This window comes from Lycium ferocissimum, chromosome 7 (genome assembly GCF_029784015.1).
Source record: "Lycium ferocissimum isolate CSIRO_LF1 chromosome 7, AGI_CSIRO_Lferr_CH_V1, whole genome shotgun sequence".
Classification (NCBI taxonomy): domain Eukaryota; kingdom Viridiplantae; phylum Streptophyta; class Magnoliopsida; order Solanales; family Solanaceae; genus Lycium; species Lycium ferocissimum.
In genome coordinates, this window is record NC_081348.1 from 8780882 (window position 1) to 8846273 (window position 65392).

A 65392-nucleotide genomic window follows, 5' to 3' on the forward strand; every position below is an offset into this window, starting at 1 on the left:
TAAATTTTTTCTAAATTGATTTTTTGAAATTGTAATTAAGTGGAGATATTTTCCTAAAATATTTTGCAAACTTTTAAAACCAAATTTAACATCTCAAAATTCATCTTGCTTGGAAGAAAGAGGAAATAAGTCGGAAAAAAAACATTGATAAGTGATAGTTGATTTTGTTGGATATCTTACGGAAAATACTTGATCACGAACACTTGTAGGAAATTCTTGATACTTGATCACGAACCTTGTCGGAAAATGCTTGATCACGAACCTTGCAAGAAATTCTTGAAAGCTTGAGGCATGTCAATTAAGACACTGTCCTTAAGGATATTTCACCCGGTATGGGTGTATCCCCTAGGATTCAACAAGCTCTTCTAGTACAAAACTAGGAGCCAGAATCTAACAAAGATTTCACAAGGTAGAAAACACAGCACACTATAATCTATAAGGAAAAATATGTTTATGTCTCTCATAGAAAACCCAACAATACAAAATGAGAAGAAGTATATTTTTCTATGTTTTTCCTTCTACCAAAGATAAACCCATAATGTTATATACATACATACATTATTATAGCTAACTTCTAATCTTCTGTTGTACAAAGATTTAAGAATAATAAATGCCATAAAAGATAATAAATGCAATTGGTCAAATGACCAGATTTAATTTATAAAACCGTTTTGCCACGTTAGGAAAGGAATTCAAGAATGATTATAATCTTAATAATGGCTAGTAAATAATAAAGAATATGATAACTTATTTTTGAGATATTAAATAGAAAATAATATTTTTCTAACAATTCCCCATATATCTTAAAAATAATAAAATAAATAAAATAAGAAGTTTTGTTGGGTCTTCACATAAGAGTACAATGCGTCGAATTTGATGTTTCATAAACTATGAACCAGACCTAGAAAAAATAAGATTAAACTTATAGCACAATTGGTGAAGTTTAGAACTTCTATGAACCAAGAATTCTTTTGTAAGCCTATGGTCTTATTCTATCACATTATACTCGCATAATCTTTGTCGTTATCGCGGTTTTGCGCTAAGAGGCCATGCGCATGTCCTGGTATTCATGAGTGCTCTAGAAATCCGTCACAATTTTATAGAAGCGGCACCACTCCACACTCATATAAGTCCACCCATCAAGTGTATTCTGCAAAGCAATACACCACCTATAAAGGATATGGTAATGAATAAAGAGTTGATAACTCAGCCTCACTTTGCCTTGCAGAACTGCACTATGTTCACACACCATAGGAAGGGATATAATTTTATAGTGCATACTTGATCAACTAATGACTTGTTATTACCCATATGAACCTAATTCATGGGATCTCCAATCACATAGGTTGGGTTACCATCATTGTTGATCTTCTCAAATTAACTTGAAAGACTCATTCCCCTCGATGTTTCTTGTAGTCTGTGAATTGATCAGATTCACCTCAGACTTCACATAATTAATTTCAGCTCATAGCATCTGCTTTAACACATTATGTCTCAAATAAATGTATCTATTTTTGCCATTGAAAAATATATATTTCACTACAGTTATTCTTGCTTGACAACCACAATGTATAGACACAAAAGATGTTCGCTATATTCTAATTGGAATACTCACTAAGAGGTCTCTTAACCACTTAGCCTTATTACCAACTAACTCTAAAATTTCACTATATTTAGTACCATAATTATAGTACTTCTCAAATATATATTTTTCCAAAACTGAGAAGTAGAACATTATAAGACACCCCCACACTTTCAAATATTTCAATCTAAACATAAGCATATATATGTTACACCTTGGAAATTTCGTGACATTGTGCTGTGGATAGACTAACGCAAGTTAAGGTGATCATGAAGTCCTTATGACCTTAAGGGGAATATTTAGTAGCTTTAAAGTGTATACTACAAGATTTTGAAGTCATATGAATCGGAGAAATTAAGTTCGTCGAAGGAAGTGAAGTATAAGTTGCGTTTGGGAAGGTTTAGCAATTATCGAGTTGATGATTATTTAGTAATGTCTAGAGACGAAGCTATAGGGCTCTTTATATGATTAATGAAGTGCTAGACAAGTGCTAAGAAGGTTCCGAAAGGATTGAAAGTCAAACGAATCGACGAGAACAATTTCGGGAAAATGGAGTTATACGACCACTTATACGGTCTATATAAATTTATACGGTTATAAGGGTCCGTATAACAGTTACAGTGAAGGGTCATCACTGGAGGTATTATACGGTCACTTATACAGACAGTATAAAATTATACGGACCGTATAAGTGTCCGTATAATCCAATCAGGCAGCTTTAATTTCTTTTTATAAATAGATGACCCAAGTCCTTATTTCTTATTTCCCACATTCTCCACACCTTTTGAGAGTTCTAGAATATTCCTCACACCATATCAACACAAATCCAAGAGAAATCAAAGATTAAACACCAAGAATCAAGTGTAGGGAAGTTCACTAGGGTTTGTGGTAGGCAAGATTTCCTTTGGAATTGAAGTTGGGGTTTCTCTCAAGTGAAGTATATGCATCCAAAGTTCATCCTTATGTGATCAAAGGTGAGTTTCACATCTATTTCATGTTATTAAGGGTATTTGGTTGTTGAATAACTTGAATAAAGGAAGGAAGAAGAATATGAAGCTCAAACATGGATTTAATGATATTCTTGAATAGTAACTTGACTTGAGCCATAGTTCTTGGTATGCCATGAGTATAATTTCATTGTGGATGATACTAATGACATTGAGGATGTATTATGTGAAAATGAAATATGGTATTATGTTGTAGCTATGGGTATAAATGACTTTGAAAAGGAGTTTGAGGATTGAACAATGTTTAACTTGAAAAAGTCTATTGATTATGATATTATGGGTGTTGCTATTGATGCTTGGGAGTTGTTATTATATGGAGAAAGTTGTTGAAACAAAGGAAATGCTGCCCAATTTTCGTTAGCTCTTAGTTTCTTTAGTCAAATTTAAGTATGTTTCCAATGGCCTAACCATGGTACGAATCCTCTTGAATGTAGAATCGTGAGCTTAGAAGGAGAGCGTTTAGTCATTAAGGAGACGCAAAGGTATGTAAGGCTAGTTCCCTTTCTTTCAAAGGCATGACTCCTATATTGCGATTTCCTATATATGTTCTCATGACCTTCTTACATTCCTAAAGTTGAAAGTCCAAGATTATGAAGAGCTTCTTATGAGACAAAGATAAGATGTGTTCTATGATAATGATGATGATGATGATTCTATTTCTAGAGATTCCGAAGCTTATGAGTTGATGCTATTATGAGACTAATGATCTTACTTCATGATTTCATTGATGTTATTCCTTGTTGTGATCTCAATTTATGATATTAGTTCCTTCAAGGTGAGATATAGCGACGACGATTATTTCATAATGTAATCGGAGGCTACCGACCTTACATCACTCCGATAGAGTTATAGCTTTTACTTGAGCTCTCATGCATGCTTTATATTATGAACATGTAAGATTATACCAAGACTAGTTGGCCGGGCAGACACCACTACGGTAGGCATAGTGGGCGGCTTATGATGATGATTACATTGAGCCTAGTTGGCCGGGCAGTCACCACTAGTGGGCGGCATGAGATGATTACCCTAGACGCAGGAGGCCCGGACGCGGGCTAATGTTGATATTTGATTCAGACAGTTTACTTATGTATATGAATATATGATATGATATTTTTTTATAAAAGTAGCATGCATGACTTCGCTTTAAGAGGCAATCAGTACAGGTTATTCTTCATCTTATGCTCTCTTATTTCTTTATTATGTTATTATGCATGCCTTACATACTCAGTACATTATTCGTACTGATGTCCTTTCTTTTATGGATGCTGCGTTCATGCCCGCAGGTAGACAGGGAGACAGTCCGGATGCCTAGGCGCTTTCTCAACACATATACAGGAGCACTCCACTACTCCAAAGTTTCCATTTATTGGTATATTCCTTTGTGTACATATTTGGGGCATGGCGGGGTCCTGTCCCGTCCTTATGATTTCAGTACTCTAGTTAGAGGCTCGTAGATACATATGTGTGGGTAGTAGATGCCTCTTGGTCTTCTTAGTGTATATCTTGTATATTATTTTGTATCCCTATGGGCTTGTATACATATATATACATGTTTGAGGAGTAATGGAAAATCGTATCATATTAAGTATTGATGGTTGAGAGTTGTATTTATACGGGATGAGGCGTATGATAAATGAGAAGTGGTGCTCGGTAGACTAGTTCCCGGTGCCCTTCGTGGCCCTCTAGTTGGGTCGTGACAAAAGTGGTATCAGAGCAGTTCCGTCCTAGGGGGTGTCTACGAGCCGTGTCCAGTAGAGTCTTGTTTATGGGTGTGAAGCGCGCCACACTTATAAACAAGAGGCTGCAGGGCATTTAGGAATGATTGACCGTCCTTCTTACCTTAGATCGTGCGATAGAGCCATGATATAAGAATTCCCTTTTCCTTAACCGTGCGCTATGTTTTCAGTAAAGTCAATGAAAGGAAAAGCTACAGCAGCCCAGAGGGGCAAGACAGTGATCGAAAGGGAGCCTCGGCCTTGGCTCCGGCACCCCGGTTCCTTCACCAGATGCCTCAGGTCAGGGGATGAGACAGGCCATCCTTTTGCTGACCCAGTTAGTAGCCGCTCAAGCTCAGCGGCAGGATGTGGGTCATGGTGACAGGAGTTGGAGGAAAAGGGTCAGGTCTTCAGGGTTTGACCATGAGTTCAGAGGCGCCCCGAGGCAGCAATTCTCTAGGCATTCAGCTCGTTCAACAGCTAGTGCGCCTCCACAGTTTCCTGGACCCAAGGTTAATAGATCTGCTTGTTTGGGGCCAGTTCAGAGTTCTAGAGCTTCTACTTTCCAGGACAGGGGTGATTCAGGCCAGATGAGATTATCTACACCACGATGTACTCAGTGTCATAGGCCACGTTACGTGTCGCCGTGTCGTTTGTTCGGATGTTTAAGGTTCGACCTAAGGGATTGCGCTGGCTCGCACATCGCGCTTTCGGCCTTACGAGCCCATTTCAGCGTGGAATGTCCATCGCTATCCCCTTCGCCGATGTTGTCCCCGGGTATATATATATATATATATATATATATATATATATATATATATATATATATATATATATTATATATATATATATATGTTGTGATTAACCGTGTTGGGGTGAAACCTAAGCTAATATATATATATATATATATATATATATATATATATATATATATATATATATATATATATATATATATATATATATATATATATGTATATTTGAGGTATGAAACTATAGCTAATCGGATATTTGGTGACCCAGGGGCAGCTAGAAGGATGATTTATGAGTAAGCAAACCCCCGCGAAGGGAGTTGATTGACATAATGTTTAGAAAACAAAATGGAATTCTAGAAAGGGTGTTCAGGTACAACTTATGAGACAAGCCTTATTACTTTACATTCTTTCATAGTAATCAGCCCTGTGTTGTTGAGTTGTGTATCATATGTGTTTCTATAAATGGCTTTCTAAGGTATGGGATGTGTTTTCTGGGCTGTGTGTAGGTTTGGGATTGTTATGTTTACAAAGGAAACTCTGCTGAATTTTTTTCCAAGAATCTAAGGGAAATGATGGGAACTGTAGGTAGGATTGTGGCGAGAAGAAAGAAAGGGCCCAGCAACGAGTGACCAAGGACGAAGTTAGTAGTAAACGCGAGATAAATATAGCGAGTATGTATTAAGCAAAAGGGAACGATGATTAGGTTAGGATAGAATAAGAAACATGGGAAGAAAAAAATGATGTGCTTGGGGTATGAAGAAGTTTTGTATACTAACAAGAATTAAGGAGGTGAGCATTCCAGAAGAAATTGCAAGTTAGAAGAATTTGGCTAGCCCTTTTATGCTTTGGAAGATTGAATCATAAAATGAACCTGATATATACGTACAGGCCGATGCGTGCAACACCGATTCAGATTAGTAAGCTAGACTTCACCCGATGATTATAGCAGGATAAAAACTTCCATGTCACTATGAGCCGGCCTTATTGACCTCAGGGATACCTCGAGGAAAGAGATTAAAAAAGATGTGTTTACGAAAGCCCTTATCTGGAAATTGGTTGACCTTATGACTCAGTTGCGTTTTGAGTTATAGTTCAGGCTATTTATCTGGGAACTTATTCGAACAGTCACACGACAATAGTTTGTTATTAGTGATGCGAAAGGAGGTGAAAACAAGATAAGGTTGATCAGCGACACAAAGGAACGATAAGTGACAAATGTTCAGTATGTTTTGGAAACAGAGAAGGAAGGACAGAAGTGAGGCAAATAGAAGAAAGGTCTACTAGAGCAGTAACCCGATAAACAAAGGGTAAAAGAGAATCAAACCCTGCGGATCTTCTAATACTAAGTGGGAATGTTAATAGGTGTCGTGAAGCGATTGAAATTTTGAATCAGGCTGTGAGAACGGTGTGGCTAATTAAACTATGACGAGGAATATGAAACTATTTGTTGGGGAAGGTATTTTTTTCCCCTTTATTTCTAATTTACCAATTCCCAACAGGCAAAAGAAATCAAAAAACTCAATGGCCCTAAGCTGCAACGATGAAAAACAACTTACTTCATAAAAAAATGTAATTAACTATCTTTTGCTCGCCAAGTTGATGTCACTATGAAATTTTATATCTTATCTTAAAAGCAATGGTGAACCCATCCTCTTGAATCCTGGATTCGCATCTGGCTGAAAGCCCATGACTTGTAAACATGATTTGTATGTATAATATAATATGTATATAGATATATAATATAACTTATATGAAGCATGAAAACATGTAAAATCTAGAATGGAATAATATTGATTCCTCACTTGTATTTGAGAACCCATGGAGTAAAAAACATGAGTAGTCATGGATTACAGACAAATTCATGGAAATCAACATGATATTCATGAATACAAATAATGGGAACATGAATGAGCATGATAACATATAAATATTGACATGTATCTAGGGTTTATCATGAACTGAGACATAATTTCCTAACTCTGCGTGTTTTCATGAATTAAACGTGGTGTGGGGAAGAACAATGATGTTCCCTCACGTGGATAGAAGCCCTACATACCTTAATTTCTCCGAAACTCCCAAAGAAGAATCTAAACTTTGAAGAAGAATCCCAAAAATTTGAACTTGAATCCTTGAGAAAGGTTTTCTTGAAAACCCTAGGGTTGTAGAGTAGTATCTTGTTAATAACCCATGTATAATCATTACAATTACTTATAAATATTTAGGAGGGACTTATCTTGATGCGGGGGATAAGGAGAGGAGAGAAAATTCATGGTGGGGTTTGAAGAAGTAAAGAATAGAATGAAAAATTAGGAAACAATGCACTTTAAAAGGTCACAGGGATCGCACGTCATGGAGGACGCGTTGCATGCCCAGCAGCGAGCACTGCCTTTCCTGGGCAAGCGTGTGCTCGCGCTCACGCACGCAATGGTCCTCACTTTGCTTCTCGGACGCACACGACATGGCCCCAGGACTCCAGTCTGCTCGCGTCACGAGCCCGTGGATGAGTCGTACATAACCTTTTGTACAGAGATCCATTTGACTTGATCCTTATATCGATGGAAAGGAATTTCAAAGAGATACAACTTTCATCAAGGAATCTATCCAAAATTCCCAACTAATAAAGGATTATAGTTGCTTGAAGTAGGCCCTTCTGTGAATTCACTTAAAAACATGGTCTGTAGTATAGCTTCCAACTCTAATTTTCCCAAATACTCATCTTATACCTTTTATAGGTTTCAAAAACTTCCTACCCTCTCATCTTGGTTCTATTATATCCCCATATTACGGGTCACACCTTAGCTTAAAGGTATGAGACGTTACAACGATGGGGGTGATGGGCAACCAAGTGGTTCACAAAGCAACCAAAACTTCAATGATGGAACCGGTGTTTACCATAGGCGAACATTAGAGAACAAGGAGTATTTAAAGATTTTATTGAAGAGAGATGCAATAAAGATCCCGTTCTATTTTAAACCGAACAAGAGTAATAATAAATATTATAAGGTGGAATGCACATATCCTAATTGTGGCTGGATGTTACGAACAGGAATGCACATTCACATAACAAATATTATAAGGTAGATCTCACTTGCGGTGTTGAATATGTTACGACCAGGCATAAGCATGCCTCGTCAGTTGTTGTTGCATCAGTCTTAATGAATAACTATATTGAAAATAAAAGGCCAAAGACAAAGGAAATCCAGAGGATGGTTTTCAAGGAGTTTCATTGCAAACCAAGCTACTGAAAAGGTTAGAAGGTAAGTGTACTGGCTAAGAACATGGTTAGGGGGACACCAGAGGATGGGTATGGCTGTTTATCCACTTATTCTTAGATAGTTGAAAATCTAAATTCGGGTTCCAGAATTTGCATTAGCCTTGATTATGCGAACATGTTTAACTATTACTTCGTAGCTTACACAGCTTGCATTCGAGGATATACCCACATGCGAAAGGTTATTGCAGTTGACGACACATATTTATACGGCAAGTATGAGGGTGTGTTGTTGTCTGTCGTCGCACAGGATACTGAGAACTATATCTATCCAATTGCATTTTGCGTTGTAGATAAGGAGTGTGATGAATCTTGGGCCTACTTCTTCGAGCAGCTGAAGTATATAATTGTCGATGAACCAGACTTATGCATCATCTCTGATAAGGCACAAGAGCATAGCCAACTATGTTTCAAGAATTTTGAGCATGCTTATCATGGACTTTGCATGAAGCATCTTAGTGATAACCTTCGAAAAGATTTTAGATGTGGAGAATCTCTTTATATTAACTATGATGCAACAAAGGCATATGGTTGCCAACAATTCAGTGACCATTTTCATCAATCAGGAATAAATGCCCCAAAGCAGCTAATTGCCTCAAGTTTGATATTGGATTTGACAAGTGGAGCAGGCCACATTTTACAGCAAACAGGTACAATGTGCTAACCACAAAAATTACCGAGTCGCTAAGCTCAACGTTGAGGGATAAAAGAGTGTCACGACCCAACCGGAGGGCCATGACGGGCACCCAGAGCTAACCCACCCGGGCACCCAGGGCTAACCCACTCGGGCACCTATCATCGTACATTCACATTCACATTTCAGGTAAGCCACATGGCCTACTCATGATTCCTACACATCCATAATACGAATATCATTGGGCAAAGACACTTCTATATCAACGTCAACAACTATGTCCATGTACATATTCACAAGCTGACGAGGCTAACAAAATAATATATAAAATATGAGCAGACAAGGCTCGCCATGCCCATTTGTATGTACGCAAAAGAATAGTACCTACAGCTATAGCTCCGAATCAAATGGAGCTCCTCTATGCAGTTTCTGAACAAGCAGTCTATGGGTCAAGTCTATATTCCTGTCCACCTGCGGGCATGACGTAGCGTCTACAAACAAAAGGACATCAGTACAAATAATGTATTGAGTATGTGAAGCATAATCAACGATCCGCTCTTCATAGACAAACTTGGGATTTGCGATCCCAGGTAAGATCGGTTCAGGATCATGGGATCCTTTTCTAAAAGAAGGGCTGTAGCACAAAATGTACTTCTAAGTAATTGCCCCATAGATCCTATATCTATCTATATGAAGAAGAAATCATGTAACAATAATATTTGTACAAATGGTACTTCGAGCTGGAACGAGCATGAAGAGATTAACAATACTTCTTTATCTTTGAGTTGTTCATCGTTCGTCTTTGGTCTTTATCCCGACCCGATGAAAAAAATGGGATCACTTCTTATGGACTCGTTGAGAATGATTCTGATCTAGTTCATGGCCTATTAGAAGTAGAAGGCGCCCACTCGGACTAAGACAGAACTTTTACTTGTTCAAATAACAATTAAGGTATGATAAGATCCATTTTGCAAGTTCGTTATTACATAGTTCCTACAAAGGATCGGACTAATGACGTATACAATATATGAGATTCTACATAGTTGGTTCTCATCCTTCGGAGACTACGAGTGTAATAAGAGCATCCGTCGACAAAAGGATCACCCAAGATGATCATCTCGTGGCTAGTGAAAAATTGGATCTATGTCCAACGGATTACACCTAGTAAGAAAAGGTTTTTTGTTTTAGTTCGACCTGTCGTCATATGTATTGAGTATGTGAAGCATAATCAACATCATAGTAGCAGCATGAGAAATAACATAAGATAGAAGAGTCATGGGATGATAGAGCCATTTGTACCTCTAGCGACATGCTTCATGTTTTCTTACCCTCTTTTCTAATTACTTTACTTATATAGTAGTACCATACCCAACCATCGAGGTTCGGTGTCTCACGTGCCCGACCACGACAAGGCTCGGTGTTATACATACCTGGTCCTACCAAGGCTCAGTGTTATCCGTATACCCAACTGCAGTGGTGTGCGCGCGATAGGTATCTTACCCGGCCATATAAGCTCGGTGTTACATAATAGTATATATATATATATATATATATATATATATATATATATATATATATATATATATATATATATGAGTACATAAGTATTATCAACATCATCATCATCATTGTTTTCACTATATCTTTCCTTAGAGGATCAACTATCATAGGATGGAACTAATGGCATCATAAGAATATCAAAAACTATGAGCTTTAGTGGTTTTAGGAATGAAGTCATCATTGAAGACATTATGGGATTCACGTGAAGGTATACAACAATAGGATCATGCCTTAAGAAAGAAGGGTTAGCCTTACATACCTCTTTGTATTCTTAACTACTTAACGTTCACCGCCAAAGCTTGAGAATCTACATTTAGAAGGATTCATACCACGGTTAAGCCTTAAAGACACTTCTTAAATTCAAACTAGAATAACTCATGAGCTAACAAAAATTGGGCAGCATTTCCCCTATTTCATCGACTTCCACCATATTATAAAACAACTCCCAAACAACCATAATAACATCCACAATATCATAATCAAGTAATCACATTCCATTAAGTCTTCAAAATTCATTCTCATATTCAACTTATCTCAACAACTTCACACCAACCCTTTGCCCAATTTTATACAACACTTCCTTGTCATCACTAATACCCTTCATAATGAGATTATATCCATAGCATACTAAGAATCATGACTCAAGTTAGTTTACTACTCAAAAACATCATGAAAGCTACATTTAGACCTCATTTTGTACTTTCTCCTTCCACCTAAGTTGTTCAACAACCAAGCATTCTTGATAACATGAAATAAGCATGAAAACTAACCTTTTATCTTATAAGAATGAGCTTTGGATCAAGCTATCAACTTGTATGAAAACCCTAGCTTCAATACCCAAGTTATTCTTGAAGTCTACTAACCCTAGTGAGCCTTCCAACACATGAATACCTTGATTCTTGCTATTTGATCTTTGTTTCTCTTGAGTTTGGGTGGAATATGCTTGAGAGAAGGTCCTAGAGCTTTTAAGGGTTTGGGGGAAGTGGGAAATGAGAAAATATAACTAGGGTCACTTATATATATAAAGAGAATAAGATGGCCCGACTGATTTATACGGCCATTTATACGGTTCGTATAAATGGACCGTATAATCCCACTAAGAAAATACCTCCTCTGGAAGGGTTATGTGGACCATTTATACAGGCCGTATAACTTATACGGTCCGTATAAGTGGTCGTACAACCCACAGTTTTCTGAAACTTTCTCTCGTCGATTCGTTTGATTTTCAATCCTTGTGGAACCTTCTTGGCACTTATATAACACTTCAATAACCATACGATAGGCCCTATAGCAGCCTCTCAAGACATTAATAAATACGCATCAAATCAACTATTGCGAAAACCTTTCCAAACACGTCTTGCATTTCACTTCCTTTAACGAACTTAGTTTCACATATTCATATGACTTCCAAATCCTATAGTACGCACTTTAAGCTATCTAATACTCTCCTTAATCTCATAAGGACTTCATACTCACCTTAAGCTCGCATAGTCTATTGACAATGCAACAATCCGAAATCTCCGAGGTGTAACAAAGAGATTACCCTGTGACTACCTTATTAAATTCCATTTCTAGAAGGTTTGCTGAAATTTTCAGGCAGAGGCATGCAGTTATCAACGGTTCAATCAATTTATTGGTGCCTTCGGCTGAAAAGACGACAAGGGAAGAGATGAATGAGGGTGACTCCTTGTTTGTCAATAATATAAATGGGGATGTCAACAAGTTCTCCGTAGTCGGCAATGGCCCAACTACCAAAGTCAATCTACTAAAAAAACATGTTCTTGTAGAGAGTATGACTTGGTGAAATTACTGTGCATTCACGCGATGACATCCTTGAGATTGAAGTACAGAGCTGGATATGGTTCAAGCATCTACGAGTATTCTTCACCCATGTATAAAGTTCAATCTTACATTCTTGCATTTGATGAAACTATTTCTGTAGTCCCTCCAGAGTCAGAATGTGTTGTGCCATAGAAGTTTGCAAACATGGACGTTCCTTCACCTCTCTGCACGCCCAAACTTGGAAGAAAGAGAATGAAGTTTATTTTTCACAACATGGAATCTTTCAAGTCCAAGGGAAGAGAAACAAGTGCTCAATTTGCAATGGAAGTGGCCACAAGAAAACAACTTGCCGATATTTGAGAGAGCATCCTACTTGATTGCTTTCCATTTTAATGTATTTTTTGTTGTATTTTGAATTTTTGCCTCTACTTTTCCAGTTCAATATTGATCAATTTTGCTTTCGTCTATCATAGAAAAGAATGAGTTTATAATATTCCAAACCGTTATTCTATAATACCACAATTGTCCGTTTTCAATAGACTTTTTAGGAGGCCTATAACTCCTATGCAGAACCCTTATGCATTTTGAACTAAGAAACGTAATAACTAAGTTTTCAAAAAGCTGCAAATTACGTCTAATTACTCCAATATGAAACACTACGTTCATGCGCTCAACCACGCATCGATCATCCATTGGGGGACCTTTCACTTACCCGATGAAACGGTCTATATATCAGTGGTTGTCTATTGTCTCTTCTCACATTTAAAATATACTCAAACCCAAACTCCATCACTATTCAAAAAACCGTCAACCCTCCAATGGCTAGAAGAATCAGAGGTCGTGCAGCAAGACACCCATGCTTCAAAACACCATCACCAGACATCCTCCTTCTCCGCAATGATTTTGAGAGGCTCTTCAGGGGCCTTGGAGAAGATAGGGAGAGGACTGACCGGGCTCTCACTAGGATCATGTGCCTTTTGCGTGTGATCTTGCAGATGAACAATGTTGACGCTGGTGCCATCATCACCGCCTGCAACCCCCCTATTTTTTTTTTTTTTTTTTTAATATCTTTTAGTTTATTTTCATTCATCGTAAGTTTTTGCAAAGCTTTCATTTATAAGAGTAGATGAAAGTTTTGGTGACTTTCATATACGAAAGCTTTTGGATGTATTTGATGTTTTTCTTGGGCTTAAAATGAAATGAAATGTTGGGGCCCGTTTTGCTATACATCTTTCTTGTGATTTCTGCATTTTGTGTTGTGTTTCACTGTTGATTTCTACATTTGTCTTTCTTTTCAATTTCTGCAAAAAATGAGTCCTTCAATTTTGAGTCTCTCGTGCTTGTCAACCATGATCCGGTCTTTTCAAAAGCATGGTTCGAGTTAAGCGCTTGGTTCCAAAATGATTCTCCCACTGCTTTTCATACCACTCATGGAAAATCTTTCTGGGATTACATTGTGGAAGAAGAACCCAGAGTACTAGGTGATATTTTCGACGATGCATTTGCTAGTGACTCGAGGTTGAATATCAATGTGCTTATTAAAAAGGATAAACATGTGTTTGAGGGGCTAATGTCGTTGGTGGTCGTTGGTGGTGGCACTGGTACTGTGTCAATAGCTATAGCTAAAGCTCTTCCCTGCAGTATAAAGTGCACTGCACTTGATCTTCCTCATGTTATAGGCGACCTCAAAGGAAGTGGGAATTTGGACTTTGTTGGAAGAGATATGTTCGATAAGATCCCACATTCATGTAGTGCCATTTTACTCAAGGTACAATTTAGCTACAAGAACCATTTGCTTGTCCGTGTAATTAATTTAAACTGCCCTTACTTGAAACTACCCTACACAATTATTTACTATTATTCACTTCCCATAGTGCTTATTTAGCTTATCTCTAAATACTTTTGGGATAATATTTTCTACTTACCAAATACTAGAAGAAAATAATCAAGTAAGAAGACAGTTCCCTATCATGGAAAATATTCTCCTTCAAACCAAACACACCCTCAATCTAGCTATTGTAATTTTCCTTTAGCATTTTGCCTCTCATTCTTCTTGATCGATCGTTTGAGACTTGCAAAAATTTCACGTATTGACTTTTAAATTGACCATTCCACCTCACGCTTTCAATCATTTTCTGCTCAACTTAATTCTTCAATATTGTTGAAACAGTGTGTTCTGCACGACTGGAGGGACGAAGATTGTATGAAGATACTGAAGAAATGCAAAGAGTCAATTCCAAGCAAGGGAAAAGGAGGAAAAGTGATAATTATAGACACGGTGATGGAAGACGATTCGAAGCAGAATAATTAATTTGTTCGAGGAAAACATAATATGAATATGCTAATGATGGTTATTTATGCTGTCAAAGAGAGAACTAAAAAAGAATGGGAGAAGCTCTTCATTCAAGTTGGTTTCACTGAATACAAAAATTTTCCCGCTTTGGTTTAAGGTCTCTCATTGAAATTTACCCTTAGCTTGAACAAGTAGTCTTAGCAAGGAACACAAAGATTTTTCTCACCGATATTCATTGGGAAACTTGTGCTATAAAACATAATTTTTCAACCTCATTTACATCGAACCAGTTCAATGAGAAAACGCATGGTGAGAAACAACGTTCTATTAGGTTCTTTATCATGACATACCTATATCAAATAATGCATCCAAAGAAACGACAAGACTATTATGAAACCTATGTTCAAAATCAGAAAACAGAAACCAACAACTGGAAACGGAAAAACAGAAAGGGAAAAAACGCAAAAAATAGAGACTGGAAAAATAATGCAGAAAGTAATAAAATATCCGAGACCACAGAATTCACTGTGTGTCCTTAAGGAATTTAATCCCCTCACTGTACCCGAGGTTATGGATTACTTCCTCCTAGGATAAAACGGATATACCTGTCGCAGGAGTGGCGGTACCTCAAACGCCTACGACTTCGACGAACTCAAATTTGGCAACGAAACACACTAAGACTCGATAGTTTTATTTCTGGAAAAAGAATGCAGAATTTGCAATGCAGGAAAAAATTTCAGTAGTCGAAAAATGAGGCATTGTCTCAGTTTATATAGCCGCGAAACATACAGTTCGGAAACGGGTTTGGTGGTTGGTCGGAAAAGGCCTTGCCTTTTTCGAAAAAATAAGAACGTTGGGAACGTTGGAATTTATTCATAAATTTAATTAATTACCAATTAATATTTTCCCGTGAAAATATAAAATAATTTCAGAAAATGAAGATTGAAGTTAAATAAATTTGGTCCAAAAAGATTATCAATCAATCAGATCATTTGACCAAATCCAAATCCAAATCCGAAGCCGAAGCCGAGCGAAGCGACGACGACGGCGTGAGGGGGGTCTCTCTTCTCAACGCTTTAAGAGCTAGAAGAAGTGCTTTCTAATATAAGCACCTAACTTTCCCTTTCTACCACCAATGTGGTGCAAAGCTCCTTTTCAAAGGAACTTTGCTCTAAACTTCATTTTCCCTCCATTTTTTCTCATTCACACCAACTTAGCTAGCTTCAATCATTAACTAGCTTTAACAATCCCCCACATGAATGGGGAATGGCTATATGATGAAAAACATGCATGACAAAAAACTGTGTGCTTCGTAAGCAAGGATTAATTGCATCTGGATAAGTAAATTTCTCTTTGAACTTTCCGTAGTGAACATATGTCGGATATACTCGGTCAATCGGTAGATTTGATATCTTTGAACCGTCGAGCTTTGGTGTATACCTAGACAATCACATGTCACATAATTAACCCTTTAACGGTTTTTGGTTCTCATTGTTTTGTTCGTTTCAGCCTTGAACACTGCCTGGTTCATAAGTGCGTAGAGAATTGGCCTTACAAAATTCTCCTTGAAGCGGCTTACACTTCACACTTACATAGGTGATTTCTAAATGTGTCATCCTGTAGATACACTATTTGATATACCCCGTATCAAACTTAGAAACCATTAAAAAGCCTTAATGCTTTATCACAGATGCGAACATTGTCTCATCACGAGAATGGACCAAAAAGTTATTGTGACAATGTTGAACCGTCATCAATGACTTTGTTTGATCTCTTTGAATCTAGATCTTGGGATCTCCAGTCTTCTAGGTAGATTTACCGCCACGATGACTTGTCCTCGGCCATAGTCCCATTCCTCTCGATGATCTTTCAACCACCTCTCTAGTTAGGCCTTTAGTTAGTGGATCCGACACATTATCTCTTGACTTAATATAGTCAATTGTGATAATTCCACTAGAGAGTAGTTGTCTAACGGTATTATGTCTTCGTCGTATATGACGAGACTTTTCGTTGTACATAACGCTCCTGGCTCTTCCTATTGCCGCTTGGCTATCGCAATGTATGCATATAGGAGCCAACGGTTTGGGCCAAAATGGAATGTCTTCTAAGAAATTCCGGAGCCATTCAGCTTCTTCACCGGCTTTGTCTAGAGCTATGAACTCGGACTCCATTGTAGAGCGAGCGATACATGTCTGTTTGGATGACTTCCAAGACCTTTCTCTCCATCTATGGTAAAAACGTATCCACTTGTGGATTTAGTTTCGATTGAACCGGTGATCAATTTGCATCACTTTGTATCCTTCAATAAATGCTGGGATACCTATTATAATGCAAAGCAAAGTTTTGAGTATGTTTCAAATACCCCAAAACTCGTTTCATTGCCGACCAATGATTTTGGTCGGGATTACTAGTGTAGCGACTTAGTTTACTTATAGCACACACAATATCGAGTCGCGTACGATTCATGATATACATCAAACTTCCCAACACTCTGGCATAATCCAATTGAGAATGACTTGCACCTTTATTCTTTGCAAGAGCAAGGTTCATATCAATTGGCGTCTTTGCAACTTTAAAGTTCTAATACTTGAACTTTTCAAGTACCTTTTCAATATAATGAGATTGAGACAATGCTAAACCTTGAGGAGTCTTATGGATTTTAATTCCCAGAATTAAATCGGCAACTCCTAAGTCTTTCATATCAAACTTACTAGCAAGCATGCGCTTAGTAGCATTTATGTTAGCAATGTCGTTACTCATTATCAACATATCATCCACGTACAAACAAACAATGACGACGTGGTTCGGAGTGTTCTTAATGTAGACACATTTATCACACTCATTTATCTTGAATCCATTTGACAAAGATCGTATGGTCAAATTTTGCATGCCACCGTTTGGGTGATTGTTTTAGTCCGTAAAGAGACTTAACAAGTCGACACACCTTCTTCTCTTTCCCGGAACTACAAACCCTTCGGGTTGTTCCATGTAAATTTCTTCCTCTAACTCTCCATTTAAAAGAAATTTGTTTCACATCCATTTGATGGATTTCAAGACCGTACACGGCGGCTAACACTACTAACACCCGAATAGATGTAATCCTCGTTACCGGTGAGTATGTATCAAAGTAATCAAGACCTTCTCATTGTCTAAACACTTTAACAACTAGTCTTGCCTTATATTTAGCAATAGTACCATCAGCTCTCATTTTCCGCTTGAAAATCCATTTGGAACCTAAAGGTTTATTCCCTGGAGGAAGATCAACCAATTCCCAAGTATGGTTGTTCAATATGGATTCTATCTCACTATTGATTGCCTCTTTCCAAAATTGAGCTTCCGATGAAGACATAGCTTCGTTGAAAGTTCGAGGCTCATTTTCCAACAAAAATGTTAGAAATTCTGGTCCAAAGGAAGTAGACGTCCTTTGATGTTTGCTGCGTCTTGGATTTTCCTCATCAGGAACATTTTCCTTTGTTTCTTCCCGAGGTTGTTTAGATTCTTTGCTAGACGACTCACAATCTTTTCTATACGGATATATGGTTTCAAAGAAGTCAGCATTATCTGATTCAATTACCATATTCACCTGAATGTCGGGATTTTCGATTTGTGAACCGAAAATCGATATGCCTTACTATTTGTGGCATATCCTATGAAAACACAATCAACGGTTTTAGGTCCTATTTTACCCTTTTGGGTTTAGGAACTTGCACCTTGGCTTTACACCCCCACACTTTGAAGTATTCCAAATTGGGCTTCCTTCCTTTCCACTTTTCGTATGGAATAGATTTTGTTTTGCTATGGGGCACTCGATTGAGTATTCGGCTAGCTGTTAGAATAGCTTCCCCCCACAAGTTCTGGGGTAAACCAGAACTTATTAACAGGGCATTCATCATTTCTTTCAGTGTTCTATTTTTCCTTTCCGCAATTCCGTTTGATTGTGGCGAGTAAGGGGCAGTTGTTTGATGAATAATGCCATATTCCAAACATATTTGTTCAAAAGGAGATTCATATTCACCGCCCCTATCACTCCTTATCATTTTAATCTTTTTGTTAAGTTGAGTCTCAACTTCAGTTTTGTACTGCCTGAATGCTTCAATTGCTTCATCTTTACTATTAAGTAAATAAACGTAGCAATACCGCGTACTATCGTCAATAAAAGTTATGAAGTACTTCTTTCCACCGCGAGATGGGATTGACTTCATGTCACAAATATCTGTATGGATTAAGTCTAAAGGACTTGAATTCCTTTCAACTGACTTATAAGGATGTTTAACATACTTAGATTCAACACAGATTTGACATTTTGATTGATTGCATTCAAACTTAGGCAATACTTCCAAACTAATCATTTTTTGCAAGGTTCTATAATTGACATGTCCTAAACGTGAATGCCATAAATCATTTGACTCAAGCAAGTAAGACGAAGCAGAAACTTTATTATTATTAGCAACGACCATTACATTCAATTTGAAAAGGCCCTCTGTGAGGTAACCTTTTCCTATGTACATCTCGTTCTTACTTATTACAACCTTTTCAGAAACATAAACACACTTAAAACCGTTCTTCACTAGAAGTCCGGTAGATACTAGATTTTTCCTAATTTCAGGAACATGACAGACGTTGTTGAGAGTCACCACCTTGCCAGAGGTCATCTTCAGCAGTATCTTTCCATAACCTTCAATCTTGGCCGTTGCAGAATTTCCCATATATATGGTCTCGTCGGGCCGGCGGGGAGCATATGAAGCAAAGGCTTCTCTAACGACAAACGTGGCGAGTGGCGCCGAGTCAATCCACCACTCTTTCGGATTTCCCACTAGGTTGCACTCGGACAACATAGCGCACAAGTCATCAACCTCCTCGTTTGTTTCAACCATATGCTTTGACCCTTCTTCTTTTCCTTTTCGGAGCACGACAACCGCAGCTTTGTGTCCGATTTTTCCACAATTGTGGTAGTTTCCCTTGAATTTCTTCTTGTTGGGATAGTTCCTTGGTCCCGATGCCTTTTTCCTCTTTTTTGATTATTTGGGGCGAGTTTCAACAATATGTGCTCCCCATGGTTGATCTCCCATTTGCCTTCTTCTCCATCACGCTGCCTTGTTATCTTCCTCGATTCTCAACCGGACGATGAGATCTTCCAGTGTCATCTCCTTTCGCTTGTGTTTCAAGTAATTTTTGAAGTCCTTCCATGAAGGAGGCAACTTCTCTATCACTGCCGCAACTTGAAACGCCCCACTAATCACCAAACCTACAACAAACAATATGTAAGTAATAGCGCACTGAATACTTTCGACAAAGGTATTAATTAGATTTATACCTTCAGCGAGGAGATCGTGGATGATAACCTGCAACTCTTGAACTTGAGTAACAACAGACTTGCCATCTACTATTTTGTAGTCCAGAAACTTGGCGACGATAAACTTCTTTAATCCAAAGCATCTTTCTGTTTTATATTTCTTTTCCAACGCATCCCATAGTTCTTTTGATGTTCCCACATTACTATAGACGTTGTAAAGATCATCCTCCAGTCCGCTAAGAATATAATTCTTGCACAAAAAATCTGAGTGCTTCCATGCCTCAGTTACAACAATACGTTCATTCTCAGGTGTTGATTCCGGCAAAACCGGAACGACCTCCTTAATAAACTTTTGGAGGCTTAAAGTAGTTAAATAGAAGAACATCTTTTGTTGCCATCGTTTGAAATCAATTCCGGTGAATTTTCCAGGCTTCTCTGCCGGAGCCGGTGCTGGTGCAGTACGACTGGAGGACGCAGCATTGCTCGTAGAACCAACCACGGGGTTGGTGTGGCAGTAGCAGTAGCATTCAAATTTGGAGTCATGTCTCCCATTTCTGTCGCAAACGAAACAACAGAAAACTTTAATAAACGGTGAAGTTTTTAAATCTTCGAACCGAATCAGTTTTGACAGCAACAAATATAATACACAACGGTGAAGATTTTATTTCTTCAAACCGAATCAAGTTTACACAAACAGATTTAAAAAAACTTGAAACAGAATGCAGTAAATTGTATGTTGTATACTTGATGAAGTTTTTATATCTTCAAATCAAGTACCCAAATGAGTAGAAAGTTATGAAAACTTTAATCTCAACCGGAGTAGAAAATCCGAAGATTTTAGTCTCCAAACAACATACAAGTTCGTTACACCCAAACAGCAAACATACACGTTTCCTTTTTTTTTTAATTTTACGAAAGCAATTGTTTTATGTTAAAGAAAAACACTTTTTTTCTTTTTTCTTTTTTGATAACGTTTCGTAAACGTTAAACAAGAACAAATGAACACCGAAATAATTATTAAATTCCTTAAGCTTGTTATCAAACCTGTGTTCAAAATCAGAAAACAGAAACCAACAACTGGAAACGAAAAAACCAGAAACTGGAAAAATAATGCAGAAAGTAAGAAAATATCCGAGACCACAGAATTCACTGTGTGTCCTTAAGGAATTTAATCCCCTCACTGTACCCGAGGTTATGGATTACTTCCTCCCAGGATAAAACGGATATACCTCGCGGAGAGTGGCGGTACCTCAAACGCCTACGACTTCGACGAACTCAAATTTGGCAACGAAACACACTAAGACTCGATAGTTTTATTTTACGGAAAAAGAATGTGAAATTTGCCATGCGGAAAAAATTTCGGTAGTCGAAAAATGAGATATTGCTCGGTTTATATAGCCTCGAAAATAAATGAGATATTGTCTGGGAATATGGGATTTAAACAAAAAAAAAATAATTTTAATTACCAATTTAATTAATTACCAATTAATATTTTCGGCGGAAATAAACAAAATTTCCGAAAAAATGAAGTTGGGAACGTTGGAAATTCAAATTTGGTCCAAAAAGATTATCAATAAAAAATCGGATCATTTGAAGTTTAAATAAATTTGGTCCAAAAAGATTATGAATCCGAAGCGACAACAACGGCACGAGGGGGGTCCCTCTTTTCAACGACAACAATTTCCGAATAAGTGTTTTCTAAAATAAGCACATAACTTTCCCTTTCTACCACCAATGTGGTACAAAGCTCCTTTTCAAAGGAACTTTGCTCTAAACTTCATTTTCCTTCCATTGTCTTTTTTCCTCCATTTCTCATTCACACCAACTTAGCTAGCTTCAATCATTAACTAGCTTTAACAAAGACTTGGTAGAAGATCATGTGTTCTTGGTCATATTTATTAATCGCCATGAGTTGTTGCAGCAGCCTGCAAGTTATTATTTATTAGTGTGAAGAATTGAAGAATATTTTACCACAAACAATACAAAAAAATGAAGCGGAATATCTTGGGAATAATGAAAAAAGGGATCTCGTGAAGATTGTAAGCTTAAAGATTAATTCAAGGATTTGATAGCAAGATTTACCAATGATATTTTTTTTATAACATTACTGACATGGAAACATCTAATATGCATCGAAGCAGAAAAGATAAGAGAACCATGGGAGCAAGAACAAAAGGTAACAATGGGTGCATATCAATATCCAATCCAAACACTCAAACGACTCTACTTTTATAGATAGCCCGCAATTTCAACATAACCAACTCAGAAAAATTTTGTTCTGCTAGAGTTAAGTAGCAGAAACTTTATATAGTCTGTTCCATCTAAGAAATGAACTTGCATCTGCATATTATTCAGGACAAAAGTACTTGAAGAGTGATACCGCACGCTTCAAAATGACATAAATTCATTAAGCGTATCCACATTGACCCAACAACCTTACAAAATGTGTATCTATTAGCTATATCTATCTACATAAGAATAGGAGAGGCAAAAGCATAATATGATATATGATGACAAGTGTGATCAGCACAAAAATCATAATTTAAAATTTTAAAAAATACAAAATAATGCAAATTAATTAAAAAAAAAAAAAAAAAAAAAAAAAAACTGCAGTTTCACAAATCTATTTATGGACAGTTTGAAGACAGTTTCGTTTGGATAGGAACTACCACACGTGTAGCATTAAAAGCACCAAATCTTCTTTATTTTCTTTCTCGTGTTTGAATTGTGCTGAGAAGAACAAGTTCGGGAAAGAACACAGTGACTCTCTGATCTCAACTTTTTAAATTGTATGTCGTTTAAAAAAAAAAAAAAAAAAATAAAGTAGGAACAAGAGTGAGTCTTGGAGAAGTTTGTTTCATGAGTGCTACTCTTTTCATGATATGTAGATCACTTTCATCAGTTTTACATAGTCTGAAAATACTTCGAATTTAAACCCACCATGTTCTATTACAATAACGTGGTTACATGGTCTTATGCTGCTCTTTTCGCTTCAAATTTCAGTATTTGACGTGGATTAAGTCAAGTTATACTCTTAAACTTAAGGTTCATGAGCAGTATGTGACTAAATTAAGGAGGACGCTACAATTTGAGGAAAAAAGACAGCCTTCTCAGCAACTAGTAAGCATTTTGCAGCACCTGATGATTTCCTCTTCTATTGGACCTTAGTAGTTTCTTTCTCCCCTTTTTGTCGGTTGAAGTTAATAATAAATTTGGACACACTATTGTTTTTTGTTCTTAGATATGCACAGGCAAAATTTTTGTATGAAGCAGCCAAAAATAATGTAATGTGAAAAAAAGAATCTGTAGAAATATTTTCCTTATGCCAAACACTCGTAGATAACATACATATTTTTGAAGAATCCAAAAAAAAAAAATTATTTGATGTGGTTTGTTTTAAATCTCAACTTAGCTTAAATTATTAACGAAAAACGCAGTATCATATGATATAGAAAAAAAAAATTATCTTGATTTTGTTGGAAAGATTGTGACTCAAAAATTTATTTCCTTAACGAGGTAATTCAAACCAATGTGTAATGGAATATAAAAGTTTTTGTGGTGCGATTATCACAAGCATGGCTTTCCCGCTTTAATCAGGTAAAGAGGGAAAAACATATAAAAATATTTTTAGTATACATATATTTAGCTAATACTTCTTTGAATTGAGAAAGTATTTTGAACTAGCACGAGAAAAGTTACACTATGAGTAATATCATGCAACTGAAGTTTCAATAGATAAAAAATAACAAAACGAATGAGAAATTAAAAATGTCAAGCAAAGTAAAATTATAAAATATAATTAAATTCGAATAGGAAATTTAAATAATTCTTATTGCATATAATACTAAACTAACGATAATTAAAAATATCAACAGATTTTGTGATTAAAAAAAAAATTCTCTATTGATACTTTGAATAGATTTTAAATCAAAATACATAACATTTTTTGGATCATAGGTAAACACTTACTGGGAAATACAACATTTTTTGGATCATAGGTAAACACTTACTGGGAAAACCCAATTAAAATATTATAGTAGAAAAAAAGAATGTATACATAGGAGAATTAGAGAAAAAAATTGACTGAATTTAAAAGACAAAATAAAGAGAAAATATAAAATTATTAGTATTATTAACAAATTTAAATAACAGAATTCCGAGAAATTGAATAAAGGTTACAAATAAATAAAATTTCAACAGTAAGAATAATTATATTTATCTATATTATAATAAATGGGAAATAATGAGCAATAATATAAGTTAAGTGAAAAACTAACAAAAAAATTAAAATAAGTCCTCTTTGTACATGGAATTCACGTATTAAGTATTAAATTAAAAGTAGAAGCTAATCTCAACAAAAGATATCAATTGTCAATTAATCTTTTACAGTGAATTGAAGTAATTCCAGCATTATGTATAGTTGCATGTAGATGTTAAGGTAGACTTTGATGGTAAAATTCATCCGAAATCGTTGTTTACGCTAAATCATACTAATTTACTATTGTCAAATTAGAAATTAAGGAAAAAAGTGTAATTACTTAATGTTTACTGATAAGAATGTATGTGCCGACATGCATAACGTATTTGTTAGTTTGGTGTGAACATGGCAAGCTTTTACTATCTTCAACTTCATAGTATAGGAAGCAAAATCACAATTACACTTATTTAAAAAATTAGATTTAATGTGCTCAAACAAATAAGATACTAACAATTTTACATTATTAATTTCTTTTAACAACCGTGCATCGTGCGGGTACGAATACTAGTCATATAGAACAGTACAGGCTGGAGTTGCAAATAGAAATCTCAAACAACAGACATAAAGCACACGTTTAGCGTGGTCAAATTACAATATTGGGGCTTGTTTAGTTGAACTGTTGAAGTATGTAGGTTCACTATTTGAGAACCTTCAGTACAACAAAAAGCAATACTTGCAGGAGGTAAGATAGAAAGCGTTGCACCAGTGTAAAAGAGGTTTCTTCCCGAGCACATCATAGATTCCTAGAATATCAAATGTTGTAACTCATGATTGCACAGTGTCCAGTTGACTGACATAGTAAGAGAGGATCCTCATTAGTAGTGAATTTGTTCAACCATGGATTAAGTGTGACAATCATAAGATAAAAGGAAGAAGAAGTTACCCTTATATGATGTATATATCTAACAATAGGTAGTTTCACAAGGCGGATTCAACCCCAGTAACATTACCATCTGCTCCCTCATTGTTTGATGCATTCTCAGAAGTCTTAATGCAGGGGCTACTTTTCATTATATCCACTTCATTATGAGAGGCAGAAGCTTTTGGTCCCTGGTGAGCTGTGGTTGGAATAGTTTCAGAATTCTGTTGTAAAAATCTGCTTGGAAAGCTCGGTAAACCAACTTCTTTTCTTTCACGATTGAGCACGGAAAACATTGATGACTTGGGAAATTCAGCAAGTTTTGAAGGCAACTCCGATGGATTATGGAAGAGCAGATGAGCTACAGTGCGGTCTATTGGATTCGTCTCGGTCTCTACATGGGGTGGCCTGACAATTCATGGGAACAGAAAAATGATGAATATGCTCACAAAGCCCAGGAAATGACTTTTGTTCCCATAGGTAATATGAAAGCAGGAAACTAGTGCTGCAATCTCACAGCTATCCATGCTCATAATTAAAAGTAAATTCAAAGCTTACATAAAGATGAGTAATCAAAGTATGGGATAAATTACAAAGCTGAGGTCAGTTCTACAATGCATGTGGCTATAAGTTGTTGCTAGGACATAGCTCTAATTCACATTCTTGTAAATCCATTCCCACAAAGATTAGTTCCTTACTGAATGGGCTTTTTTGGAAACTGATAATTCAATAAAGTACTGAAGTAAAGAATAATTCTACTGATTTCATATAGAAGCTGTATTAAACAAGACCGCACTGGCAAACATGAGACCAGAAAATGGAAATTGGTAGGATCTTTGTTCCTATAAGGTGTACATACATGCCTTTGGCTAACTACGGATTTGAGCTGAAAGATTTAAATAAGTTCAAGTACAACTTTGGATAGATGCTGAGGAATCAGCCCTGAACTAGAGAGGTTGCTAGTGGCAAAGGGCAATTTTGACAATGAACTTACAAATGCTGGAAGCGAACTTTGTAAAGAAAAAGAATGCAGTCTTCCGCACATCATGCATCATACCTTAGAAATACAAAAGCAAAGATTAAGCAGATAATGCATCTTTGCAACAATTGTCAAATTATGAAGCTGTTTGATGAAAGAAACATTTGTATTGCATAAAATTCAATGATAAGTGGAAGTCATATCAGTAGTTGCTTCATCTTTGCTACTTTAATTTGGGGTTACTAAGTCAATTAGATGTTATACTTTCCCATTTCTTATTCAATACTGCAGCACACAAACTTAACTGTATTTAATATTACTTTGATCGAAAGAATGCTTTCTAAATATGAATAAAATAACTACTAAACTGGTCATATCTTTTTACGCTTAAACAAGGACGAGCAAGGAAGTATGCAGCAATGCACATGAATTTGATGTTTAATTAACCTTTACAAATAGTATAATATATTTCATCAAATTTTATTTTAAAATTTGAATTGTAAATATATGTACACCTAAAATTGACCTAACGGTCTGTTCCTACACAATTTTTTCTGAAGGGAAGCTATTCTTCCCAGCAACATATTTGTAATAGGAATGTTCAGGGCCCTGAACGTCCAAACGACCTGTCCAACCCTCGGGTCTCTGCCAATCATACTCTAGTAGTACCAAATTCACATGTAGCATTATCCCTTCAAAGTTTGGTTGCATTCGTTTGTCCAAGTTCATAGACATATAGAGGGAAAACTTATCATAGAGCAATTAAGTGCACATTTGTCGGGTATTTACCACATCAAACAGGGCACAGGTACTGTTCTCCAACAACAGACAAATATTGTAACTCTATGAATGTTACTTCTTCGAACAAAGTCGCTACTCCTTCCGTCTCAATTTATGTGGCATTGTTCGATTGTGCATGGAGTTTAAGAAAGAAAGACATTTGAAACTTGTGGCTTAAAATAAATCATAAGAATTCGTATGGCTATAATCTATAAATCATCTCAATAAGGGTGAAATGAGAAGTTAAATTGTTTCTAAATAAGGAAAGGTGTCATTCTTCTTGGGACAAACTAAAAAGGAAAGTCTGCCACAAAAAATGGACAGAGGGAGTATTATTTCAAAACTACTACTTACAAAGAGAGCAAATTCACACGGGACTATGATCTGTGCCACATAAAATGGGACAGAGGGAGTATTATTTTAAAACTACTACTTATGAGTAGAGCAAATTCAACAGGACTATGATCTGTGCCAACAAAAGATGGAATAGAGGGAGCATTATTTTAAAACTACTACTTATGAGGAGAGCAGGTTCACACAGGAATATGATCCTGTAACCAATGATGAGTCAGTCCAGAATACTTACCATAAATATAGATGGTTGATCCATGCCCAGAAAAAGCTCTAACCACATCTAATTCCAATCCTACCAGTTCTATTTCAATTATTGAGAGTCAAAATTCATCTCAAGTAATTTCTAGGAATGGAGTGGTTCGATCAAGACATGGAATTTATTTCTCTTAATGGAAGCACTGTTTGAGACCTGTCAAAAGAAATAGGATTTCTTGGCTGCAAGCATGCTAGAACTTAAATGTATTCAACCACCAATCTAGGGTCTAAAGAGAATAGACAAGGGGAAAAATCAATATGCTGGTTAGGAAACTAATTTATCCTTCCCCAACTAGGTCCCATTTTAGTTTTTCAGTCGATATAGTAAGTTAATCTATGAGGATCCAGATAAACAACATATGGTGGTATTTTATATAATCTTGAGGATTTTAAAGAGGACACCTGACAAACGTCTGTACTTCAAGGAGAAGGCAAGAAGAGACACTAAAAATTTCACACGCTGATCAAACTGCTTTAATAAAAGAGTAAAGATCAACTTCATATTACAGTACCTACATTTGAGGAAATTTGATAACTTGAACAAGGAAGAAACAACAGGTCTATCAAGAAGTAGCATGGAAACTGAACTCAGAACCATGGAACAAGGCAATTGTGAAGAAACATCCCTTGAAAAAGTACGAAAGGGCCTAAAAGTATAAGTTAAGAAATCTGTAAGGATGTACTCTGATAACCGATCACCATAAAAAGCACACAAGATCAAGTATGCCGGTATGCTATCAAGAGCAGATCACAATATTTTTTCACTGGAAATGAGTTACAGTTCAATGACTTTAAGTAAGCTATGCAGTTTACTGGAGATGAAATACAATCTAAATATTTTAGCTACGGCTCTCGCAAAACTATCCTGACTATTCATTTCTTTTAGTTGCCAATTAGCCATTACTCCAATAGAGAGTTTTGCGGCACATTGACTCAACTTTTTGATTAGCAAATACAAGTGGTTTCACCTACTCAAACTTCTTTGATTTGCAAATACAAGTCTGTTTCACCACGTTGATCACGAAAGAGTATCAAACTAGTTGCAACGGAAGGAATAGTTGTTATTCCTGTAAATAAAATTTGTATAATATATATAAATATAAGCCAAGTGCCCACAAGCAAGTTAGATCAACATATTGCAATTATCCATCTCTATGAGTATTATGAAAGGCAAAAAAAATAGAGACGCTCAGCACTGCAGGGGTCTCTCCCTTTTTTTTTTTTTTTTTTTTTTTTTGACATGGGAACCCGGAGCCTCTACCCTTCGAGTGCGCACAGGGTAAACCCAGCTCCTGTGCAATAGCTTGCAAACCGCATAGGAGAGATAACCCGCACTAGGTAAGCCCCATGCGACGAGCTCGACCCAGAAGGCAAATCCCCTGCTGTCATAGGCAGGAGGTTTCGAACCTGAGACCTCCATTATGAAAGTCCCATGCTCAACCAACTGAGCCACCCTTGCGAGTCTCTGTAGGGGTTTTAAACCTGAAACATAATTTAAAGCACATGCTTTAATTAAGAAAGGCCCCACTTAGTGGGATTTCACTGGGTATGTTGTTGTTTTAATTAAGAAAGGCGCAAATCTAGAAAATATATAAGAAATTATATAATTCAAGAAAATTAACTATAAATGCTAGAAGCAATTATATGGACAAAAGAATTGAAAAAATTATGATTATTGTTTCATGACTCCTCTTCAAGACGCAGTCCATGGGTGATGAGATGCACGTGCTGGATAAGAGAGGCAACGCCTCAACTGATTTTGCATCTATATTCCAGGTTCAAGTGCGCCTAAAACGAGCCTTTGCCACCGTTTTTCAATAAATTCAATACAAACTTGGGATTTAACACTATTGGTGTACAAGTCAAAAATCCTCTAGTAAAACTGACATGATATTACTGTTGATAAGAAATAGACCTTTGGCCTAACTCAACCCCAAAAGCTAGCTCATGAGGGGAGGATTGCCCAAGACCATATAAGAAATAGACCTTTGACATATGATATTACTGTTGATAAAGAAATACACCTTAGCTCCATCATATATTGTCCACGCTCCAGATGTCCAACCCTAGGCGGGTAGGGGGGGGGTGGTGGTTAGTGATGTTGATTCTCCCACATCAGTTGTGGGATGGATATTGTTCTCTTTCTATGGCTTGGGCAATCCTCCTCTCTTTGAGCTAGCTTTTGGGGTTGAGTTAGGCCCAAGATCCATTCTTTACATGGTATCAGAGCGAGGCCCGCTCAAGTTTCCGATGTTGGGCCCTCATATTAAAAAATTGCCCATGCACCAGATGTCCAGCCCAGGACGTGAGGTGGGGTGTTAAGAGTCCCACATCAGTGGGTTAAACGGTGCATGGTCCCCTTATATGGACTTGGGCCCTCATGAGCTAGCTTTTGGGGTTGAGTTAGACTCCAGATCCATTTCTTTACAATTGTAATCCAAGGAAGATTGGCCTTTTAACATATCATTATTACAGGTACTCCTTTAACAGACACATGTCACGTCCTTAGTCTTCAACTAAGCGCACGCGCGGCACTTGACAACTCGCTCACGTTCTTGCACAACTTGCTCACGATCTTACTATGCCAAGTCATCCTAGATTACTACACTAAAGATTGCTAAGAGAATAGAATTAAGAAAGACAAGAAAAATTTGTTAAAGAAGCTTTTTGTATTAGAGAAGACTTGATTGATTTTTATTTGATGGGTTTTACAAATGAATGGCCCTCCTATTTATACATCTCACTAAGGGCTAGAGTGCAAGTATAAATTGTGTAAAAGTCCCTTATATTTACAACATAAAGTCCCTATTCTAGAAATCTCTATACAACTAGAGTGTTCTAAGGACCTTCCGTGCAAATCCATGGAATTCTAGGGTCTTTCAAGGGAAATCTCCATGTCTCTAGAATCTTCCCATAATATCTAGTCTTCCTCTTATGTAAGCATTCTACATGACAAATATGTGTGCCAAGTGGCACCTAGGTGGCATGATGACATGGTGGGTCATCACACTCTCCCCTACCTGATGTTTGTCCCCAACATGATTAACGACGACAACGACACATTGCTGCTGCATAAACTCTTGGATCTTGTCTTTAAATTGCCACAAATTGCATCGTTCTCATGTGGCCTCCTCTAGTGATTGCCTCTGCTAGACCTTGTCTTGTTGGCACACAAGAGAAGTCCGCACATAATACTCTATATCCTCTCGCATGCATGACCAATAGTAGACGGACTCAACCAAGGCTCTAGTGCGACGTTGGCCTAGATGACCGGCCCACAAGGCGTCATGGCTTTCTTTCATAATATGCCGCCTAATATCTCCAAACTTTGGCACGTAGACCTGTCGACCTGCGGTAAGCAATAGACCATCTTCCACCCAAAAACACCTCGTCTTTCCTCGGGTGGCCAACTCCATAAGTTGCTTGTCTGCTGGATCATGTTGCGTGCCTTCTTTTATAACCTCTCGGGTGTCACAACTTGCTAAATGATGGCAGCAAGCTCATCCTTCCGGCTCAGAACATCAGCCACGACATTACCCTTGCCTGGCTTATACTCCAACTCAATCTTGTGATCCACCTCACGCCTAGGAGGCAAGTGCTTAGGTAGCTTGTCAGGCATAACATCTTTGTTCTCTTCGAGCAAATTATCTATCCAAGGCGGCAGTGTCTCTATCTTACTCCAAACATGCAATGGTTGCCATGAAAGTCAACTCCCCTTTCTTGAGCCCCTTGATAAGTTGCATAGCTGAAAGTTGTGCTTGGCCCTGTTCCTTTTTGCCATAGTCACCGTAGGCACCATGCAAGCTCCTCGCTCCAAAACCAACAGACGTTGCAGGTAGGGGTCGATCATCGCGTGGCAATGTTTAAATAACTCTTGCCCCAGAACAATGTCAATGATATCCATAGAAGTGGCGGTAAAGTTTGTCGTATGTTTCCAATTGCCCAATTTGACACCAATACCATTAGCTACACCACGAGCATTTTGTGGCTCGACATTCATGATCTTGATGCGGGAGTTAGTTGGAGCGAGCTTCAACTCTAATCTCCTCGCTGCAGCCTCGATCTCAAAATTATGAGTGGCCCCAGTGTCCACCAGTGCACAAGTAGGCTTATTGTTGATGGTGAGGTCCACGCATTGGTTGCTATTCTCGGTGGTTTGGCTATCTTGCTTCGTGACAACTCCACGTAGTCTGATCATCCCCAATTGTGCAGTTCCCAAACTTTGTCCTTGCGTCTGCTCCTTCTTTTCACGCACCATAAAGACTGAGGCTCTTTAGGTCGAGGCAATGTCTGAAGCTGTGCGGCCTTCCGCATATGTAGCATCCCTTCTTCTAGATCTGCGCCTTCTTTTCAGCTTAGCCCTGACGACCACTTAACTTCTTTCCATCGAACTTGTTGGCTTTGAATCTTGGAGTATTGTTGTTGCGACTCCTTCGTCGCCACGATCTCCCTCACCTTTGGCATTGTTACCCCTTTGACTCATTGCCTTGGCCTTTGTCATGCTTGAAGTCCATCAAAGACTCGGCCTCCACTATGGCTTAGTCTATGTCTGCGACTTGACGGCATTGCAACTCCTGGTTAGCCCAATTTCGCAACCTGTCTATGAAGTCAAACAAGTTATTGCTGTTGAGGTTGGGGATTTGAAATATAAAGGTGGTGACCTCCTTGACATAGTCACGTATGCTCTTTGTTTGCTTCAACTCCCTAAGTTTGCACCTTGCCTCGTACAAGACATTATTTGGGAAGAATTGCCACTTGAACTCGGTCTTGAACTGATCCCACGTGCTAATAGCGCATAGACCTCTCTCAACATCAGTCGCCTTTCTCCTCCACCATAGCATGGCAGTTTCTGATAGGTACTACACAGCGGTGTTGATGTTGGCTTCATCGTCCCTCACTTTTCCATGCTTGAAATAGTTCCCCAGGGGCCAAAGAAAGTTCTCCACTTCTTGTGCATCAAGAACCCCTTTGAACACTCATGGTTTGGGAGCCTCGAACCCCTTTGAACACTCGTGGCTTAGGAGCCTCGATCTTAGCCTTGTCGCAGTCACGCCAGCGTTGATCTGCTCCTTGAGTGGCTCTATCTTTGCCTTCATGGCATCGACAGTACTCAACGCCTCCATGAGTCTAAGGAAATGATGGTTTTCCTTACCTCAATCTCAGCCTACATACGCCCTCTTTCAAGCCATTTCGGATGCTCTCAATCTCTTCAAGAGTGTGCCCCTCAAGAACCCTAAGAGTGCTCTCCACCTTCCCCAAATGTTGGCCAAAGATCTCAATGGCATCTATGCCCACATTAACCTTCATAACCCACTCTTTACCGAGCGATACATCCTCGGACAGGACCCCAACGTCATCCTTGCTCGCCTCAGGGCTAGATGGTTCTTGGGACGTAAGCCCTTCGTTTGGCACAACCTCTGGCGGCACCTCCTGCCTCTTGTTGGCGGCGTTCCTATTTTTGTTATGGTCCTTCTTGCCAGCGGCATCTTAGGTGACATTGGCTTCGGTTTTAGCAGAATTGATTTCTCCGTTGTTTGTCATTCCCTTAGTCGCAACCTTCGCTCTGATACCACGTTGTCACGTCCTTAGTTTTCAACTAACCGCACCTGCGGCACTTGACAACTCACTCACGTTCTAGCACAACTTGCTCACGATCTTGCTATGCCAAGTCAACCTACATTACTACAATCAAGATCGCTAAGAGAATGGAATTAAGGAAGACGAGAAATTTGCTAAAGGAAGCTTTTGTATTAGAGAAGACTTGATTGATTTTTACTTGATGGGTTTTACAAATGAATGGCCCTCCTATTTATACATCTCACTAAGGGCTAGAATGCAAATAATTGTGTACAAGTCCTTCATATTTACAACATAAGTCCCTATTCTAGAAATTTCTACACAACTAGAGTGTTCCAGGGACCTTCCATGCAAATCCATGGAATTCTAGGGTCTTCCAAGGGAAATCTCCATGTCTCTAGAATCTTCCATAATATCTCTTCCTCTTATGTAAGCATTCCACATGGCAAATATGTGTGCCAAGCGGCACCTAAGTGGCATGATGACATGGTGGGTCATCACACATATCTATGCACTCCATTCCCAATCTCATGGCTTGGAACATATATGACTTCAATAGAAGATTTTTGTGACGCAGGTCATATTATGAATGTTTTGTAAGTGCAGGCTCGTCTTTTCAAAAACAGAGAGCTATTGGAATGAGACTTGCTAGATTGCTTCCAGTGACAAGAACCATATTTCAGTTTTGAGTACGTGGGTACAAACCTGCTATTGGTGTTCATTTCTTCTTTGCTGACTTCTCCTCCACCATTCCTGCTGCTGCAACTATCATTGCCACATTGCCTCTGTGTAGCACTTTGAGCCAGTCGGAACAAGCTGTCTCTGATACAAAGTCTTATTTTGAGGTCCAACTGAAAGGAACCATTCATTGGCCATTAAGTTTCTGTGAAGAAATAATACCATGATACTTATTTGGAGGTAGTGAGAGGAAAAACCTTTGAGATAACATCCTGAAGAAGGTAGAGTGCCACGTCTTCCACTGAGGGATCTTCAACTGCCAAACAAACTGGGTTGGAGTCACCCTGTTCTAAAGGTGAGCTCGGGTCAACAGAAGGGATGCAGCTCATATTCTCTTCAACAGATCCTCCTTTCTTTGGTTGATAGCTAAACTGCCGCTGCTGTTTCTGAATGGCAAGCATTGCTCTCAATTGCTGTCGCCTTCTTAGTTTTTCAATTTTTTCTTGAGGTGTCATCATCAAAGGTTTTGATGAAGCATCTTGAGACTTGTTGAAATGACTTGAATTGCCTGGGGAAGATTTATAACTTGACAGGACATGCTGATGGCTTGCTTGTCCAGAATGGAACGGTGACCAGACAGGCATGGGAGAACAGTAATTACCCGAATCGCCATAAATAGAAGAAGCAAAAAGAGGACCTGGACAATGTTTGTGCTGCAAACATTCTGGTCCTTGAAGCAGACTTTGTTGACTGAGCTCTGAAGCAGGACAAGGTTGATTCGTTACAGATGGCATGCCAAACTTGTTCAGGTGAGGAGACAAGGATCCACATAATTCCTGCAACTGAGCAAATTCACCTTCTTGTTCTAATTTAAGTCGACCTTTCAATGTTCTTTCCTGGTTATTTCCCTGTACACACGAAAACAACTAGAGCAACAATTTGATGTTCAAAAATTAAATGAACACAAATAATTATATCACACCCGCTCAAATCAGAATCCCAAATTTATTTTCACATGCAAGTGCAGAGGGAGGTATTTTTCTTTGTCCACCTTTCCCTTCTTTGAGGGATGACAATCCATGTCAATATAAGTAGAGTTGTGCGTGATTACTTCATGTTTTACAAGGTGAAACCAATGTGAATGATTTAAATTATGTCCAAGATACTTCCACAACTTCACCAAGGCAAAATAAGTTTTAGTAGATTTTCCTTTGGATTTAAGTTATGTCCAAGATTTATGAGCAGCAAACTATTCATTGTATAAGAAATATGCAGAAATATTAATTTTTAAGGTAAATAATTTTATTAATAATGGAAAATCTCCAATACACAAGCACTATACCAAAAGGTAGAGAATCTATAACGTAATATGATTCTCAATGAACGACACCCCCACTGGAACCTCATGAATTCACAAAAAAGAAATTAGAAACGAGAGGCTATTCCTTAAATGTACATGGTCGTACTCTACCCCATCAAAAGCTCTTTTATTCCTTTCCTTCTGCAGGATCCACATTAGTACTAGTGGGGCAACCTCCCAAGCTCTTCGACTTCTCTTCCTTCTTTTGAATTTTCAGTTGGATCGTGTCTTCTTCACTGTATCCGCCTCGCCCCTCGCCCATTGCATCCCGAACCATGTCAAAATATCAAATCACAAGGGAGTTCCCACTTGACAATGTAGGAAGAGGTGGTCGATATCTTCACCTGAACCTTTGAACATGAAGCACCACTTGAAGCAATTTGATTTACTTTTAAAATTCACAATGCCCACTACCTCAGGAAAGAAAGTTGAAGAAAAATTGTGATAAAGATTGCAAATCAAGAAAAAGGAAGAAAGGTCGAAGAGCCTAGAATGTTGCACGACTAGTACTTATGTGGGTCCTTGTGGAAGGAGAGAAATAGGAGAACTTTTGATGTGATAGAGAATTACTTATGTACACTTTGCTAGTTTCTTTTTTGGTGCACCAATGAGGTTCCATCATATATATAGAAGATCGGCAGTCACCTGTAAAGAATATATTATGTAGATTTCTACTTTCTCATATACTGCTTGTATAGAGGAGATTTTCCACAACAACTACTACACCTCAATCTTAAACAAGTTGGAGTCAAGCTACATGCATCCTCGTTGGCCATGTCTCTCAAAAAACTATTAATAAAACAATTTACCTTATAAAAAAAAAAGAGTTTCTAGAGCATTTGAAAATCCTACCTCCTTATATAGAAAAAGGAAAAAGGAGCAAGTACAAATCAACTGCATTGGGAAGCTCTCATTATTCCTGAAAGCGTGAGTTTAAGCACAACTGCATCTTTGTAACACGCTTGATCCACTACACGTATTCTCTATTCCATTTATGTTATAATTTTAATAAGTTGGGCACATGCTATGCATTAATTAACGAAAGATCAGAAATAATATACCAAATTATTTATTGGAGGAATCAAATTTTCTACAGATTTTTAGTAAACAAAGGAAGTAAAAATAAAAAACGGCAGGTGAGAGAGAGGGCTATGTGCAGCATTGTCTTTAAATAAATGTGGTCATAATTATCACAAAGTTGATAACGGTCTTTTCTTCCGGAAAGATGTCTTAATTGTTTTTTGCAGAATAATAAGGTTAACATCATGGAGCAATTTTATCCATGAAACTCTTAAGCTGCGGTTCATAATTTCTCTTACTAAAAGCTATTTACAGATCTGAAGAAACTAAAAAGATGATTTCACTAGCTATATGAAGTGGTTTTGCCAATTCTGTGGAAAACTAGAGATTCTCTTTTTTCCAAACTCCTCCCTCTTAACTGGAAATGGAAGAACTCGATAAATGAGAATTTATTTTGATGTCTGATAAAAATTGAATGAGGAAATCAGTTAAGCATGACCAACAGGATATTGTAGCTCAAAAGCTGCAAGTACACAAACAGAATTGGGACCCCCTTTTTTCTTATCAGTATAATTTCAAAATCTTTTTTATCAATCTCTGCAGAGAAATTTTTGAGAAAGGAAAAATAACGGGATGTCAAATGAGGGGGAAATGTTGGCAGCAAGAGGGGGATGACGCAATATTACAAGTGACAATGACATCTCTCCTACATATTACAAGTGACAATGACATCTCTCCTACAGACTCTTCTCTCTTTAATTTATATTATAGGGACTGAGGCACAGTACTTGTTGTATATGTGATGTTAGGCTTTGGTCCAGCTTAGGTAGAAGCTTCTTTAATTACTGCGAACAAATACCAATCAATTAACTAGCACCATGAACCAAACAAATTATCAGGCATGTCTCTTGCCTAAATCCTCTTTAAAGGACTGAATCCAGTTTCGTGTCTATTTTTTTTTCTTTTCGTATTACCTTGATATTTCTTAACCAACAAGGAGCAGAAGGGTGAAAATGAATGATCATCCCTATGTAATAAATGAGTTATTGTGGAATAAACTGGTGAACAAGGAACATTAAAAAGATACCTTGCTAGAAGATCCAGCAGGGACTGTGATAGTTCCAGAATTAATGGTAAATTAAATGGTAGACCCTATCCCCCCTTTTCTGAAGTTCTCTATTCAAGCTACAATATGTATCCTTTTTGCTTTAAGAAACATAAATACCCAAGCTTGAAAAGGAAATACAATCACTTACATACTGAAGAAAAGTACTATTGGTTTGAGATAGTTTAGATCCAGTATCATTACCTTTTCCTTCGGTAAACGCATACTTTTGCCTCCATCATGGTCCCTAGCATCAGTGCATAGATGCACATCAGATGTGATATCATTAGCATTCTCTTCATCAACAGTGGACTTCTCCTGGTCTAGCCTGTATTCTGCGTTAATTTCTAATCTTTCCGATGGGCTACGCAGAGATCCTAGTGCCAAACTCGGAGAGCCAATAGACAGGGGAACAGACTTATCTGGGCTGCTTGTAACATCTTTACAAGATGACCATAGATCGAGCGTGTTAGGAAGGCTTGTCTCTCCAAATATTGGATCGTTGTTGCTGCAAAATGTCTCTTGTGAGGAAATTGATCCGGATGAATACGATCAGGGATGATCTAAATTACATAAACTATGGCGTTACTACAATCAGGGACGATCTAATTTACATCAAAAATATATATGTATATATGGAATTACGGTATACTGCACAACAGACAATTTTTTAAGAGATATTCCTATCTAGCATACTTTGCTACTGTATACTGCATAAAACAATAATTAAGATGTATTTCTATCTAGCACACACAAAGTACAGTCAATGCAAAAAAAAAAATTGGAGACCATCGAAGTGGGTGAAATCATATAGGAGCGATACGAAGGTGAAAAGGAGACAATAGTAGGTTTTTTCCCAATTGTACAAAGAAAAGGAGAAATGAACTATCTTGGGTGAGCAAGGTTTAGTCAAATACGGGAGGAGAGGGAGAAATTGGAGCATGAAGAAGGAAGCTATGAAGGGGTGTGGGGGGGACAAAGCATCACGATCGGATGCTTCACATTAGTTTTTTTTTTTTTTTTTTCCAACAACAATGGACTGTGGTGAAGGGAGCAATTATGGAGACAATGGCATCATTTAGCAGTCGAGGTAGTTTAAAAAGAGCATTGGCGCAACCTTCATTGCGCTCATTCCTAAAGGAGAGCTCAAATTTAAGGAAGCTATTAGCCAAGTAGAGTGCACTTAAAATTTAACTACTCTCAAATAGACTAAAAACAAGTCTTAGATGAAATAGCATCATATTTGAATTATTTTTCCAAGGATGAACGGAACCAAGCATGGTTCAAGTAGCAAATGAAGCGAACACTATAAGAGACTAGAGAGGAAGGAGATTCAGGCGTCCTATAGGCATTAGACCTCGAAAAGGCCTATGATCATGTGCTTAGTAGTATCACACTGAACACTAGTATAATAAAAAAAGACACTAAAGCCCAATTAAAAGGTGAAAACCAAGAAAGACGCCAAACATCAAGAAAACAAGGATACAGATAATGAAAAGATTCCTGATCTTAAAAAGTGAACGAGTGCCACTGCACTACCGTGCCGTTTGTCACACATATTATTTCGTTATTTCAACTTTAACTTGAAATATTATTTGCAAATCAATTTTGTTTTACAATTTAGTACAATATTTCAGCTTCAACTTGGAATAGAGAATTTGAAGTTGAAAAACTGGTTTGAGGAGTTTTTCAAGTGAAATAATGGTTTCAACTCACAGAACTTCAGCTTTTTTTCCAAGTGAAATTTGTTGCAGAATCATTACAATCATTATATTTAATATAGATGATAGCATAGCAGATTTGTAGGGATTTAGCAGATTTATAGGGATTTAAATATTTAGTTACCGTAGTTAGCTTATCCTCTTCATGTATTTATACCATTGTATTCTTTGAGCAATAATATAAGTTATTCTCTCAATTTTGATCACATGGTGTCAGGGCCTATAGGCTCGTGACCTTGTTTTGGCTTTTTTTCAAGAAAATAATAATAATAGAAGGCTCAATCTTGTCTCTGTTTTGAGAAAGAGATTCCAATTTCGAATCGATCACTTTGAAGTGGTAAGTACATGTCACCACCACCTCAGGAGGAAGGGGATCATGATTCCGGCCAGACCACTCTTTGCCGGCGACAGTTTGTGGGGCGAGTGATTTCCACGCGCCACCTGTATTTTCCGCCTGCTCGTCACGCGCCGGCGCGTTCTCCGGCAGAATCCTTCGGGGCTTGGATTTTTGGCGTCTTCTCGTCCATTCCGGTGTATCCCAGGTTTGTTCTAGTGTTAGAACACTGTCTGGAGAGTTCATTTGTCATTCCCAGGTTTGTCTTTCCGTTGTAGCTTCTGCGGAAGGGAATCTGGCATTTGGTTTATGTTTCTGTGGCTGTTGGCTTCTGCTTTGGTTATTGCGTTGTGGGTATAGCTACTGGTTCTGGTAATTCTTGCTCGTGTTTACAAGGTTGGGTTTGCCTCTTTGGTTTATAAACCAATTTAGACTCTGTTAGTCTATTTCTGTGGTGTGCTTGTCTCCGGTTATTTGAGCTCGTGACAAGTTTGCGTGCCATCTAAATAGTTGGAAAAATGACTATAAACAATAAGGAAGGAGAAAAAAGAACAATTATTATTTCAGCAGATGAGTTTGCAAAATATATCCAGTATCAGATATCACTGAAAACACCCAATCGGGTTAGTAAACTTGTTGAGTCGGGTAAAGCATGTTTTATCTCCTCTACAAGTAAATCGATAATTGATTCAGGTGCCACAGATCACATGACAGGTAATCCTAACATTTTTTCCAACTTTCGATCATATAAAGTACCCTCTTCTGTGACTGTAGTTGATAGGTCAACCTGTAGTATTGTTGGATCTGGGACTGTTAAACCAAACTCGCGTATTACCTTCTCATCTGTATTAAGTCTACCAAAGTTGGCCTTTAATTTGATTTCTGTGAGTAAACTTACTAGAGATCTCAACTGTTATGTATCATTATTTTCCGATTATTGTGTGTTTCGTGATCTTGCGACGAATGAGGTTATTAGTAAAGGACATGTATCTGACGGTTTATACATCCTCGATGAATGGGAATCTCGGTCTGTTGCCTGCTCCGTTATCGTGTCTCCTTTTGAAGCACATTGTCGATTAGGACATCCCTCCCCTACCTCATCAAGCTTTGTCCTCGGTTCATAATATTCCTTCATTGAATGCGAGTCTTGTCGATTTGCGAAAACACCATCATAACTCGAGGTCCCGGGCTAATAAACGGCCGAGTCGCTTTTGAGTTAGTTCACTGCGAGGTTTGGGGACATGTCCCGATCTCTCAAACCTAGCGTCTCCAAACGGCATAAGTATTTTGTCACTTTTGTGGATGATTTCTCTCGGATGACTTGGATTTATTTTATGAAGAGTCAAAAAGAGTCGCTCTGAAGTGTTAACTCACTTTTGTGCTTTTTGTGCTCAAGTTAAAACTCAATTTAGTGTTTCGGTACGTATTCTAAGAAGTGACAACGCTAAAGAATATATGTCAGAAATGTTTCAGTCATACATAAGACAACAACGTATTCTCCACCAATCTTCATGTGTTGATACACCCTCTCAAATGAAGGTTCCTAAACAGTTTTGGGCAGATGCGGTTTCTACGGCTTGTTTTTTGATTAATCGCATGCCATCCACTGTGCTTGGTGGTAATATGCCTTACAATGTTCTTTTTCCAAACAAGTCACTATTTTCAATGGAACCTAAGGTGTTTGGAAGCATATGTTATGTTCGAGATGTTCGACCATCTGTTACCAAGTTGGATCCCAAGGCATTGAAGTGTGTTTTTTTGGGATATTCTCGCCTTCATAAAGGATATCGTTGTTATTCTACTAAACTTGGAAAATATCTAGTGTCAACTGATGTTGCATTTTTGGAAACTACACCATTCTTTTATGCACCTCCCATTTCTACAAGTCGGGGGGAGGAAGATGAATGGTTAGTCTATCAGGTCACTATGGCTATGCCAGAAAGATCAGATGATGTTGTTTCTCATACATCCCCCAATTCAGCTGATCACTAATCGACTATTGCACCTGCCGCACCAGAACCACCTACAAGACCACCAGTTGTTCAGGTTTACTCTAAGAGGCGGGAGACTAATGATACATACCCTGCACCCGTTTCTTCGTCATCAGATCCTCCGGAAAATCTTGACCTTCCTATTGCTCTTCGCAAAGGTACACGTACTTGCAAATCCACATATTCTATTGCTAATTTAGTTTCCTATGACCACTTATCTCCAAAGTCTAGATCTTTGATTGCGTCGTAGACTCCATTACGTATCTAAATCAAACAAGAGGCTTTGAATCATCCTGGATGGTCTAAAGCAATGCTTGAGGAAATACATGCCTTAGAGGAAAATCACACTTGGGATTTAGTGGATTTACCTAGTGGAAAGAAAGCATTAGGTTGCAAATGGGTCTTTGCGGTGAAAGTTAACACAGATGGCTCTTTGGCGAGACTTAAGGCTAGACTTGTGGCTAAAGGGTATGCTCAAACTTATGGGGTGGATTATTCAGACACCTTCTCCCCAGTTGCCAAACTCACTTTTGTTCGTTTGTTCATTACTTTAGTTTTTCTTCGAGAATTGGCCTTTGCATCGTTGCGTATCAAGAATGCATTCCTTCATGGTAATCTCCATGAAGAGGTTTATATGGAGCAACCACCAGGTTTTGTTGCTCAGAGGGAGAGTGAAAAGGTTTGTCATTTGAAGAAGTCCTTGTATGGCTTGAAGCAGAGTCCCCGAGCTTGGTTTGGAAAATTTAGTGAGGTAGTTCAGAAGTTTGGACTGAAAAAGAGCAAATGTGATCATTTAGTCTTTTACAGGCAATCATCGGCTGGAACTATTCTTCTTGTTGTATATGTTGATGATATTGTTATTACAAGAAGCGATGATGCAGGAATCTCCTCTCTTAAGTCTTTCTTGCATACTAAGTTTAACACGAAAGACTTGGGAGAACTGAAATACTTCTAAGGAGTGGAAGTCGCTAGAAGCAAGAAGGGAATATTTCTATCTCAGGGGAAGTATATTCTTGACCTGTTTGCAGACACGGGAAAGTTGGCAGCCAAACCCTGCAATACTCCAATGGTTCTCGGTGTACATCTTATGAAAGACGATGGTGATCCTTTTCATGATCCGGAGAGATATAGAAAGTTAGTTGGAAAGTTAAACTACCTTACTGTAACTCATCCGGATATTGCCTTTGCGATAAGTGTAGTTAGTCAGTTCATGTCCGCACCTAAGGTCAAACATTGGGAAGCTTTGGAACAGATTCTATGTTACTTGAAAGGAGCTCCGGGACTTGGCATATTGTATAGCAATCATGGTCATATTTGTATTGAGTGTTTTGCAAATGCAGATTATGCTAGATCCAAAATTGACAGGAGATGTACTACAGGCTATTGTGTATTTGTTGGAGGGAATCTAGTATCATGGAGATGTAAGAAGCAAAGTGTTGTATCTCGATCCAGCGCAGAATCCGAATACAGAGCTATGTCGCAGTCCACGTGTGAAATTATGTGGATACTTCATCTTTTAACTGAAATTGGGTTGAAGCGTCATGCACCAGCAAAACTCTGGTGTGATAATCAAGCTGCTCTTCATATTGCCTCAAATCCGGTGTATCATGAAAGAACTAAACATATTGAGGTTGACTGTCATTTTATTCGTGAGAAGATTCAGGAAAACGTGATTTCCACTAGCTACGTGAAGACAGGAGAGCAACTAGCTGATTTTTTCACAAAAGCGTTGAATGGAACTCGAATTGATTACCTTTGTAGCAAGCTGGGCATGATCAATATCTATGCTCCAGCTTGAGGGGGAGTGTTACAAAATCATTACAATCATTATATTTAATATAGATGATAGCATAGCAGATTTGTAGGGATTTAGCAGATTTAAATATTTAGTTACCATAGTTAGCTTATCCTCTTCATGTATTTATACCATTGTATTCTTTGAGTAATAATATAAGTTATTCTCTCAATTCTGATCACACATGTCCAAACTTCAACTTTTTTCAACTTCAACTCCAAACACTCCTATTTCAACGGCAGCCAATTTCTTCAATTCATTTTGTTTTTCTTGCATCATTTCAGCTTGAGTTGCAGAAATTTCACTGTCAGGGTTTAAATTCTCATTGCAAATACAATGGCCATGTAGTTTCTCCACCCTATCTTTTGATTATGGCATAAATTGAAGTGTGGCCTTGTTATTCCGCTTTTGCATTTATCAACTCTTCCAAAACACTAACCAATTGTAGAAGCTTTTGACAGGTTAGGAATTGGTCATCAGAAAGCTCGAAGCAGCAGAAATGAACTTACTGTCATAGTTAATGGATTTTTGTTACGTCTTCTAATTATTGAATTACAATCCTAGGAAGTCAGGCAAATTTCTAGATCATGATTTGACTGCTGTAGATTTTCTTGAAGCTTTTGTAATCCTATGATGCTTTATATAACCTAACCTTTATAGGGTTCCAAGGGGATTCTAGGGAGAAGTCCAAGGCCCGTTACTTCATCTTTCCAAGTACATTAACGTGAATGTCCGACATGCTGGAGAACACCCATCATTCTCTTCTACTTTTGCTTCTATGTGCTTCAAATCATTACCCATCCTTTAGCAACCACAACCCCTCAAGCCCAAGACCAAGTACAGTATTACATTTTTCAGTCCCAATGCACCACAGGATCAGCACCAGGACTGCTCTTTTTCTCAGTGCCAGTAGGGCGTTAAGTGATTTCCCAATTAGCTGTTTTACCCAGAGCCCAATTGCATGTTAGTGAGTTCCCAAAAGTAACTAAATGCCATTTTAGAGGGACGGACATATTGGATTACCTTTTTATAATTCCCTAGAGTTTGTGCTTTTGTATAAGTTTCTCCATTTTTGTATAGATCTTGCTGAATATCCCTATTATATCAATAAAACACTATTTTCATCAAATAACTTTGCAGTTCATAAGCGAAATTTTCCATGTCGCCTGTCAAAAAAAAGCCCCCCCACCCCAAACAAGTCAAAGTGTGAACAACATATGCAAGACTATATATTTCAAGCGATACACAAGTCAGAAAGAACAGATAGAGAAAACTGATGTCTGTATTACCTAAATATCTTATCAAGGTCATCAAAACTTCCAATGTTAGCCCATCCATAATCAATAAAATCACCTTGCTCCAGTTCCTCATTCTGATGGTGAAAAACTCGAGAATCATCACCAAGCCGATTTCTCTCATCTGATCACAAAGATAAACAATTGAATCCAACTTGTAACTTTTGTTTCTTTTTTTGATAAGCAAGAAGTCCAATTTTAACTATGACTGCAGGTTTATATCCTGCAGAAGGCTGGAAACATTAGCATTAGCACCTCTAAGACATTCATGTTGTGGAACTTCTGTCAGATTATTAGATGCCTCAGCACACAAGGAATCTTGATTACTCTTTGTCGCATTGGTCAATGACAGGTCAGCGCCCAAATCCATCCTGTATCCAGCTGTGATAGTAGCTCCACCAGTGTCACGTTTGGAACTACCATCTTGTTCAATATTACTCAGATCCGCTTTAGTTGTAAGTTTCTTCTGATCAGTAGGCTTGATGTTAGAAGCTTCCACGTCCCATTCCTTCTTAATGTTATCTCCATAAGCTGGAGCTTTCCCTTCACTTCCATCAGCATATGGCACTATGTGGTCATCGCTCTCACCAGTCTCGCCCCATATTATATCAGTTAGCTGATTTAATAAAGAAATATGTCAGAAGTAATGCATGTATAATGACTTAAAACTGTACAGCACCTAAATTCATAGAGAAATGCATATTTGCAGCACACTTATATGTGTAGGTGAGAGATGCAAAAGAGGAGAGGAAAAACACTACAGTAGTCAAGTTACCAGTTTCAAAAAAAAAAAAAAAAAACACTACAGTAGTGAGTATTACGCCATTTTCATTATCTCACCTGCTACTTGTCCTTTCAATCAGATATGAAGCAAATACTATCTTAATCATCAAGAGACCAATTTTATTATCCAATTTTATTATCCCATCAAATCTTAGAATCTAGAAAGGCATACTAGCAAAACAGAAAAGCCCTACCAAGGTCTGCCAGGCTCAAAATAACATCGACAAAGCCTCCACAAGCATCTCCAATCAACTTAAACAACTCGAAACACCAACGGTGTGCCGGCAGACCAACCACGTTCACAGCCATGATGCCTCCCCTTCTCTGATTATAACACCCAGATTTCTCACATCATTTTCTAGCAGGAGATAGCTACCCTCCATCCATCTTGAGCCCTCACCCAACACTCGCAAGGCTGCCTCCTTGCTGGCGAACCGGAAGACAAACGCGTCATCTCCCAAGGCAGAAACTTTCACGCCCGAGTTCACGCCCCATGCCTCAACTGCCCAAACAGTAATCGTCTCCTTAGAACCAACCTTGCTCTCAAATCCCCCAAACAAACAAGTCTTTAGAAACTCCTTTCTCGTCTCGATGTGGCTCCCCGAAAGTCTGAAGGTGGGTTCGAAGCCATTGTCGACTCTTCTGCACTGGCCCTCTAAGGCAAGGCTGGCCACTCGAGAGCCTGTCTGTACGACTGGAAATCCAGCTTTATTGCTTCTTGAGAGAAGTAAGAGCTTCTCTCTCTACACTATATTATTATTTAGTTATCATGTATGTACTTTTTATAAATAGGGCTCAGGGTAATAATGCAGTTTACGCATCTTAATAATATTTTCCCATACCTTTATTTCTCACATGGTATCAGAGTATTTGTAAGAAACATTCGGAAAGGAAAACTCAGTCAAACAGTCTCGTCAACTCTGTGTTCGTTAGTGTTGTGCAAAAACCAACACCATCACAAAATTCCCCAACCTCCAGTGAGCAGAACCCAATCAACCTTCCCCACTTGCGCACTCACGCGCCGGTGACAGTGGGAGCAAGCCACGTGCCAAGCACCTGAGGACTATTATGACGACTTTCGAAGTTGATTGTGCGCCTGGAGACTCCAAATCAACCCATAGCAGTTTGGTTATTTTTCAATTGTTGGAACATTGTTTTCCGGCATTACAGTTGATTTTTGTCGGCATTCTTCACTGTTCGGCAGAGTTTTGACTCTTTCCAAGTCGTTTCAAGCATCTGAAGAGTGTAACCCTTCCAGATCCACTTTGCAATTTGTTTCCAATAGGTTTCTTGATTGTTTGTGCTTTCTGGTAATTCTTCCTGCAATTTCTGTTGTTGTTCTCTTAGATTTGCTCTTTGGGCTGCATCCTAAACCTCTCTTCAATCCAACCATGTCTCCCAGATTTGATGTTTTTAATTCTAAAAATGTGGTAGTTGGAAATTCAAGTCCTATGATTACTTCAGAACCCCTAATGGAAAGTTCAAAAATCGAACATCCCAGTCTACGGAGAATCGACAAGTAGGAGGTCATTTTGGAACATCTCGACCTAAGTGTAGTTATCGTAATAGGCTTGGACACACTCATGAAGTATGCTATTCTTTGCATGGCCGACTACCCAAGAATGCTTATGTTGCTCAGGCTGAACTACAGGTAATCAGTGGTTTTTTTCTTTATCTGAAGGGGATTATATGAGTTCCTTCAATATCGAGCAATTAAGCAGACATATCCACAAGTAGCCTCAGTTGCTCAGCCTAATACTTCCGTTGTTGGTAGTTCTGTTGCTTGTGTTCCACGGTCTAATACCCTTGGACTGTGAGTCGCGGACTTCAGCGCTTCTGATCATATTCCTGGTAACAGGTCACTTTTGTCAAATATTATTTACTCACGGTCTCTTCCAGTTGTTACTTTAGCTAATGGGATTCAAACAAAAGCAAAAGGAGTTGGACAAGTTAATCCATTGTCCTCTGTCACTCTAAACTTTGTTCTTTATGTGCATGGTTGTCCTTTTACTCTTGCATCTGTCAGTCTTTGACTCATGCCCTAAATTGTGTCATAATATTTCTCGATGATTCTTTTGTTAATGCAGGACCCAGCATGGGACAGACGATTGGTGCAGGACATGAATCATAAGGCCTCTACTACCTTACTTCTCCTAATTCCTCCACAGCATGTCTAGTTACAGGTCCTCCAGACTTAATTCACAAACGTTTGAGACATTTGAGTTTATTCAAGCTACAAAAAGATGGTGTGTGGTTTGTCTAATCTGTCCACATTAGATTGTGAGTCGTGTCAACTTGGCAACCACTCTCACACTACTTTTCTCCATAGTGCCAAGAGTCGTGCAGCGTCTGTTTTTCCATTAATTCATTATGATATTTGGATTCCTAGTAGAGTCGGTTCAACCTTAGAATTTCGTTATTTTGTTAGTCTCACTTATAATTATTCAAGATGTACTTGGATTTTCTTAATGAAATATCATTTTGAATTATTTTCTTATATTCAAGAGTTTTTGTGCTGAAATACAAAATCAATTCGGTGTTTCTATTCGTACTTTTCGTAGTGATAATACCTAAAAAAACTAATTCTCCTAATTTCAGTATTTCATGACTCACCAAGGAATTATTCATCAGACATCTCGTCTACACACCCCTCAGCAAAATGAGGTAGCAAAAAGGAAAAAGAGGCACCTCACTGAGACTACTCACACTCTTCTCATTCAATTCCACGTTCTGCTGCATTTTTGGGACAATGCAGTTCTGACGTCTTTCTATTTAATTAATCAGATGCCATCATCTTTCATTCAGAATTAGATTTCCTATTCAGTATTATTTCCTCAGTCACCTTTATACTCTCTTCCCCCTTGTGTCTTTGGGAGGACATGTTTTGTTCATCACTTTAACCCCTAAGAAAGATATATCAGCCCCTCCTGCTCTCAAATGTGTCTCTTTGTTTTTCCCAAGTTCAAAAGGGATATCATTGCTACTCACCTGATATTTGTTGGTACCTTATGTCAGCCGATGTCACATTTTTTAAGTCTCGGCCTTGCTTTACATCTTCTTCTAATCATCCTATATCTCTGACGTCTTACTATACCAATATTTTAGGAATCTACAGTTACTTCTACAGCTCCCGTCGCAGTTCCATCTTCGTCTGCATCCAACATCAAGCCCAAATGATTCACGTCCTGTGCTAGACCCTACACCTACTGCAGACTAGTCTCCTCCTGGTCAACTGATTGCACTTCGAAAAAGATATACGATCCACTCATAATACTAACCACCATTATACCTTTTTAAGTTAATCATCGTCTGTCATCACCTCATTATGCCTCTATATCATTTTTTTTCTTTTTTCCCATCCCTCTACAGGTCTTACTTTCTCATCCAGGATGAAGAAAGGCTATGATTGACGAGTATGCTATACACGCTAGTGGTGCTTGGTAGCATGTTCCTCTTCCTTCAGGTAAATCATATGTTGGTTGCCGTTGGGTTTATGCAGTCAAAGTTAGTCTAGAGGGCCAAGTTGTTCGATTTAAGGCTCGCCTTATACTCAAATATTTGGGCTTGATTACAGTGATAAGTTCTCTCCCATGGCTAAAATAGCATACGTCTGTCTTTTTCTATCCATGGTTGTTGTTCGCTATTGGTCTCTTTATCAGTAAGACGTTAAGAATACTTTTCTTTTTTTTTTTTTACCAGGACGTTAAGAATACTTTTCTCAACGGTGATCTTTGATGATGAAGTTTATATGGAGCAACCACCTTGTTTTGTCGCTCATAGGGAGTTTAGTAGCCTTGTATGTTGACCGCCCAGTCATTCTATGGTCTGGAGCAGTCTCCTCAAGCCTGATTTGGGAAGTTCAGCACAGAATTCAGATTCAAAAGTTTGGCATGACTTGTAGTGAAGCTAATCACTATGTGATTTATCATCATTCTACTCCAAATCTTTATTTATTTGGTGGTTTATTTATGTTGACAATATTATCACTAGCAATGATCCGGATGGTATCACTAATTTGAAACAACATCTCTTTCAGCACTTTTAGACTAAAGACCTTACCTGACTGAAGATTTTCTAGGTATTGAGGTTGCTCAATCCAGATCAAGCATTGTTACTTCACAGTGAACGTATGTCTTAGACATTCTTGAGGAGACAAGAATGACAAGATGTGGACCCATTGATACTCCTACAGATCTAAATGTTAAACTCCTGCCAGGATAGGGCCTAGGGGGAGCCACTTAGTGATCCTGGAAGATATAGGCGGCCAGTTGATAAGTTAAATTATCTCACAGTGCCTAGACCTGACATTTCTTTTCATGTGAGTGTTGTAAGTCAGTTTATGAATGCTTCATGTTATAGTCATTGGGATGTAGTTGTCCCTATACTGCAATATATAAAATCAACTCTAGCCAAAGGACTACTCTTTAAGGATCGAGGCCAGGAGCAGATTGTTGGATATACATATGTTAATTGCACAGGATCACCTTCTGATAGATATTCTACATCTAGATATTGTGTTTTAGCAGGAGGTAATTTGGTGTGATGAAAGAAACATAATATGGTTGCTCGATATAGTGCAGAAGCAGAATATCCAGCAATGGATGTAGCAACTTGTGAGCTAGTGTGGATCGAACAGTTGTTTATAGAATTAAATTTGGAGAAATCAGTCCGATGGAACTTATGTGTGATAACCAAGCGGCTCTTCATATTGCATCAATATCCGGTATTTCATGAGGACTAAGAACATTCAAATTGATTGTTATTTTATCACAGTAAAGATACTCTCAGGAGATATTGTTACAAAAATTGTGAAGCTAAGTGATCAGCTTGCAGATGTTTTCACCAAGTCCCTCATTGGTCCTCGTATTAGTTACATCTGTAACAAGCTCTGTACATATGATTTAAATGCACCAGCTTAATGGGGAGTGTTAGAATATTAAAGTATATATTGTCCCACATGAAAAAGGATTGTAATGGATTATCTATAATAGGGCTTGGTGTAATATGTACTTTACGCATCTTGATAATATTTTCCCCTGCCTTTACTTCTCACAACAATTCTATCATATCTTTTTTTTTTTTATGAAGTAAGGTGTTACATCTATCGGATTTTTTTTCCCACATCAAAATGAAATATGTTGCTTTTGAATTTTTACTTTGTTAGGGAACAGGTGCAAAACAAAGAACTTGAAGTCAAGCATTTACATGTGGATCAGGTTGCTAACATATCACCAAGCCGCTTCCATATCCTTCTTTTGAGTGGACCTTCAACAAGTTGGGTGTGGTGATGTCATCACCAACTTTTGGGGGGGTAAAAGAGGACAATCATGATTGCTCTCTGTTTTTTATGACAAGGCAACCCGCAACCGCTACTCTTCAGATGCGCACAGGGTAAACCCCGTTCTAGTGCAATAGCCCTGTTGACAATATGTCTCAAGATATTGCAGAAATAAATCAGATAACTGCATTATCTCTAAGAGATTTCTTCTGTTGGAAATCAGTTTATCAGTAGCTAACTTTAAGGATTTCAAATTATGAGGAGTTAGTTTCCTACTTCTTTGTGGTTTGATTTTCGAGATAAGTCATTAGCACATTATTCTCCTTTTAGTTGGGAGGTGCAGCTATAAATGTATGTCTCTGAGTTATTAATAAAATAACTCCCTTTGACTGCATTGTCAGTAATTATTTTCTCTCAGACTCTCTCTGTTATATCCTAATTTCTTTGTTAAAAACTACAATTGGTATCTAGAGCCATTTTCTTGGGGTATTTGTGAGTGAAGAGATGGATTCTGAAAATAGTTTTTCTCAAATTGCTCCTCCTGTCTTTGATGGTGAGAATTGCCATCTCTAGGCAGTAGAATAGAGACTTATCTTGAGGCTTTAGATCTTTGGGAGGCCGTGGAAGAGGATTATGATGTTCTTCTTCTACCAAATAACCCCACCATGGCCCAAATCAAAAGCCAAAAAGAAAAGAAATTCACAAAATCAAAGGAGAAAGCAACTTTGTTTGTTAGGATGTCTGCAAGAATTTTCACGAGAGTTATGGCTCTCAAAACAGCAAACGAAATTTGGGATTATCTGAAGGAAGAATACACAGGAGATGAAAGAATACGAGGCATGAAGGTGTTGAATTTAGTAAGGGAATTCGAGTTGCAAAAAGATGAAGGAATCTGAGACCATCAAAGAGTACTCAAACCGTCTTCTTGGCATTGTAACAAAGTCAGATTGTTTGGCACTAAATTTAAAGATTCACGAATAGTTAAAAAATTCTTGTTACGATGCCTAAAAGATATGAAGTATCCATAACTACCTTGGAAAACACAAAAGATCTCTCCAAGATTGCCTTGGCAGAATTGCTAAATACATTGCAGGCACAAGAGCAAAGGAGGCTTATGAGGCAAGATGGTATGGCTGAAGGAGCCTTAACAGCCTACCACAGGACTCAAAGCAAGGGTAATAATTCAAAGAAAAATTATCCACCGTGTCAGCACTGTGGAAAACAAGGTCATCCTCTATTTAAATGTTGGAAGAGGCCAGATGCACTGTGCAAGATCTGCAACCAACTTGGTCATGAGGCAGTGATTTGCTAAAGCAAATCTCCAAAATGCGAAGCAGATGCCCAACTCGCCAGTGAAGAAGAAGAAGACCCTTTATTTGTGGCAACATCTTTTTTAACCAAGAAATCTGATTTTTGGATGATTGACAGTGGTTGTACAAACCATGACATATGACAGAAATCTTTTTAAAGAGTTAATGTCAAGGGGAAACAAGAAAGTCAGAATAGGGAATGGTGACTATATTCCTGTGAAAGGAAAAGGGACCGTCGCAAATCAAAACAAGTTCATGTACCAAAATAATTTCAAATGTCCTTTACGTGCCTGATATTGATTAAAATCTATTGACGGACTCGCCATTTTGGGTGTCGTTCCCGTCTCGACACGGGTCGGGTGCGGGAACGGCAAACGTCCGGGATACGGTCAATTACATTCGAATACTTTGACCAGAGTACATCGACAAATTTGGGGGGGAATTTGAGATTTTGATTTCTCAAAATTAAAAATAAGACAGATTTGAGATAAGGAAAATGACATACCTTTGGATGGCAGAGAGAAGCAGTCATATAGATGGAGAGTTTGTTTCCGGCCTTGAATGGGTTTCTCTTTCTATCTTGAGTACAGAACGAAGAGAAAGTGAAAGAGAACTTTGCTGTGGAATTACAAATATGTAAAAGCTTGAAAAGGAAGTGGAGAATTTCGGAGAAGACGACTCTTTATTTTGGAGAAGTGGAGAAGACGACTCGTTATTTTGGAGAAGTGGAGAAGACGACTCTTAATTAGGAAGAGGCGCGAAACTGCTAGAAGCCTGGAATTAGGTCTTTTAATTGTAATAACTAGTAAAATGACCCCTTTATTCTCCATCTATGCTATTTTTGTCCCTTTTACTTTCCATTATATGCTACTTGTGACACAAAATTGAAAGGCACTTAATTATGTTGTTTATAAAATTTTCTTTCCCATACAATATAGGAATAATTTCTAAATTAATTATTTATTTTTTTTGATTAAGCACCGGGTGTCCCAGTTTGAGCCCCCGACTAATAATTTCCCGCAAGTACCAATTAATTATTTCGAGAGACCTGTCAAGTCAATTGCCAGCTTTTTAGTAATTTCTAAATTAATTATTAGCATGTCAACTTTTTGATAATTAATTTAAATTTTTAATCGCACAAAAGCACGGACTAATTTACTGGTTATACATAATAAAATTGACCCCTTTGTAAAACGGATTATTCAGAAACATATTTTTTCATATGCCTTTTATATAATTTAAATTATTAATTATTGTTACTTATAGTATTTTCACATAATTTCAAATATGTAATTTGATAATGAATTGAAATAACTTAGAAAAATGACAAAGAAGAATAGTCGAGCATTTTAGATAATTATATTTAGAATGAGAGAATTTAAGAGCACTTAATTTATATTAATTAAATTAATTTAGGAGAAATAACTAATATTAAACTATCGAAATACTTGAAATATAATTATATAATAGTCAAATTTATAATATCTTTATAGCTCTATTTTTTATATATTTTGAATTTTCTTAACCGAATCCCCGCACCCGTATCCATAACTGGATACGCACCCCCGAATCTTAAAATTATGATTTTGTTGAATCCGACGCTCGGATCCGTACCTATATCGGGTACCCGCACCCGAGTCCGTGCAACTTAGCCAGCTAGTGGTAAAAGGATTTAAATTGTTATATGAAGACAAGTATTGTCGAATCTTTGATGCCACTAAGCATGAGTTTTTACGAGTGAATCAAGTTAAACACAAGCCTCAAGAGCTACAACTTGGAGAAGTGAATCAAGTTAACTGCAAGACCAAAGATGAATTGGCAGATTTATTCACGAGGTCAATTCCAATCAAGACTACAATCTACAATTCCTGATCCAAGGAGCGTTGACAATATGTATCAGGATATTGCAGAAATAAAACAGATAACTGCACTTTCTCTAACAGATTTCTTTGGTTGAAAATCAGTTTATCAGTAGCTAACTTTTAGGATTTCAAATTGTTTTTCTTAGAGTCCCCTGTGGCTTGAATTTAGGAGTTAGTTTTCTACTTCATTGTGGTTTGATTTTCTAGATGAGTCATTAGCACATTTTTCTCTTTTTTTAGTTAGGAAGTTCGTCTATAAATGTATGTCTCTGAGTTATTAATAAAATAATTTCCTTTGACTGCATTGTTAGTATTTATTTTCTCTCAGACATTTTCTGCTATTTACCTAATTTCTTTGGTAAAAACCAACAAGCACGCAAACCACACAGGAGAGGTAAACCGCACTAGGCAAGCCCCGTGCGACAAGCTCGACCGAGAAAGCATGCAGGCGGTTTCGAACCTGAGACCCCCTATTTGGGGATCCTCTGCTCAACCAACTCGGACACCCTTGCGGGTCATGAGTGCTCTCTGTTATTAGTTCCCTAGTTTTCAGGGAGCTTTTATTGTTTACTAGTGTTGATTTTTGGTAAGGAATTTTAGGGCAATAACATAGAAAGACTTAGAGAAAAATAATGGCAATGCAGTCAAAGGGAATTATTTTATTAATAACTCAGAGACATACATTTATAGCTGGAATTCCTAACTTAAAAAAAAAAAAAAAAAAAAAAGAACAATATGCTGCTGACTTATCTGTAAAATCAAATCACAAAGAAGAAGGAAACTAACACCTAATTCAAAGTTCAAACCACAGAGGACTCTAAAAAAATAATTTGAAATCCTAAGAGTTAGCTACTGATAGATTTACTGCAAATCTTTTAGAGATAATGCAGCAATCTATTTTATTTCTATAATATCCTGAGATATATTTTCAACAACTAGCCTTATGATTCTAGTTTGGTTATTTCTCTGCTTTGAGATATTCGGGAATTGGGATTGAAGCTGGGCTTTCATTTTTTATATGCTCTTCTCATCAATGTATTCAAATACACACTTTCAACAGTAAATCAGCCTTTACCTTTTAGTTACTAGGCAGAATTGTGGACACAGAAGCAAAAGGTAAGGCAGAATGCTACAAGGGTGATATGCCCAATCATCAGCATTGTGGAAGATTCTCAAGTAAGTCATATTACTTGTTTTCTCTCTTTATTAATTCACCTTCAAAATTTTGAAATAAATCATGAGCTCAGTGGGAGCTAGAGCACCACTCTCAGCTTGTGTCTGACCGAAATCATCGAAAAGCCATAGGTCGGAGTGTGCGTCCTAAGACTAAGGCTAGAGCTCACTTCTTCCTTGCTAGACCAATTGCCATGAATGAATGAAGAGGCTTGGCTTTAGCTAGAGGGACAGTTTCACCGACCTATCAGACTTGCAATAATCACTGAGAATTGACTGCTGCCAAGCTATGCAACTTTTGCATTGCTTGTACAGCCAAATCCTAGAAACAGGAGAGATCCCCACACTGAAATTGGAGTTTTTTTATGTAAGATACTAAATTCAACATATAGCTTGGATAATGGATGGTTACAAAGATATACATCCTTCATTGAAGAGGCCAGATCAAGATTCACTTCACAAATACTCCATGTAAACACTTAGATCCTTGGTCCCCAATTTTAGCCAGGTTATCTTATCACAGAAAAGGATTCACTGCCACTAATTAGGAAGAAGACGTTTGGAGAACATGATAGCATCCATTTTTTTTTGGTTGCCCTTCTTTTGGGGTGGTCTTTAAATTTTGCCCCTCATAAATTTTGCCCCTCATATTAATGGTCTTTAAGTTGTGCCCTTCGCTTGAAAAGGTGGGCGAATACATGAAGTTAATTCGAATTCCCGCTCAAGCATAAAATAAAAAAATTTCACAAGGCGGGGAAGGAATCCGCCAATCTTCAAAAAGAAAGTTATGCCGGATCCGGCATAACTAAAAGTCTGCCCCATAAGGCAGAATTTTTCCTAAGACATAGTTTAGTTATGCCTTATGGGGCAGAATTTTTAGTTAAGGCATAACAAAATTATGCCCCAAAGGCAAGAACTTTTCAAGGCATAGACTTTGCCTTATAAGGCAAAGTTTAAGTTATGCCTTAAGGAAAAGTTCCGCCCATACTTTTAGTTATGTCTTTGCATACTTTTTAGTTAAGACATAACTAAAAGTTTACCTTGAAAAGCAAAAAAAAAAAATATATATATATATATATATATATATATAAGCTGGTTTTTTAAACATGTCCAGGGAGGCAAAATTTAGACTTTGCCTTATAAGGCAAACTTTAGTTATGCCTTAAGGAAAACTTACGCCATACTTTAGTTATGTTTTATGGGACAAATATATATATATATATATCCAAAAAGACACCAACTTTTAATAAGAAACTTTTATGCTGATATTTCATGGCTTCAAAATGCTAAACCTTCAAGCCTTATGAAAGGGGCATAAAACCCCGCCCACTTTCATAGGGGGGCTGGAAAGTTAAACTCGCCTTGCGAATTTTTTTTTTTAAAATTTTGGGTCTTTTTAGCTTCGAATGGAACCTATGGGTTTTAGCCAAAGGGCAAAATTTTTTCAAATCTTTAAAGACCACGAATTGCCCGAAGATCCACGGTGGCATACACATATTAATACTTGACGGGCTTCAATGGAAAAATCAAGAAGATATTTGTTGTGGAAGGAAAGCCCAAGAATTAAAATGTGTTTTGTATTTCCATCCAAGTTCAACTAGGATTCCCCAAAGAGAGCCCACACTATTTTTTCATGCCACGTGGAGGCCCAAAGAGAACCCAAAGGAATTGCCACATGGAGGCCCAAAGGACACCAAAGAAGCTGATTTTTCATGGTCAAAATGCTAAACCTTCAAGCCCAAAAGGGCTCAAACCCACGCCCAACATAGGGGCTGGAAAGTTACAATATTATTATTATTTTTCTGTCTTGTTAGGGATGAGTTTGGTATTACTTTTACATGCTTTGTTTAGTTTAAATTTGTTTTATTTCCATAAAACTATGATTCGAATCCCACACTATTTGGGATAGGATTCCCCTATATAAAGGGATGGATTTTGTTATTTTTGAGTAGACAATATTATTATTATTTGAGAGTTTCTCTTCTTTACACCTTTTTGCGTGGAGACTATGGATTTATTTTGCAACCTTACAAGAAGCATTCTTTAGAAGGTACGATAAATTCTTAACTTGATATCTTTGGTCTTATACTAATTATTGTCTCTAATTTCTTCGAAATAGGGGTCTAGATCACCTTTTGATCTAAGTTCTTTTATTGAATCTATTAGTATCATAAATCATAATTAGCTTTAATCCGCTAATTTGAATACTAAGATCAATTAGGGTTCTTAGCACTTAATCTTGAAATTTGGGGATTTTATTCTCGAATTCCGCATACTTTAAATTCCGTCTTTAATCTTCATATTTTCGCTTCCGCATTATTTTCTTATTTTTATTCAAGTAACCCGATTCTTATCAAAACATTACAACATGTTCTCAGAAAAAGAAAAACATCTCATTTTTATTGACAGTTTTTATATGGAAAAGTAACATATATCTAAAGCATAAAATGATGATTCTATTGAAGAGTTAGAATTTAAAGATGGACAAATAATTGGGCAAAGAGAAAGCCCTCTGTTCCACCTTCATTAATTCATAGGTTGAGGTAATTTGTCATCCAACACCCTTGTTACCTCATCTTGACACTCCAAAAGCTACAAGGCAAAATCACATTTAAACCCATACCATAGATCAAAGACATTCAACCGTTAAGTCAAATTTTCTTAGAAACACAATTGAATTTGGTGAAAGGTTAACCTTTCTACACCTGTTTCCAAGATTCCTCATAATGAGTCATATCTATGATTCTTGGCCATCCAAAAGATCTAAATCACTGATCCAGCTAACTCCCTCTTCTGCTCGATTGGTATTGAATTCATCACAATTAGAAGATAACTCACAGACATTCTAAAATAATATGTTTTTTGTTGCTACCAACAATGCACATGATTTTGTTTCTCGTTTATCATGTATCAATAACTCCAAGATGAGCAACCAGAATTTCTAAAGGCTAAACTATCTCCTTAGGACGTGCTTTTTACACCTCAGGCACTATCCACTAACGGCTACGCCGGGGAGCTAAGTCACAAAGGGATGTTAAACGTAATTCTAGAAGGTCCTTCCTGCCAAAAAAGAAAAGGGTGTTGGCAGTTCAAGTACACCTGGTTGACAAATCTAAAATTGAACTAATAACACAACTTCCTCACTTGAGGCTCCATTGAGACACCCTGAAGCTAGTGAAGCCTAGGTAATTGGACGTTTCATCTTGCTTTAGTGAGGATTTAATGCAGATGCGAGGCGCAAAGCCCAGGTCTCATTGTGGATGAGCTGTACATCTAAGAGGGTATCACAAAACAATAAACATAGTTGGCAAAGTGACATTTTCATTTTTACAAAAACATTTAGGAATGAATTTGTTAATAATGAGAAATGAAAGTTACGAACTTAATAACTAGCCACTGAACTTAAAATGTAACTTTGAATTTGGTCGAAAATTAAAATGATTTACGAACTTAATTAAAATGACTTATAATTCATATAATTTGATTTATTTACAGTTTGACGTAAACAACAATTTACTTATTCCATGCTCAAAAAAAATTGTTCTCTGCGTTAACAGTTCTTTTCTCTTTTTTTTCCGTCATTTGTGCATTTCTTCACTGAAGACTACACTTCAAATTGTGCTTTGTACTAAAAGCCCCAGCAAACCTTGTCATATTTCTACGAAGTTCACCTTTAACCTACTGCGGCTTCCTATACAATAAAACAACATGTTTAAGACACTTCAGTTCAGATTATTTCACCATATCTAGGGCCACTTATTTGAGATTATTTCACCATGTTTTGGACCACTTTAGTTCAGATTATTTCATCTATTTTAGTCATATTTTCTCAATCAGTTTCTCATAATAATCAGTCCTTGCTAGCTTTGACAAAAAAAAAATTAACCGTTTTAGCTTATAACCAAGTATTACTTTATCAAACTAGTGATGTTGAATAGATAATTATTATCCCTTAATGATGAAGAATGTACATTTCCATAGTCCACAAACCAAGCCAAACTGGCTCCTTTTTTTTTTTTTTTTTTTTTTTAATGAGGACCGAACTGGCTCTTATGTATCCTTATGTTTAGGGAGAAATTGGCAAATAGCTACTTTTTGAACCGCTAATCGAGCTTTAACCAGCGTTTGAAAACTAATCACACATTAGCCACTTTTTAATGCGGCAACATGATTTAGACGATCATACCCCTAGACTAAAACATAGACACCTTTAAACTTTGGCGCAACTTAAAATACAAGCCTCCAGGAAATGTTCCTGGAGATAGAACTAACACGGTTCAAACTCCTGGCAAAATTCCTAGTATTTCAAACCCTAAGAAAAATTCATGGAGTCTCAACTTTCAGTTCTCCATCAATCGTTCCTGAAATCTCAAACTCCAGGGACTTTCTATTGTGCTGGAGTTCCATTTGTCAAAGTTTTAAGCTCTAGCACTGTGTGCTAGAGTTGTTACATGTTTTAGTTAGGGGTATATTTTGTCCCTATATTATTTCCGCCTTAAAAGGTGGCTACTTTAAAGGGTGACTAAACTTTAATTACCGGCTCAAAAACTGGCCATTACATCTATTTTTTCTTATATTTACCACTCAAACTAACTTAGTTCTCCAATTAATCTCACTGACTAGGTTAGTCCAGTAACATCAACCAAGCTCTTTTTAAGCTATGATTTCACTTAAGGGAATAGATTGTTGAACAACAGCTTACTTTTTGGAATTCCAATTTAAATTGCACATATCTAACAGAATTACAGAAGAAGGAAAGGAAGAAAATCCAGGACATTGTTATTCAATTTAACAATGGCACGTTTAAGGTCTGCGTACATCCCACCCTCCCCAGAGATCACACTGGGCATGTTGTTGTTGTTGTTGTTGTTGTTCAATTTAAATAGAAACTAAAAAACTTGTTTGTGATAAAACTAATAGCTGACTAAGGATCCAATGCAAGCCTACTGGTAATAGCTTTGAGTTAAAGAGAAATATATACAATTAATGAAAGACATCAAACGGAAAGGAATAAAGAGCACCACATTCAGTTTATTTCATGGAAAGAAACTTAACGCACCTCTTGGTCGTTCCAATCAAACATATCTATAAAACCGACAATGTGTATCTACTCTTAAGCGCTTCAAATTTAGCTCAAACATGGCCGATTTTTCTTCACTGGATCAACTTATACATTTCACCAAAACAAAAAACGAGTCACTGAAAATCAATATTCACAGAGGAAACTAATATTCAGACAAGTCGTCACATAGTTATTTTGGCTTCTTTTTTTTTTTTTTTTTTTTGGCGGGGCACGAGAAGAGACTGTGTGTTGTGTGTACAAAGGAAGTTTGTGGTTGCGTTTGGAGCGCGTGGGACCCATGTCTACTTGAGGCGAGTGGATTAATTTGTATGGACTTGAGTCTTTACACGTGTTAATAAGTGTATCTAAAGTTGTGGCTACTAATGTCTGATCTAATACTGAATTTCTACTGGTTTTGTTTGTCTATTTCACCTTTTTGGGCCACAATTAAAGGTCCAACGGGAAAAATCGAAAATGGAAAATTTTCCATAAACACGATACGTATAAAGGAGCATTTCACATCAACAGTTGGAGATTGACAACTTTTGATTAATCAAGCGTTCGAGAAATCTTGCGCACTAATTCTTATTTTGGTTAATTATCCATGATTGTTAGAAGCACTAGTGTGTGAATTAATTTTTTTGTCTTTTGTCAAAAGATCAGCTAACTATTGTGCTCGTGTGTTAGTTCGGATTCCGATTCTATATCTGATCCTATGGAGCGGATACTAGATAATATATATATATATATATATATATGCCATTTTGAGTATCTCATATATTGTTTTAGTATTTTGCCCCCAATTCTTGAAACCATAGTAGAGTAGTGACACCTATACTATAAAGGGGCCGTTTGGTATGAGGGATAAGGATAAATAATCACCGAAATTATATTCGGAATTTATCCCCACGCGTTTGGTTGGGATAAAATTATTTATAACTAATCTAGGATTAGTATCCCAAGATTGTAAGATTATTTTATCCGCGGCGAGAATGGAATGGCCAATCCCGGATAAGTTTATCCCTGGATAACTTGTTTCCAACCAAACAACCCCTAAGTATGCAATATTCCATTTCTGTTCACCAATATCCTTTTTATTATTACGGAATTTACTTATAATATTATAAAATTTTAAATATATAAAATAAAGTATCAGTATACCAGCGAATATAATCAAGATATATGTTAGCATGATATCATGCAATATATTACTGTCTACTGTTATATAAACACCATCATATCTCGTCTAGCAATATACCATTTTTAATTTAAATGAATTTACTGTGATTTTTTTTTTGTTCAAACATCTCATTTTCGCCAAGTATTTATCTAACACCTCATTAAGATGTTACCTATTAAACATGTTTTGCCGATATGTAAATATGTGTGGTTCGCACTTCTTTTCAACACTAATTTCACGAAATGCGTCTGCAACTTAAGATATAAAAATAGATATGTTAATTAAAGAAATGTAAATTTTTTTAGTAATAACTAATTTTCAATTAAGTATATTTTCAATATTTAAAAAATTTCATTTCACTCCTTTAATATTTTAACTTCCGAATTCGACCAAACCCGTAGCCGACACTCTAACTCCGCCCTACTTCAAACTTATTTTGTGTTTAAAGATGAATTATAGTTAACCAAACAAGATATTTTAAAGATAATCCTATCTTGATCGATAACAATATCTTCATTTTCAACACTATATGGCACCATTTAATAATTTTAAAACTATCCGAAAATTATTTTTAGTAATAATCTTTTTAAACACATACGAGCTCATTAAGTATAAATGTAAAGTAAAAGAAATGTCTACATGTAAGTAAACGAATTTTCAAGAAATCTTCAAATTTCATAATACAATTATAAAGTTAAAAAAATGCCTACATGTAAAAATCTATAATAAGCAACAAATGAAAAAGGAGAAAACGAGAGTAACAAGAAGCAAGAATCTAGCGAAGAAATGGCTTTTTTCTAGGTTAATAGATAAGATAGAGGAAAGTAACAGGGAAAATAAAGTGCAATGGATGTCGATATTCCTCCCTTAACCAGAGGTCTTAGGTTCGAGCTCAGGTTTGAAAAAAATTAGCTTAGAGGGAGCGCAAGAGCCAAAGAAAATGCTTAATTTTGTTTAGGATCTCAAGATCCCGCATCCAGGATTTTTCTAGTGGTAAGGTTCGGAATACTATGGTGCTTGACAACTCCGAAGATAAGCCGACTTTGTGCTAAAATTACCATTACTAATGAGGTCCCAAATCATCTTATCCTCTTTGTCAATGTGTGCCGGAAAGAAAGTGTCGAAATAGCATGGTGCGAGGAGGGAGGAAGGACATAAGGAAAGTTTTCCAAGGACAAGCCTGCCATTTGAGTGGAAGTCTTGCACTTTGGAGTTATAAACACTAAAAGGCTATGGATCGTGAGTGTTTCACAAATAGGTTTAGGACCAGGATCGAGGACTGTCGGGTTAAGAAATTAACTTTGTTCCCTTTTAACCCATCCGTTTCCCCCTCAGAGCATGCTTTCCACCCCTACTAGGATGCCCTTCCGGAGTCCCGAGGCTAGAGTTTTCCTAATGGTGTTAGGGCCTACGGTGCTTAGAGATAAGAGTTATGGCCTAAAGAGTGGTGAATTAAGAGTACATCCTCAGAAAGACTAGCAAGGATATTAATATTTTTATGCTCAGCTTTCTGCAACCCAAGTCCTCTTCCTTTCTTTGGTTTGGTTATGTGATCCCAACTGAGAAGGTGGAGCTTTCTTTTTTCAGAGGTGGTACCCCAAATAAAGTTTCGTTGTAATTTATTGACAACATTTGTGGTATGCTTAGGAAGCTGAATGTATTGCATAACATGGCTAGGAATCTTTGCTGTAACTAGCTTTAGCCATAGTAGTTCTTCCGCCATGTTGAGGAATTTAGTTTTCCGGCCACCTACTCTCGATTCATGTTGTCAATAATGGTAGAAATCACTATGGGTTGGTTTAGAGTGGAAGATGGGAAAACCAAGATACTTCCCAAACTCTGTGCTTTGCTCAATGGCTAGGATAGAGGAGCATTCCTGAATAATGTTGTTTGAAGCGAAGTCCCAGCGCAGGATGTACCCTTGCTTTGCATGGTTGGTCTTTGACACGAGCAAAGGCGAAAAGACCCTTAAGAGCGAGGAAATGATGACTTGGCGACTTGGTAGTTTACTCGTGGAACGGGGTTTAATCATCGGCAAAGAAAAGACGAGAGGCAGGTTTGGGTCCGTTGGAGATACATTGGGGTCAGGTTTGGAATGGACTTTTTGATCAATTCTTCTAGACAACATCTCTATGCGAAAATGAACGAGGTGTGACAAAGGGATTCCCTTGTCTAATACCCCCTATTTGGTGTGAAGAAATCGATGTTCCCATTTACAAGGACCGGATGCTGGAGGAGGAAACCATAGAGATGGTTAGATTTATCAACTCGCCAGAAACTTAAATTAGTGGAAGTGGTTCTAACGAAGGACCATTCCGAGCCTACCAAAGGCTTTTTCAAGATCAATTTAAGAAATTAACATTACCCTTCTTACCTTTAATCTTTTTAAAATGGGTGATGTATTCTAAACTATAATGGCATTATTAGCGGTCAGCCACATTAGATGTGTAAAACTAGCTTGAGTAGGGCCCGATGATATTGGGCGGATGGGGTTTGAGCCTATTCACGGTGATTTTGTCACAATCTTGTACGGGTGTTGCATAAACCAATGGGCATAATCGTAGTTCTAAAAGCAGTGGCGTTTGGGCATTTCAAGACGAGGTAATGGATTAAGGTTTTATTAACATTAGTGGTCCATCACAGCAAAGGAGCAAAGGTGGAATGAATGAAAGTTCTCCAACCTTAGGTTAGAATGTGCCAAACTTTTGGTAAAAGAAAGGATGCAAACCATCCGGGCCGGGTGCTAGTCAGTTGATTTGCACGCTAGGGCTAATCTCGGAGTTCTGAGGAGAGAACAACCGACCGATAAAGGAGGATAGGGTATGGTTAGGACTGGAAGGGTTCAAACATGTTTATATTGGAGCAATCTGCTCGATGAGCCAAGAGTCAGGTAGTAAGATTGGTGGTTGACTTAATCTCTTGAGTGTCATAGATCCACCCTACACTATCGTGCAACTCAAAATCTGTTTCTTCCCCCTCCTATAAATGGTGGATGAACGAAAGAAACTTAGTGTTGCTAATCTCTTTCCTTAATGACTAATTTTGGACTTAAGCTTCCAAAACTCCTCCTTATTTTCAGTAATTTCGTAAATTAAGTATCGAGGTCCAATTTCAAGGCTTTGGAAGGAAGGTGCTAAAAGGAGTTGGGTGATTTTGAATTCTGAGCGAATATAGCTGAGAATCGCTTTTTACAGAAAAATATTGTCAAGAGCATTTTTATTCAGTATTTTACATTCTTCTTGAAACTTAGAAATATCTCTCGCAATGTGTTCATTCCAACCTAAACGACCGCACTCTACTAAGGTGGGAAAAGTGGGATGTGAACACCGCATGGTTTCAAACCTGAAGGGCCTAGTATTAGTCACATTGCAAACCATAGATGTGGATAATAACAAAGGGCAGTGGTCTGAGTGGGTTCTAGGAAGATGGGTGGCTGTGGTGTCAGGGTATTAGTGAATCCACTCATCATTTGCTTGGCATCTATCAATTCTTTCCATTATAAGGTCCTGCCTATTGGTGTATCTCTTATTAGTCAAAGTATACTTACTACCCTTGAAACCAAGGCCAACGAGCCTACATTGATTTATGATTTTCCAAAATCTGTTAGCTTTAGAGTGATTAATACGATTTCCCCCAAATTTATCTCTAGCCTATGATGACCTGTATCAAGGTCCCTCCTATCAGCCACCCACCCCTCCAGTGATTAGCAATGTCAACTAAACTATTCCAAAGAGTAATCCTATCAACATAAGTATTGCTGGCATAAATAGCAATGAAAAGCCATGAGACTTGGGTAAAGAGTACCTTAACGAACACATGGATGTTTACTAACGTGTGGAGATCTCTTTTCAACCTAAGCACATCATCCTTCCACGTGACTACCATACCCCCGTGCTTACCCTGTTTGGTTGACGCGCGACCTCGCTGCACATGCGTATGATCTTTTTGAGAAGAGTTTTAATTGTTTTCAGGCAAGTTCGTGTCGTTTTTACGTGTTTTTTTTTTATTGGATTTCAGGTATTAAGTGTTTTGATGGCAAAAGTTGGAGAAGTAGGTGAAAATGCAGAAAGAAGTGGAGAAAATAATCGTTATACCTACGCATTTTGCACATTTGAATATTTCGAGTTAATGGCGGGAAGTTAAGGACAAGATTATTTTAAGAGTTATTTTAATGCACGAGCGGTTATAAATATTATTTATGGATGTTGGTAGTATGGAAATATTGAGAAAGGCTAGGGGTAAAAAAGAGAAATTTGCAAAGTGGCCAATGAAATTAATGTGGAAGGCTAAGGGCAAAATGGTAATATCGATCGAAAAGTGAGGGCAAAACAGAATTTCACAATGATCAAGAAAAGGCCAAGGGATGACCAAGTCAAACCATTAAGTCATCATTTATTTTCGAAAAAGAGAAGAAAACCTAGAAAAAATTTGAAGAAAAAAAAGAAAAATGCCACATATACATATATATATATATATAATTTTAAAAAAAGA

At 37.5% G+C, this 65392-nt stretch overlaps 1 protein-coding gene and 1 pseudogene across 3 annotated transcripts; one reads left to right on the top strand and one right to left on the bottom strand.

Moving 5' to 3' along the window:
• The first annotated feature begins 13124 nt into the window (after nt 1-13124).
• LOC132061896 (myricetin 7/4'-O-methyltransferase 2-like) lies at nt 13125-14781 on the top strand (annotated as a pseudogene).
• Nucleotides 14782-24594: 9813 nt separating this feature from the next.
• Nucleotides 24595-59965, bottom strand: LOC132063270 (protein LNK2). Of its 3 annotated transcripts, none has more exons than XM_059455740.1 (7): nt 59719-59965; nt 44509-44869; nt 44248-44377; nt 37322-37625; nt 33890-34468; nt 33660-33805; nt 24595-25417 (listed from the first exon to the last, which is right to left on the bottom strand). In XM_059455740.1, exons 1-7 carry the CDS (start codon nt 59740-59742, stop codon nt 25069-25071), a joined length of 1893 nt encoding a protein of 630 aa, XP_059311723.1. In that variant the 5' UTR covers nt 59743-59965; the 3' UTR covers nt 24595-25068. The 3 variants fall into 3 exon arrangements, with proteins under 3 accessions (XP_059311723.1, XP_059311722.1, XP_059311721.1); XM_059455739.1 differs by having other exon boundaries at nt 33890-34540; nt 59719-59964; XM_059455738.1 differs by having other exon boundaries at nt 33890-34558; nt 59719-59964.
• Nucleotides 59966-65392: the final 5427 nt, after the last annotated feature.

Bases quoted from the DNA above. Each gene is read 5' to 3' on its own strand.
- LOC132063270 (XM_059455738.1), bottom strand. From the start codon at position 59,742: ATGTTTGATTGGAACGACCAAGAG. The intron at 34,559-37,321 runs GTAATGATACTG...TTGTTGCTCTAG, and splicing joins TGCGTTTACCGAAGGAAAAG to TTGTTTTCGTGTGTACAGGG. The intron at 25,418-33,659 runs GTTTGTACCCAC...ATGAATTGTCAG, and splicing joins GAAATGAACACCAATAGCAG to GCCACCCCATGTAGAGACCG.